The sequence below is a fragment of the Cryptomeria japonica genome, chromosome 5 (assembly GCF_030272615.1).
Source record: "Cryptomeria japonica chromosome 5, Sugi_1.0, whole genome shotgun sequence".
NCBI lineage: Eukaryota > Viridiplantae > Streptophyta > Pinopsida > Cupressales > Cupressaceae > Cryptomeria > Cryptomeria japonica.
The window spans coordinates 515,244,508-515,316,596 of record NC_081409.1 but is presented as its reverse complement, the minus strand read 5'-3'; the positions used below and the strand labels follow the sequence as shown (position 1 = coordinate 515,316,596).

At 36.2% G+C, this 72,089-nt stretch overlaps 1 protein-coding gene across 4 annotated transcripts; it reads right to left on the bottom strand.

Annotated features, from left to right (window-relative positions):
* Positions 1-28,709: 28,709 nt before the first annotated feature.
* On the bottom strand, positions 28,710-68,403 carry LOC131067761 (uncharacterized). Of its 4 annotated transcripts, none has more exons than XM_058002894.2 (7): positions 68,186-68,388; positions 66,321-66,493; positions 65,915-66,030; positions 65,598-65,676; positions 65,359-65,497; positions 29,545-29,658; positions 28,710-29,379 (listed from the first exon to the last, which is right to left on the bottom strand). In XM_058002894.2, exons 2-7 carry the CDS (start codon positions 66,488-66,490, stop codon positions 29,188-29,190), a joined length of 810 nt encoding a protein of 269 aa, XP_057858877.1. In that variant the 5' UTR covers positions 66,491-66,493; positions 68,186-68,388; the 3' UTR covers positions 28,710-29,187. The 4 variants fall into 4 exon arrangements, with proteins under 4 accessions (XP_057858877.1, XP_057858876.1, XP_057858879.1 ...); XM_058002893.2 differs by having other exon boundaries at positions 66,321-66,585; positions 68,186-68,376; XM_058002896.2 differs by lacking the exon at positions 29,545-29,658 and having other exon boundaries at positions 66,321-66,585; positions 68,186-68,403.
* Positions 68,404-72,089: the final 3,686 nt, after the last annotated feature.

Genomic DNA, 72,089 nt, shown 5'->3' with positions numbered 1-72,089 from the left:
CATTTGAAAAAATTGATGTTATGATGAATGAGAAAAGAGGAGAAATTGAAACATGAAAAAAAAAAAAAGTGAAATTAAAAACATGAAAATGGAAAGAAATGGAAAAAAAAATCAAAAGTTGGAGGAGGATTTAAGATTGAAAATTGAGCAAAAACATGACACTTTTTATAAGAGATGGTGAAAAATAATTGAAAGTAACTTCATGAGGCTCTATATGAAAATTAATTGATAGAAAGATTGAAACCAAATGCGATGAGCTATAATAGTCAAGGGTGAAGAAAAAAACCCAAGTCATAAATCCAAAAGCTACCACGAGGACGTGCAATATGCTAAGTTGGGGGGAATGATGAGAGCCAATTATGTTTCATTTTATGTCATATATTAGCCTTACATTTGCCTTCATATTCATTTCCATATTCCATTTATATACCAATTTCCCATTCTATGTTGCATATGATTTAATATATATAAGTAATATTTAATTTAGTTTTTAGATAAAATACTTGAATAATAAATATTAGATTTTATTTACTAACAAGCATTGTCATTTTAGCTTTGAAAAATAATTTGCAACACGCTATTGGAGGAAAGAACAAAATTCTTATGGCACGTGCATACACTTGGCAACAAATAATTTCAGCCATTTATCTATTTTTATGTAATTAAATTTATTGTGCTAAATATGCAATTTTGTTATAACAACAAATAATTTATCTGCATGCTCATATGGCATGAAATAGTATATATTATTTGTTTTTGCAACTAATAAATTTGTGTTGTACATTGGCTAAAAGAATGGCTATTTTTATGACACAACAAACTCTTATTTTTATGACACAACAAATTCATATATTTGTGGCTGATTTTATTCCACCCACAAGCCATAAAATGCCAAAAGATGTGGAAACAAAATTGGAGCAAATACTACAAATAGGGCTGAAAAAAATATCATGGGTGGAGGAGAAAACATATGAATAATATTAAAAACAATAATGCAACGTAAATAGAGTGTAGTTTAGAATTTGTTATATGTCTTTCATTATATAAAGGCAATGTCATAAAGGAGATTGAGAGGTAGAGAGAAGACTTTCTATCATTTTTCTCTGGTAAATAAAGAAACATTTCTTCTAATAATACCAACGTAAGAAAGCTTCCATTTTATCCATAATAGTTATTTCTTTTTCAGTTTTTAAACTTTAATAGTCGCGTGATTTAAATTTTAATATTTTCATTAAAGTTTAGTTTGATAAAATATTTTGTGATTTGAGTTTGGATTGTAATAGTTCCTTAACATTTGATTCTGGTATTATTAATATGATGAGAACATTTGTTAACTCTTAATAAATTATTTGTTTTATTTTAGAATTTGTTGTTTGTTCAGTTTCTGTTGTCAGGAAGTGACAATTCCTGACACCAGAATTATTTTGAATTTTGATAGGTTTATTTTCTAGCTGCATTTCATCCCCACTTAGCTTGCTACCTGCAGCCCTTGTGCAGATAGCCACGATACCTTTCGCAAGCTTACGATCCCTGGATTGACAAGTATAGACCAAGCTGAATCTAGTGATTAATTCATCTTATTTCTTTACTCCAATGTTGGCCTATCGCAAAGCATATGGAAAGATGGATTCGCTCAATTATTTCCTTAAGCTTTCAGATTTTATCAATGATGCATAGATGGTGGTTGACAATACTCATTTCCAGCTAAAGGAATGTTTTCCCTTGAATATGTAATGAAAGATATCCTTGCCACAATTGACACATATGTGAGTCAAAGATATATTGATCATCTTTCCCAAGTCAACTTACTCATTGCTCATTCAATGTGTGGTGAAAATAGAATAGGATGACGCTCCATAGAGTGTAGTTCCTTGCCAAACTCATGTAGTCATGGGCATCTACTTGCAAATGGAAGATAGTAAGTGTGTATACTCGTGTTTACCAGTTCCTATTTTATTTCTCACACTTGTTCTTGTTCTCTGCATCTTTTAATATTTTTTTCAAATTTGCAACAGTCATATGCATTCAACGTCAAAAAGACAAATTGGTTCCATTTTTAAATAAAATTGTATTGAGGGGTTTTGTCTTTTTGGGAAGGTGAACGATCATTCCACTAGTAACTAAATGTAAATGGTTTGTATCTTGTTTTGCTTCCTACGTCTTTATAAGAGGAAAACCAAGACCATGTAGAGGGTTCTAGATTTTTTGAGCAAAAGGGATTTGATGTAAAACTTTGAAATAGTAATGGAGAAGATGCAATGATTTGTGTCCCAAATTTTGGTATCAATTGTTCATATTAATTAATGAAAAATATTGTTTGGTTGTCTCTAATTTGTTTTCTATCTTATTATATGAACTAGTGTATCAAGCATATGTTTGATTTGTCTATACATATTTATATTTCTATATGATTTATTTGATTGGTTTCTTCAAGTAGGAATTAAATTCAATTAAGTAGATTATAGTGACTTGGAGATTCAATTTGGATTAAGAAGGGCCTGGTAATAGAGTTGCTTACATGTTTATGTATGACATGAACAACAAAGTGCCAAAAAACTAAGAGTTTCAACTATTAGAGGGATACACATCAATATGTGATTGACTTCATCGCCTTGTGGAAAAGGAACCAATCAGTTAATGCTCCCAAAACCAATTCTTTCAATTTTATATATCTTTTAATTCTGTTATAGGTTTAGTTCATTTTTATTTTCTATTTTTGCCTCATACCAGTGGAAAATAGATAATAAAGAGGATAATTGAATTTAAGTTGTAATCTAATAAACCTTTAAAAATTGTATGATATTTTATCTGCTTAAAACCATTGTATTATTTTGAAGAAGCAATAAATAAAGGTGATATTGGTTCACCCACCAAGATTTAACAGAGCCTAAAGATTAGAAGATATTAACCTTCTTGGTTAATTCTCGTTTGTTGGCCAAGTCTTCCATTATACTTGAAAATAAGGTTTGGCATACCTTTAGAGTGTAATGATATGTTGATTTGGGAACCAACATGGCCAATTGAGATACAAATCTATGAATTACTTGAATATTTCCTTGTAAGCTACACAATTGAGAGATGTTTCTATGTGGAGGCATGTTAACAATTGCATCAATATTATTTGTGTCAACCTTCATTCCATGACAAGAGACAATAAATCCTAAAAGTTTAACCGCATCAACACCAAAGACACACTTAAAAGGACTAAGGCTCATCTTATAGAGTTGAAGTCTTTCAAAAATATGTTTAAGGTTTATGATGTGATCTTGACGAGTTACAAATTTCACCAAGATGTCATCAACATAATCTTCTAAGATATTATGAATGAAGTCATGAAAGATCAAATTCATGGCTTCGTGGTAGGTTGTTCCTGCATTCTACAACCCAAATGAAATGACTACATAGTATAAGGTGCCCTATGGTGTAGTAAAGGAAGTCTTATACCGATCTTTCAGATTAATAAGGATCTAATTATAACTTGAGAATTCATCCATAAAGGAGAGTAAGGCATGGTTTGCAATCGAATCAACAATCATATCAATATTTGAGAGCAAAAAATCATCTTTAATATAAGCCTTATTAAGATTGTGAAAATCAATAAAAACACAATACGGACACCAAGTTTACTAGTAGCAACAATATTCAAAATCCAAGGTGAATAGTCAATAGGATGGATAAAACCAATTTTTAAAAGCTTTTATATCTTAGTCTTGACTAATAGAGCGACCCTAAGATTCATCTTGTGAACATTTTGTTTTGCAAGCTTGGAATTGGTAAGTAAGACGATATTATGAACCACTATAGATTCATTAATACCAGACATATCCTCATATGACCCAGAAAAGATATAAAAATACTGATGCAAGAGGTTGGAATGTGATTCAACCTTGTCTGAGGAGAGACATTTCCCAATCTTAATCACCTTGTCGGAAGATTTAGGATCCATCATAACATCGGTAGTATCTCCTTTAAGAAGGGTACTATGGTCTTCAGGATGAGGTGTAGATGTATTTTATCTATCAAAAGACAATGAATCCTACTCATTCTCGCCTATAATGGATTCTCCAAAGTATGTCTGACTATTCAGACAATAAGGGAATCGACATTTATGGTGATAAGGAGATAAATCAAAATAAACACCCAAGAACTCCCACGCGCTTCCTCTAAAGACAAAAAATGCCGAGAAAATTTTACCAAATGCTAATGCACAATCAATGTATTTAGGATGGACCAGCTCGGCAGAAATCATGTAGATAGTTAACCATGGTTTTTCCTTGTGGTATGTATGACGGTATCCAAGTTTCGTATTATGATGACAGAGTTCAGGCTCAAAAGGGACTCGGATACCTTGTTCACTAGGTCCACAACCTCTATCGCCATATCCATATTTAGAAACTAAACTAAACCCTAGCCCATATATGCAATGAACCTCTCTAGAGGTTGGGGGATTGGTGTAGAAAAGATGATCAACCTAATAAGTATCAGCTAGCTTTATGGACACAAAATCATCTTTTGTAATCAAGGCCAATGAGATCTTAGGGACTTTTAGGTGGACTTAGTTAACCTTATATTCACCAATATGAGCATCGGTAAAATACAAAGACCCCCATTCATCACCAAAACATGCATTTATTTTAAATGGAGAAGATGATTTAATGGGAGATGAAACAAAAGTCATATGAACAAGAGTAGGCTCATTACTTTTTGCCTTAAGAGGATCCACCTTTGGAGGATCCTGCTCTTTAGGCAGTTTTTCTTTAGATACGACCTCATTCTTTGAGGCATCCTTTCTAAGTAATACCACAAAACTCAAAGCCATTGCATTAGAGGATAGAGATGGAATATAGTTCTAAAAAAGATAAAGTAATCGCAGCCTAATCTATTGCTACTTTTTTACATAAGTGCATAGCATTAGGATTAGCCTTGATCATAACTACCTGATTATTCATAATGAACTTAACAGAACCATGAAGGGTAGATGAGATAGCTCCTAAGGAATGCAACCATGACTTGCTTAGAAGAAGATTGTAAAGCAGAGACCTTGGTATTATGTATACCAAAGTTGGAATAGTAACCAGTCCAATCTTCAAAGGAAAAATTGCAATGCCTAAGGTGGTCTTACCAGTATTATTGAAACCATGGATGAACAAAGAGGATGCAACAAGAAAATTTGGGTCTACTTTGACTTTCAATAATAAGTCTAGATTACAAACATTGAGTGTTGAAAAAGTGTCAATGAGAGTCCACCTAATATCGATGCTATTAACATAAAAAATTATCATTAATGGGTCTACTAAATTCCTTACTTCTACAGGTGAAAGCTCATGTAGATAGAATGTGATATTTGACATATCCATATGAATGTGATCCATCAATGCATTCACATCTACTATTTTACTAGAAGGTAATATAATCTTTTGAAGAGCCTCCTAAAGAATACCCTAATACACCAAAGTAGTCTAGAGAAAATCCCATATTGATATCTTAGCAGAAGCAATGTGAAGTTGCTCAACGAGATATTAGTCACTAGGTTTCTTGGCTACGGGCTTAAGTGCTTGAGGAAGGCCAAGTTGGGAAGGTGGTAAAGAAGTAGCAGGTTGATCAACATTCTACTTATTTCTTCTTGTATTGTAAGTATGCACAACAACATTATAAGAAGTGTTCTTAGTCTAATTAAATTTCATAAATAAATCTAGAGAATTACTTTCAAAAGGTTTAACGTATATAGAATTAATTTTCTTCAAAGATGGACTAGCAACAGTCACATAAATAATCAATCTTTTAGGCTTTTGAGTGGTAAAGACTACAATAATCTCTACAAACTTTTCGTTATCCGAAGAAGAGTCTACACATGGGTCAGTCTTAATGACTTTATGATCAAAAGGGGATTCCTATAGGAAATCAATTAAGGCATCATCGAACATAAGGCATTCATGTTAGGTTCGCCAATATGTAGAGGAGGGCATTTGCTACCCTTAAGATGACAAGATCTCAAGAAGCAAACATGTCCTCACTACCTCATTATGTTGGTGTTCTGGTGAGCTAGGAAAATATAATAATAGTGAAAAAATGAAATTATACTAATGAACAAATAAAAGTCACAATAATAGATAATTTAATTGTATAGAATGGAAACTAACAGATTACAAGTGCTACTACTAATTTGGCAGAGTCTCGATTTAGGACACCAAGGCATTGTGGGGACTTTTGCACGTCGTTCTATTGTCTTTACGACTAGACGATAGAGAACCACCCAAATTCGATCTAATCTTATCTTCATGCTTTGAACTTGTTCGCCACCTACACACACTCAAATGAGGGAAAATGTTGGGGATTTATAGGGTTTTGCCTTAGTCAAACCCTCACTTTGGTATTTCCACCTCCACAGACAGCCAAATAGATAGATTTAGATAAAATGATAAATAAAAAATATAATAGAAAAAAAAACCACTTAATCAAGGAAAACCCCTATTACAAAAAATAAAATGATAAATTAACTAAATGCACCTAGTTAATATGTACATTCATAGATTTGATCAACAATATGATATCAAGATGCAATAGGTAAAAGAGAAGAAGAAGCATTACATAGATAGGACCTCTCTCTTGAGGTAACAACGTGAGTGTAATATAACAGAAGACCTAGAAAATGCAATATTGAGTTGTATTTCGACAAAGCTTCACTAAGGGAACGAAAGCAAGAGATCCAAGAGTGAATGTACTTGCAAAATGAGGGAGAAAGAAGAGTTTTGTTTCTCTATATGGGTGGGAGTGACCATTCCAAATGTGTGCAATCCATGGGACACACTTCAACAAAAATCTAATGTACAATATGCGAATTTAAATTCAAAATATTCTCGAGACATTTATGTGCCACACAAACGCCCACACACCACACTATCATCCGGCCAAGTTAATTCCAAAATCAGCTCAGGGGTGGCCAGTGCTACTTCATCTTTAAGATTGATGATATCATAATGATAAAATCTTGATTGTTAATTTTGTCATTAATGAACTAGGTGCAATTTGTGACACTACAATAAGAGCTTTTTATTCTCAATAAAAGAGCATCTTTTCCTTCAATATGGATTATTTCATTGTGTTAATGTTATGATGCATGTCTTTTGTTGTGTTTTATCATAAAACCTTCAAATGATGTCTCAAATAAACACTTATGAGCACAAAACATACATCCATATGCAGGTTGCAGACTGCAAAGAGAAAAGTATAGAGTTGTTTAGTTTTGAAAAACCTATTCTTTTCTTTCAAAACATCAAGATATACGTGTCCCTTTTATAAGTCAATGATGCATAGAACATATCAAACCTAAAGTTGTGCAAAACAAAGAAATTTTCTTGAGTTATTGCGAGTCTAGAGCAACAAAACTGATCTTAAAATTTCATTTAGGTGCATCACCCCAATAGCTATAGTTTTAATTTTCATGTCATTTTCTTACTCTTTTCCCAACAAGCATCAATAATTAGTTTTGCTTACGTGATAACTCCAAATAGGAATCAACCTACTCTGGAGATTCATTCCAACTTTTAGGCAACCCACAAGCATATGAGTGTTTACATGCGTCACTGGATAGCTAAGTAGGCAACTTAGTAAGGGTGCATATCCAAGTGATAACAATTGTCTAATTGTATAGGATGATGACACTTGTAATAATCTAATGGAATCCTTGTCTAGGATTTGTTCTAGGGTTTTTTTCCTCTTTTCATAAGGATTCATCTTTCAATATATTCATTTATTCAAGTTATTGCATCAATACAATTCTCAAGTTGTTGATAAAATCTATCTTGCTTTGATATATCCTTGTGACAAGTATTTGCTTGCAAGTGATTTTTGGGAGTTATGGGGTTCACTATCAACTCCAACATTAATCCATTTCCTAGAACAATTGAATTGTCACATTTTAAAAAAAAATGTAAAAAAGTGATGAACTTAACTATTTTTAGCATTTCCAAAATATCAATGAAATGTTATGATAATAATATTCATGGTGAAAATATCCCTTTAGATATAATTTTCATAACACTTTTAATAATCTTATTTTTATACCATATGTGACAAAATATTACCTTGTCATGTCCCCTTTCCAAAAATAGTACTTACTATTTATAGTAAGCTTGATTGTCCGAAAATAGTAAATCAAGACCACTAGATAAAGTGGGAAATATTTTCCTTTGTGGTTAAATGATCAAATCAAATACATTTGAAATATTTTGAGGGCGAATACGAAGTGAGAAATTGGAAAGTACATTTTAAAATGTTAACTGGCATTTGAAAACTTTTGACAACATGAGCAAGTGGCAAGTTATAATTGGGAAAGTTGCGAGATGGAAGACAAGTGAAAGGGAACTTACATTCTTGGAAATGAAAAGAATCTTTCCCCTTGGTCATGAGTTTTGAGTATGAATGTTATTTAGAGGGTTTTGATACCATTTTCTCATTTATTCACTTGATAGTTTGCTAATTGTGTTGTTCTTTAGACCTGTAATGATCTAATGATATCCTCACCTAGGATTTGGTCTAGGGTTTTTTTTTTCTCTTTTTCATAAGGATTCATTTTTCATTATAATAATTCATTCAAGTTATTGCAGCAATGCAATTCTCATGTTGCTAAGAAAATCTTTCTTGCTTTGATATCTCTTTGTGACAAGCATTTTGCTTGCAAGTGATTTTTGGGAGTTGTGGAGTTCACTATCAACTCCAACATTACTCCATTTCCTAGAACATTTGAATTGTCACATTTTTTAAAAATTGTAAAAAAATTATGAACCTAATTATTGTTATCATTTCCAAAATATCAAAAAAATGTTATGATAAAAATATTTTTGGTGAAAAATATCCCTTTAGATATAATCTTCAAAACAATTATAATAATTTTATTTTATACCATATGTGAAAAAATATTACCTTGTCATGTCCCCTTTCCAAAAATAGTACTTACTATTTATAGTAAGCTTTATTATCCAAAAATAGTAAAACAAGACCAACGGATAAACTAGGAAATATTGTCCTTTGTGGTTAAATGATCAAATTAGCTACATTTGAAATATTTTGAGGGCAAATTATGGAGTGAGAAATCGGAAGGCACATTTTAACATGTTAACTGGCATTTGGAAACTTTTGATAAAATGGGCAAGTGGCAAGTTAACACTGGGAAAGTTAGGAGATGGAAGACAAGTGGAAGGGAAGTTACATTCTTGGAAATGCAAATAATCTTCCCTCTTGGCCATGAGTTTTGAGTATGAATGTTATTTAGAAGGTTTTGATACCATTTTTTCATTTACTCACTTGATATTTTGCTAATTATTTTGTTGATCTTTGGAGGTTGTTGCAAAGGAGACTGAATAAAAAGAGTCTAAATGTTTCTAGGAAGGCTAAGGATGGGAATTTGAGGCTCTTCTAGGTGAAAACCGATACATAATTTTCCATTATGTAGATTGGTATAAGTTTCATTAGTTTATTTCAATAGTTTTTGAGGATTTGGTTGTGGGTTTGTGTGAGTTGAGTGAGTTTGCATTTCTAAATTTTTGTTGAAGCTTTAATAACAACAATGGAGTCATATGTTGTTGTTATTTCATATCAGAATCAAACATTATATGTTCTAAAACTTTGGTCTTAAGTTGGGTGTAGTTTCTATGCATTTTGTATTATCAGATTGCTCTAGAAATTGCAAGTATTTGTGTGATTTGTAATTTTGGGTTAGCAGTAACCCTTGGCAACCTTGTGTTCATGGATTTTACTATTGTTAGAGTGTTTTATCATGTCTTTTTCTATTTAGAACAATTATTAAGTGCTTGGGGAGTTTGTCTGGAAGTTGCAGTGATTTCTCTCTGTGTTTGAGCTCCATATTTCTAGTTCTATTTGATGTACTTTGTAGCACAAGTTTATTGTTGTTATCTAATGTGTTTAGTAGAAAATACGATGGGAAAATAATCTACAAATCAGTAATATAAATTTTACATTGGTTGCATTAAGTTTCAGATCCACTTGGTGGTGTTTCGATGCACATTTCAATAATACCCATTTCACTATATTTTCATTCTTTGCAAATTTGTAATAGAAGTTAAAGAAAATCTTCAAATCTAACTCAATGTTTTAGCAAGGGTTATTATATACCCGCTAATTATAAACTTAAAAATGAATTTAATAGGTTGTCTCATAGATTTAAGGGTGTAAATTCATAATCTAAAATTTTCTATTTATACCCATCATGTCCTAATGAATCTAAATAAATTTTATTTTAATCATCTCAATTTGATGTCATATCAACAAGTTATGATAAAAAGGTGATTTATTGTCTAAGTTCTCACTATAAATAATATTTTTTGTAAAATAATTAGCAGTAGATTTAAATTGACTACATGGATGATATTTGTTTATTTAAATAATGAGTAAGGTTTACAGATTTATTTTCACATATTATTTTAATCAATTAATTTTGTCATTTCATTTGAAATTTATGATCAAATAATATGTTGTTTCAAATGAGTTACACCACAAAACACACAAATAACTTGTTGATCATATTCTTAAAAGAAAGATTTGAAAGATAATTTGTAGAGCTTAAAATTATATAATGTTTACCAACATTGTAGAGCTTAAAATTATATAATGTTTACCAACATATTATTTTCGAAAACATTTAAATCCTAGGCCTATAATAGTAGTAGGAAGTGTAAGAAGTGTACCCCAGTAATTATAAGAAATCTAAGAAATGGCATGCATCCAACTACAATAAATGTCTTTCAACAATCTTGTGGCATTATAGAAAAAGTTTTCAACATGACCTGATAATTTTGGAAAATAATAGGTTATGAGATTGAAAAAAAATCATATTAAAAAAACAAAGCAATGATGTTTTTTAAGATTGAAAAATAATAGATCATTTAATGTGTTTTTAGTTTATCAAATGTCTTGCGTAAGTTATTATTAATTCACATTTCATAATTATCATGCTTTTTATATTAAATATAGAGAGAGAAACTTGTACTTCAACAAATTGTTATCATAGTATCAAGTAAACAGACCAAGAGACCATATGAATTTCCTATCATACTTATGCACACAACCTTATGGTGAAAATGGGCCTATACAATGACTTCTATTATTCCTGACCATATACATTAACTCATACATTTATTGAGCATATAGGATCATGCATTGCTTAACCATACAAAAAGAGACCAATACATGACTCAATTGACATTGCCCAAAGTTTCTAGTTGTCAACCTAGATAACCCACCCCATGGGGCCTTCCATCTAGATGATCCTTTTGTTCCAATTTGTTGCTCCCACTGCAACTAGTTGTTGAGCCTGATATTCTTTTTCCATCCACTTGTGTTCATTAATTTCATGCGTAAATGATTCTAGAGCATTAACAAACGGAGATCTTTCCACTTTAAACTTGGACCAGAGGTATCCATGGGAGAGCTCTAAAAGGTACGCCCTGTTTGTGCCATCTTCAATGACCCTCTTAATTTTTTTCACTAAAAGCCTCATCCCAATTGTGACCAACAATGCAACATTGTAAACAAGGATTCTTCTTAAAGACTCAGTACGCACTCTACCCTTTCCCTTGAATTTCTCTTCATTCCTAAGTGACCAAATAACCTAAAGTATTTCACATGATAAAAGAGACCAAAAAAGATTGTTGTCCCTAATGATATCATTAATGAACCCAAACATAACATCAAACTAAGAAAAAAATTCAAAGAAATTAATTCCAAAAAGATTCCAAATTTCCTTAGCCACAATACATTCAAAGAAAATATGCTTAATAGATTCAGAGACTCTATAGATACTATAGATATCATTAGTCTATTACAAATTATTAATAGGCAATATTTGCAGAATAAATTACCACTTAAACCCTTTTTCCTTGAGCATGATAACACTACCCCACAACCTGGTGAAAACTTTATGCTAGTCATTATTGTTGCAATTCAAGTTCCAAGTAGAATTAACATGACTAATCAAGTCAGTATTACAACAAAGAGCATTATAAACAGCTTAGTCTTGGTGTTCATCGGTAGGGTACCATCCATCCAAATGAAGGATGTGAACCTGTCTTCTACCACCGAACACTGGCAAATGCAGGTTGCTACAAGCTTCTTGCAACATAGAGTAGGTCCTCCAATGAGAGTGAGAAAATTGACATTTATGACTAAGATCATTCCAAGATATAAGTTGAGCATTAATAATAATATTATGTAAACAACATATACCCTTAGCATTCCAACTCCAAGAAGAACATCCTTGAATCAGGGCAAGAGGCCTACCTTTGTGGGCTAAACTCCACCAGATAAATCTCTCCCCACACAAGGAGTTATCATTGTTAAGGATTCTAATATGGGAAACAAGGCTTCCAATACATTCCCAAGCCTTCCATGTCACTTTGAACACATTAGAGCTAGCCAGGAAAACTGGGAGATTACCAGCTATGAGGTCACTAAAGGGGAGCAACTTCCATGTCTCTGTCTGCTTAAGAACAACAAGCCTCACATTATTCCTAATGAGTACTTTCCAAGGTTCATTACCTTCCAAGGCATGAAGGGTCCATTTAGTAGCTAATGCGATGTCATGCATCCTTAGATCCTTTAATCCCAAACAGCTCATTTGTTTGCTTAGGCAACACCAGTTCCACTTGACAGAATGTCATTTATTGTTACCTTTACCATCAGAACAAAGAAAGTTCCTAATGGCTTTTTGGATGTCAGTGATCAGATAACTGCTGAACATGGACTATGGTAATTCTTATTCCATCTAGCCAACTTGTTCTCAATCTTTCCTTTTATCCAAATTCAAATATCCTTTAAACATGGGTTAACTATGAATGGTATACCAAGATATCTAACTTTCCTAGATGCCTCCCCCCATTGATAGTTATACTTACTGAACCAGGCAGGGGGGCCTCTTCCCACCCAAGTAGGGTGGATTTGGTATCAAATATCTTGGCCCCTAAAGCATCATATAATAAATTCAATTTCACCATTAAGGAGTCCATGTTCTCCTCATCAAGATCTTGGAAAAGAGTTATATCATAAACAAACTGTATGTTAATCAAGTCATCCTTATTGAGTAGAGTGATTCATTTAACCCTTTATGAGAGAGTAGAGTCCCTAAGGAGGTGAAAAATAGCTTCAAATGCAATTACAAAGAGGGTTGGGGCCAAAGGGAACCCCTGCCTAATGGATCTTTCTAGAGAGAGGAGTAGAATACAGGAACCATTGACTTCCACCTTAGCAAAGGCATCTTTAAGTAGTATTTGAACCATTTGGCGGAACTCTTTAGGAAAACCAAATGATTCCAACATCATGATAAGGAAACTCCATTCAATTCGGTCATATGCATTTTCAAAGTCAATAAGGAACATAGCCACTTCCAGGCTAGTGTATCCGACCCAATTCATAACCTTCCAACTAGTAACAAGATTCTCAAGAATGTATCTGCCTTTGATGAAAACCAGTTTGAATGGTGCTCACAAAAATAGGAAGGATAGACACCAATCTGAGAGCAATGATCTTAGCATATTATATAAGAGACATTTGGCAGGGTAATAGGTCTCCATTTTTTATTAAGAGACTTGTCCCCATCTTTAGGGAGTAGCTTAATTATCCCTTTATTTATCTCATCTCCCAAAGATCCTTTATTTAAGGCTTCCGCATACACCTATAACAAGTCCAAACCCATCCACTCTTTAGCATCTTTATAGAATTCAATTGGGAAACCATTAGGGCATGGGGCCTTGTCATTGTTAAGAGTGGTGATGGCCTTGTGGATCTCCTCAATTGAGATTGCCTTTTTGAGCATACTCGCCTCCTTATTTGATATTTCTTTGGAATAAGTTCTATGCACCTATCCCTTGCAATCTGAATGGACAAGGACTTTCCCTCAAAGGAGGATAATTTCTTATCCTAGAGAAAGAATGCATCTTTAATGTCATTTTTGTCCACCAACTCTTTGCCTTCTTCCCAAACTTTGTCAATCTTTTCTTTGAAATCCTTCTATCTTAGGAGGTTAAAGAATAATTTAGAGCCCTTGACCTCCTATTCTAACCAATTGATCATGGACCTTACCTTGATTCCCTAGACCTTATGATTTTGAATGCCTCTAAGAGAGTTTCTGGTCTAAGAAAGAAATTATAGTAGATATTGATTGGTAGGGTCCATTTGGTTTTGAGCTTCCAACCTCGTAAGGTTGTCAACCAAGTCCCTTTCAAGTTTCCTCTCATCCCTAGTTTTTTTATTGTCTATTGTCTGCAACGGAATCCTCCAACTAATCACATTTTTGTTCCATTTATCAATGGTTGAACTAGCATGGTAGTCCCATTTATTAATGTGTCGAATCATATAGAGACATCTAACATCCTAGTCCTTAAGAAGGCTAGTATTGAGGATTAAGTTATCTTCTCTCTTAGTAGGCATGCCAACATTTGAATTTAATGCAATCTATTATTTGATAGGATGGTGATCTGATAGGATGTAAGGGTATACCCTAATAATGGAACCATCATCCTCCTATTGGAAGGAGAATAAATCTTTATTAGCATAGAATCCATCAAGCATACAATAGATTCTTATTCTTCCTTGTTGGTAGTTACACTAGGTGTACCATATAGACCCATATTCACTCTTCTTTCCTTCAAGGGGAACATATAACCTTAGCTTATCCTTCATCCTAGCCCAATATAGTTTCTCCAAATATTTCCACTCGAAGTCCAGGCCTCCTGACTTATCTTCCTAGTTCTCAATCATGTTAAAGTCTCCTCCAAAAATCCATGGGACATCCGGGAGAGTGCTCAACCACTTCCACAAACCAATCCTCTCTCTATAATCATTAGATGCATAAAAGGAGCATACCCCAAATTTAGTGTCCTAATTACAAACAATGACCCACACAACCCTATTGCAAGGGGAGCAGCCATTATCCACAACCTTATTTCTCCACTTTCCCTGGCCTATCAGAATGACTACTCCACCTTTGCCTTTGCCATGATTGGTAGAAAAGGGGGTGGCATTCTTCCAAATAAACTTAATATTCACATCCAATGTGAATTTGGTGGCTTTAACTTCTTATAGCATCAATATATCAGTAAGCTTATGTTGCATCAAAAACCTTTTGACTATATGTTTCTTGTCTGGGGTCTCAAGACCCCTAACATTTCAAGAAATATAGTTTAAATTCATGAGAAACATTATTGAATGATATCCATGGCAGCCTTAAATGTTTTTGGCTTTAGTGAAGAGGCCATTACTAGCGGGAATCAACACCTCACATTCATCCTTCTTGTTCCTTTTGGCTAGACATGACAGTTGCTCCTATTTAGAGATCGACTCACTAGAAACTAACCCAATTTATAGGTCAGACTCTAATGGGTGAGTTTCAGAGTTGTCTACTCTGAGACACACCCTAGCTTTATCATACGAGACAATGCCCAGGTCTTGGTTTTTGGAAGAAGCCTCATTTCCCATAAGAGGATCGATAGTAACGATGTCAAAAAAAGACATCCTTGTCAATACCAACGTTATGGTTATCATGGGAAGGATTCAATTCTCTGCAAGGTTGGATTGAAGGAGTAACCTACATATCCCCAAGGGGAGGGGAATCACCATCAATTTCACCATCTTGCAGGTTCTCATTATGAGATTTTGCAAGAGTGCTGAAATTATTTGAGAGTATCAAGGGAGAAAACCTCCCATTAAGGATAGGAAGATCAATTGTCTCACCCAACATCGCAAAGGATTGCCTCCTTTCTTCGATGTTCCTAATCATGGTTTTGACAATAGAACATTTATTTCTTTCAGTCACACTAACCATCGATGGTAGTGATTGAGAGTCATCATCCATTGGAACCAAGATAAGTTCAACGAGAGGGAGCTCTATAGAGAATTGTGTGATTTCCATCGAACAATCCCTATTCTTCTTAAGTTTCTCGAGGGTAAGTTGTTGAGCATTCTCATGCCTAGACTTATGAACCTTGGATTGGAGAAACTAGTCATGTGGATCATTCTTGCTATCTCTTATTTGAGACAATGAGACATCAATGGTCAAATGAGGCAAGGGGTTAGCATTGAATTCCTCAATTTTAAGGGATCCATAAAAAATGGGCAGACCAATGACGCCAGTCCTCATTGCCTACTTCAAAGAATTGAGACATTCCAACGATAGTGATTGAATACCACTTGTAGAACCCTCAGGTCGAATTTGAGAAGATGGATTCGAATTACTGCCACCTTGTCTTGGGGGAGCCCCCTCAGGGGACCTCCTAGATTTATCAAGAGTTTTCCGTTTGGATAAAATCAAACAATCACTCTGAATATGGTCTTCTCTTCTATAGAGAAAGAAGGCATTGATACCACCAAGGGCTTCAATAACGCATACCAAGGGGTCATCATCGACCTTGATTTCTAAGAACATAGGGAGGTCTTTGTTGGTATTGTGTTGTCATTGATGTCAACTTGTATAGCATAACCGGTGTGGGAGATTGAAGTGTATTGGTAACATTGATGTCAACTAAGTATTGCAAGTTACCGATACACAAGTCAATGTTGGCATGTGTTGTTGATATGCACTAGAGACCGGTATGGTATGATGACCAGTAAGTAATGTGTTGGCATTGAGCGGCTGCCAATCGGAATGTTACAAGAATCACATCAACATTGGAGGTGAAGCATGTGCAGTCCACCGGTAAGAGTTGGATGTTATATAGCAAGACTCCCACTAGATGAAGAGAAGAGTGATAGAAAATGTGTTTCTTCAGTAAGCAAGGATGGCATATGGGAAAGCTACCTGGTCAAATGTCAAGTTGAAGATGCATCTACTCCTCAAGGATGTCATGTTAATACTAGCAGGTGACATAGATCCTTTCCCACCAATAAGTGGTAATGTCTTGATTATCCCAGTTTTGCTTGGCATACATCATGACTCTCTGGGATAAGATTGCGAGAGCAGGCCAAGGCGGGTGATTAGATGCACAAACTGGATGACCAAGTGGAATATGAGAAAGCCTCCAGAGTGTGAGATCAGAGATGAACACTGGATCAGTGTCTAAAGACATGATGTGATACCGGGGTAGAGAAGGAAGAGTTAAGATGGTGAGTTTGCCTTCCTGGTAAACTAGTTGAGAAGAGAACTAGTCAAATGAAAATGAGGCTCTGCAGTTGCACACATGAAGTTATCGGTATGTAGATGGAAAGTGGTGTTCCCACAGATGCAAAACAAATGGAGATAGTTGGCATGAAGATATCATGCGCACTACTGATATGAAGGCAGAAACATGCAAATTGGTAAACAAGGAGAATATCGGCGTACAGCCAAGTGGACAAAGAGACAAAGGTGAAGTTCTCTCAGTTTGATGAAGATGCACATGATGTGTCCTTCAAGAGAGCTGTTGAAGACTGGCATGATTGATGATCGGGCTGACAAGTTCCACCGGCACAAGGAAGGAGAAGGCAAGAAGGTTAACCGGTAGGCAAAGAGGGACCGGTAGTATGAAGCAAACATCGGTTGTGTGACATTGGTCAGTGACCATGTTGGTTCGACATAGTGAGCTAAGGTGGATGTCGACAAAGGTGCTCAGAGATGACATACCAGCAAGGATACTAGAGAACTGGTAGGGTTAGATGTCTGGTACGTGTGCACCAATTGAGTGTTTGGTCGGTGATCCTGTCTGAACCGACACAGAGGTCTAAGATGAGATGGATACCGACAGCGATGCCATGTGGAGTTGAAGTGGAAAGATTGCAGAGGTCAGTGAAGTACCGTGGAGGTGAGGTTGTTGCAGAGTTGGTTGACATTTAATGTTGATTGTGACTGTTGTGGGTCGAGTTGCTGAGGGGTTGCGGCTTGAGGCAGGGCGTATCAAATCGGATCCATGAAGTGCACTGATTGATGCAGGATGTCTGGATACAGATCAAAGTAGGTGAAGCAAACCATCGAACCATTTATGGTGATTGACCAAAAGATGAGCCGACAGAATGAATGCAGATTGCTAAAGATGGAAGGCGTGCATTGGAAGGCACGATGTTGGCAGTGATGTACAGGCAATCATCTCTGAGACATTATTTGAGGAGATTTGATTGGATATGGTATGGCCCGTTGGTCGAAGAATAAACCCTAATCGCACTAGTGTTTGAATTTGTGTTTGGGCGAGAAAACCTGGATATATGTATGCAGATCAAAGACCAGGAGATGAAGTTGTTGGTGCCAAATGTTGAAGTGTGGAGTGTGAAAGAGCAAAAAAGAGCCAACCATTCAGTGACTCCATCGAAGATCATATAAACTGTGTGTTGGAGATGCAACCGGTGAGAGGGTATTAACAGATAAGGTCAAGGCCACAAGTAAAGAAGTATTTCAGCATGAATGCCAGTTGAATGGTGAAGAAAAAAAGGCAGTGAATCGGTAGAGGAGAAACAGAGTAGGGGTAACCGGTAGAGCAGAAGAGTGTAGTAGAGAGAAGAAGATAGTAATCCAGCAGAAAGATGAAGAGAGACAGAGTGACAGGAAGAGCAGAGAACCGGTAAGGCAGGGAAGGGGTGATACCGGTAGAGAGATTATATGCAGTGGTTACAAGATTCACTTGTAACAGGTTATGACTTTTGTATTTGATAATGATTCTTTGAAGATCACTGGGTTGGTGCTCAGTGCAGGGGTTGTAGCTCCTTTGGGTTGGTGCCCATAAATTGCAGGAGTGGTACTCCTTGGGTTGGTGCCCTAAATGTTGTAACCGAAGTGTTTCATTGTGAGGCTAGATTGGAGCAGTAGACTCTAGCAGCATTTCTCACCGAGGTTTTTCCCATCTTGGGTTTTCCTCGTATATATTGGTGTTATGGGATGTGCCCTTATATATGCTTGCATTGCATTGTCTTGATTTATCTTACCAGTAAACCCACTAGGTAATAGGATGATAACCGGTATACACACATAGGATAGCTAAAGGGAAAAGATTGAGAGCCACTGGTTCAGCCCCCTCTCAATGGTACATTGTGTCTAATAGTCTTTTCCAGGATTAACAAATATTAGAATCCTAGCATCCATATGAGGAACCAGAGATTGGGTGTTGTCCACCCTATGTACCTTGCCAATGGATTCCAACAACTAGGGTATGAAATTCTAAAGCAACAAGGGGAGGTTTATAACCACAATCCACCTAGGGCAAGATAGAGCCAAAATATCATCAAAAACCACCTCGAGCAACCATTTGAGAGCCCTAAAGGTATAGCTTCCAATAGAACAAAACTGTTTATCAACCACTGTCACCTAGGATTTAGGGTCATTGAAAAAAAATCCCTTTTGGATCATTTTGTAGAATTAAAAATGAAACCCTGATCTTTTAATCCAAATATTTTTAAACCATTCATCTAAGAATTTGCAAGTCAAGCACTTAGTAATATCATAGCTGCTAGAAACACAACGACGTCTTTAAAACATAATTTTTCATTTTTTAAAGCATCTATCATTTCAAGATTAGGAGAAATAGAAAGGCTAGACATAGGTAGGGTAGTCTTCTTACTTATTCCTCCTCCTAGCACTCCATTACTTACAGAGAGACCAAATTGGCATAAAATTTCACAGAACCAAGCACAGAAAATGGGTGTTCGATTAAAGCCGATTTGAAGGATTTGATGTCATTAATGTTAGGTCCCGGAGACAATTGAGAGGGGGGGGTGAATCAGTTGTCAAATAAATTCAAACCAAAAACAACTTAACCAACCTTAATGCTTAATATCGGTAAACCAAACTTTATGACATAGATAGTTTATCAATTAATTGCAGTACCGGTAAAGATTAATGCATGAAACAGAAAGACAATAACATCTACAACACATAACACCAATATTTGTATGTCGAAACCCTGTAAGGGGAAAAACCACGGTGGGAAACCTTACCCACAATCAGATGATACTACTGCAGATAGTATGTGTATACAAATGGGGTCGCACATGCAGAAAGGCCAAGCGCCTAGAGCTCACTGCTCAAACACAAATAAGAGTCACACTGACTACAATTGGATGGTTAAATCCAATAATGATGTACTGCTCAAAATAGCATCTTCATATGCTGGATTCAGTACTAGTTCAGTTCTGATATGCCTTCAAAAACCTTGCTTCACCTTCAAGTGATGTCTGCGTGTATAACTCTGCTTATTCTCGCATATACCTTCTTACAATTCCTTTTCCCAATCGCATATCTATCTTACAAATAAGATCTTACATATATACCATAACCTAAGACCAATTTTAGTAGGTCGGCTCTAGAAGATATTAAAATAAGACAATTTACAAGTAAATCAATAACCGATGCAATATCCGATTCAACATGTCAGCTTAACATTTACAATAACAACAAAATCATCTCCAAAGCGTGTCGTGTTGATCTGGAATAGATAAGCCTGTTGGTGCTTATTCTGGACCTATTTGCCGGTAACAGCAAATATGCAAACACGAATATACCAATGAACAAATCTCCAAGACAAAGTGTCCAAACGATGTCTTCAACATAACCAAGTGTTTTCCATGTCATTCCAAGTGTCAGTGAACAATATATCCTTCTGGTGTACTAGATATCGGCAACTGTGCATAAGTCTCTTGCTTGTCAGTGAACATTGTCAATCCTCCAAAGTGCCAGAGTTGATAAGTGTTAATAGGTGTTGACATCAATGACAAAACCATATCAACATATCCAAAATACCAACAATCTCCCCCTTTGGCATTGATGGCAACACAAGATGGAAAAACCATCAAAGTGCCAAAACAGAAATGCCAAATACCAAAAACCAACAATCTCCCAAAAGAGATCATAACCAGAAATCAAAATTCAAATACAAAGAGTAATCAATCTCTCCCAAAATAACAATCTCTCCCCCTGAGAGTAACATGAGTTTTCCTTGTGTTTTTCCATATCAATCTCCCCCCCTTTGACATCAAATGCCAAATCAATACAAAATCCAGGTTCAAATACAAAATACCAACCAATTCAATATACCAACTACTCCCCCTGAGAAGCAGCTCTCCTCATCAAAGCCGGAGTAAAAGATTTCTATGTTAATTTTGTCGGTTGATGACAAACATCAACTGTCTAAGTCTCTACCGGTGGGGATATGACCCCAGGCTAATCTCTGAGATATTCAAAAGTCTCCTTAGGCAAAGGCTTAGTGAAAATATATGCAATCTGCTCTTTAGTATTCACATAAACCAGTTTATTTTCTTTTGCTTCAACATTCTCTTTTAGAAAATTCCATTTGATAAAGACATGTTTAGTTTTAGAATGTAGTACCGGATTCTTAGATATATCAATTGATGTTGTGTTATCACAATAGATAGTTATAGGTTCCTTGCATTTTACCTTTATGTCCTTCAACATTTGCTTAAGCCATAATACCTGTGTACAGTTAGTTGCTGCTGCAACATATTCTGATTCTGCCATTGATAAAGATATGCAACTTTGTTTCTTACTCAACCAAGAAATTAATCTGCTTCCAAGAAAAAATGCTCCGTCGGTGGTGTTTTTTCTATCATCCACATCTCCTGCCCAATTTGCATCTGTGTATGCACATAATTCAAAGTTTTCATCTCTAGGATACCATAAGCCAAGATTTGTAGTGCCTTGTAAGTATCGGAAAATCCTTTTTACTGCTGATTCATGATTTTATTTAGGATTACTCTGAAATATTGAAACAATACATACTACATTCATAATATCAGGTCTTGTTTGTGTCAAATACAGTAGGCCTCCTATCATAGATTTGTACCTAGTCAGATTAACTGGTGTATATTCATCCCTTAGTGATAATTTGTCATTTGTAGTCATAGGTGTGCTTACCGGTTCAAAGTTTTCCATCCCAAATTTCTTTAGTAACTCTTCCAAGTACTTGGATTGAATCAAGAATATACCTTTATCAGTCTGTGAAATCTGCAATCCTAAAAAGAATTTTATCTCTCCAATCATAGACATTTCAAATTCTTGCTGCATTTCAATAGAAAAGTCTTTACATAGTCCATCTTCTCCTCCAAAGATTATATCATCAACAAAAACTTCTATAACCAAGATGTCATCACTAGTCACTTTATAGTATAAGTTGATGTCAGCATTACCTTTAGAAAAAACAATCTTCAAAAGATATTTATCCAATCTAGCATACCAAGCTCTTGGAACTTGCTTCAACCCATACAAAGCTTTCCTTAACCTGCAAACCATATCTTTGTTATTTGTCAAAGAAAATCCATCGGATTGCTCAATGTAAACTTCTTCTTCAAGATCTCCATTCAGAAATGCACATTTAATAACCATTTGATATACTTTGTAGTTATTGTGTGCTGCAAAAGCTAAGAATAATCTAACTGCCTCAATTCTAGCTACCGGTGCAAAGGTTTCATTATAATCAGTTCCTTCTTTCTCAGAATATCCTTTACACACTAGTCTTGCTTTATATTTTGTTACCTTACCATCTTCATCGAGTTTGTTTCTGAATACCCATTTTGTTCCAATTATATTTTTGTCTTTAGGTTGGGGAACTAATGTCCATGTGTTATTCTTTTCAATTTGTTCTAGTTCTTCTTCCATAGCTTTAATCTAGTGTTTATCTTCACATGCCTCATTAATTGATGATGGTTCAATTTGAGAAATAAGACATACCTCTACATTTGCCAATCTTCCTCTTGTCATAACTCCTTGATACTTATTCCCAATTATCTGATTTTCAGAGTGATTCAATCTTACATACCGGAGTGTCTTTGTTTGTTGTTGTTCCTCAGTTACAGTGGAATTTTCAGATGATACCGATGTAACTGGATCTTCATTCTGTACCAGTGGATTCAATGTAGGTTCATTTGTCAGTATTTCTCTTACCGGTTCAGAGTCTATATATCTTGAAGTTCCTCTAAACTGTTCATCAATCTTCACATTTGTACTCTCAACAATTTTCTGCAATCTCTTGTTAAAACATCTATATGCTTTTCTCTTAGATGAATAACCAAGAAATATTCTTCTTAAATCTGTATCTTTAATATTCAGGGTTAGGCTTGTATGTTCTTCTAGCTTCTTCTCTTAGTCTAGCATGTCTATCAGGGCATCTTGAAGCCATATGACCAATCTTATTACAGTTAAAACATTTAAAGGGTGCTTTACCTTCATACTTACTTCCAACTGGACTTTTAGGCATTTTCCTTGCAAATAGTGCTTCAAGTTCTTCATTTTCTCTCCTGCTTTCCTCAAGTTCTCTTGCATAAAAGGCTTTCCAATCAGATTTGTCAAATGATGGTGCAGATGATGTTGATGCCTTAAAAGCTAAATCTGTCTTTATAGTAGCAACATGACCAAATTCTTCAATTTCAAAAGCTGAAAGTTTTCCAATCAATGTCCCTAGTTACTGATGTATTAGGCATTGTTTTTAACTCATTTATAGCAGTAACTTTCATTTTGTATGTCGGTGGCAATCCTCTTAAAACTTTTGAAACAATTTCATCTTCACTTAAGGTTCCTCCACAACATTTAATACCCAAAACAATTTCATTTACTCTTTCCATAAAAGCAGAAATCCTTTCATCTTCTTCCATTTTCAGATTTTCATACCTGACCTCGGAAGCTTTCAATTTTTGCAATTTTGACTGTAGAATCTCCTTCATTCAATGTTTCCAAATGGTCCCAAATAGCTTTAGCAGTAGATCTATCTGATAATCCCATGATTTGTTGATTTGATAATGCGCTCAAAAGTGTTTCTCTTGCTTTGCAATCATTTTCCTCATCCTTTCCTAAGGTAAGTGGATTAGGTTGACTTTGAGTATGAGCAATATAGCCATTCTTTGTAACATCATAGATGTCCTTTCCAATGCAATTTAGATGTGTCTCCATCCTGATCTTCCATATGCCATAGTTGGTTCCATCAAGTTTAGGGTTGTCCTTCCTGAAATAGTTAGTAGACATTGGATCTCCTCGAGCTGTTAAAACTTCTGCAAAAAGAGGACTAAGCTCTGATACCAATTGTTAGGTCCCAGAGACAACTAAGAGGGGGGGGTGAATCAGTTGTCAAATAAATTCAAACCAAAAACAACTTAACCAACCTTAATGCTTAATACCGGTAAACCAAACTTTATGTCGGTAGACAGTTTATCAGTTAATTGCGGTACCGATAAAGATTAATGCATGAAACAGAAAGACAATAACATCCACAACACATAACACCAACAATTAATAGGGGGATCTTTTTTATTATTTACCACGAGGAGCCAAATTAATATCATTATTGCTAGGAGTTTCATCCATACATACGCATTAATCACACCTACCTTGCAAAATGGAAGAGCCAACCAACACAAACGAAATTAATGCAAAGAGAAAAAACAAGAACAAGCAAGATAGATTACCTTGGTGGAGGAGGTCGTACGGCCTCCTCCACACCCTCGTGAATGACCCTTGAGTTGGGGTGAAACCCTAACATGATGCCTCAATGATGCAAAGCCTGTTTTGCCAACTCAATGTCTCCCTATACTAATTACTTTGATAACACTCTAATTATAATGCTTTCCAAAAAGTGTATTTTTTATATATCACAACATAAGATAGAAAATTACAACTAATTGTTTGTTGAATTTATTTTAGATTTATTTTATAAGCATTTTATATTACCATTTTGGGGGGAATTTTATTAGAATAAAATACTATTAGCTTTCTTGTTTATAATCTCACTTTATATTGCATAATAACTATTAAGTTTTTGGTAGATCACAACAAAAGGACTTTTGAATAAGGCGCAATTTATAGTTATAAAATTAACTTATAACTATTAACTATATAAAAAGCATGTTTTGTGATATGTATTTGATAAAGTAATAAAATCACTATTTTGTTGCATCAACACAAAACATAGATTAAGTGTACTATTGGTGTATTCAAATTTCTCAATTAGATCACATTAGAATATTTTTACCATTCTACCCAATTACAACTTATAATAATTTTTATTACATTCAAAAATAAATGTTATTTCAAATAGTTTAAAATTTAAATGTAACTTAAAAAAAAAATCAGAATAAAAGTAGTCTATTAAAGATAAGGAGTAACTCTCAACATTTTTCAATTCCACGTGCATGTAGGCTAGTGTAAAATGCTTGTCTAATTGATATAATATAAATATTATTGTACATCTCATTCACAGTCACCATGCCCTAAAATAATCTCAATCTAGATTGATAGTCACCCAACAAAAATGCCTATTTACTACATCAACTTCCATTCGAGAGTCACAAATTCTTGCTTCAATCACTCAACCTACTATGCCTTCGGCTTCTAGTCAACTTCAACCTACTCATGTGGTGGTGTTTCATTGTTTGGCTACTATGTTGGCATGTTTGTCTTAACAGATGCAAATGAAGAATGATGACAGAACCGGTAAAGGATTGTTTGTGATGACAATGTGATGAAGAGATTGAGATTGCATGATTGGATGATTGGATGACTTTGATCAGTTATTTGTGTCATCATTGATGGCAACTGATGTTTACTATGTTGTATTTTGTCATCTTAGTCATTTTCGTATACCGGAAATGCCTTACCGGTATTGAGGACAGTGAACTAAGAATTAGGACCTTAACCAGCAAACGAGGAAATGTTTTGATAGATTCTGGAGATTGGTGATGATTGAAGTGTTGCGGTTTGGAATGTGAGTTTGTATCATTGTAATATGTATCTAACCAGATTCGCATCTTGTTTTGGTTACCGGAAGTCATGTTTATGATTTATGTGGTATTTTTGCTAGGGTTTAAGAAGGGTTTAAGGACTGGTAAAGAATTCTCTTAACCGGTAATGATTTTTGGTTTGGTGGTGATCTACATCAAGTTCAAATGTTGGTGATGACATGGCACAACCCGCATGAAGTGTTTGAATTATGTTTTGGCGCGATCAAGATGGAATTTCTTGGGAATGTGCAAAGTGCTTAAAGGAATGAGTTAAGGGTTTGACTTTGTATCAGATCGAGTTGTTATGATGAGTTACGATCACTCAACGGTTGATATTGATTTGTAATTGATTGTAATGATCCATATGATGATATATAATGAGTTGTAAAGATATGTGATGATCTATGATGTAAGTCTTAGGGCTTTGTAACCAACTAAGTTGTAAAGGTTATTTAGGTCGGTACAGTTGATGTTTGGTGTGTCAGTGGTTTTGAGAAGTGTGTGAAGCCAAACCAAAGTGTGAGAGATTTGCCAGAGTGTTGCAGATTTGGAGCAGAAATTGGATCTGATCAAGCAAGCAATTAAGTGTTATACCCAGATCATTCACTGTTGTTCTCTAACAATTGCAGCAACTAAAATCCCTTAACCGGGTAGGTCCTAACAAGCCTGACATTGTAAATCCCTTAACCGGGTAGCTCATCATCTAAGTGTTAAATGCTCTTGTGAGGTTGATCCTAACAAGGCATAGCTCCTAACAGGGCTCATTATCTAAATCCCTTAACCGGGTGACTCCTAACAGGGTATGCTCCTAACAAGGCATCATTGTAAGCTTCTAACGGAGCTTGGCTCTTAACAAGGTGCATTCCGAAAGAGTGCAAAATATTTGTGGGTACCAATTCCTGTTGTGGTTTTTCCCTATTTGGGTTTCCACGTGAAAAACATGGTGTTCATATGGTGAATAATCTTATGTGTTGCTATGTTTATTTCTAGTTAATGCATGGTAAATGAACACTTAATGTGCAAACATGATAAATCAGTTTAGCAGATGATTATCAGTGATTACCAGTACTGGTAAAGAGTTTATTGTTGGTTTATAATTGATTTGATGAAGTTTTATAAGGTTAAGTTTAAGTTTGAAATTATTGTTAATACTAATTCATCCCCCCTCTCAGTATTAATCGGATCCTCTAAGATTAACATACTACAACTAACCATTCCATTGTTCCTTCTACACACAAAAATTGGGCCCTTTGTGGAGGATCACCTCACCTCCCCCACTTCTCCTAGTTTCAAGGACTTGGATGATAAGATACTATTGTCAAAGGCAAAAGAAAGGTCTTCCTAATTTATCTTCCAATCTCATTCTAGAGTGAAGGGTTTACCATTGAACAAAGTCTTAACTAGTGTTAAAGTTGTGTGGCAACCTTACTATAATTGTATTTCGCTCTAATTTGCACTTGTTGGGTGGTATGGTTTCTCCCGTATTTCATGCTACTTGTTCTATTTGATGGTTGGATTGTTAATTTATACATCGGTTCAAGCCCTTTAAATCCAACTTTTATCAATATCAAAAACAAAAACTTCAAGTGATCATTATTTTAGATAACAATCATTTCATGCCACAACACCATTCATCCATCTATTGATTTGTAATCAATTTACATTTTGTGCATATCTATACTCAATCTTTACATTCTTACTATTTATATCATGCACATACCCAATCAAGCTTCATTCATTTAATCCCCCACATTATTTTTTTAGCTTCAATATGAGTCATTCATATATGGATATTTATTGACCCTATTTATAACACGCTATCTTAATATTAGGCCTGGGAATGAAATGCAAAAAAAATTTACAAAATATCATGGATGGGGCTATATTCAATGAAATTCTTCATTCATCCATTCATTGCATTCAATAAAAAAACATTAAAATGATATAATGTACATAATTAAAAATATAAAAAACAATTATTCGATTCATCTTCTACTGCAATTAGGAACTAAAAAATATTATTCTTCTACTAGGATTATGCACATTATTGTTGCATTGACATCTCACCCAAAAAGGGATAAAAAGGCATTTAAAGGTGAAAGCCCTTAGATCATCATGTGATGAGATTTTTTTTTAAACTAGGTCTTTTTATAGTGAATAGTGAACATTCTTTATTAAAATATAAATATATAACACACTAGTTCATATAAAAGGTGTGAGGAACTGAATTCATCCCATTTAAAGTCAATGAGTGTAAAAAAAAAAAAAAAAAATAGAAGTGGTCACATTGTTATACAATTAAAACAATTCTAGGAGGGGGGTCTTTACTAAGAGGATTACCCTAAACGTCTAGGAGATCCCAGCCATGAGGAAAAATCTTCAAACCCATTATGGTGTCGTCTTTTTCTTCCTAATTAGTAGGAATAGTGTGAACAAAGAGGTATTGCAAGAGCTAGCTAAGGGTACTTATCATTATCACACTAGTCAGGACTGTCATGGTCATTTTGATAGTCAGTATAAAGAATACATTTTGTAAGCACATTTCGCTTGTCATCAATGACTTGGTCAACAATTTGAGACTGTCTTCACACTTGCAAAGTTGTCAAGCAGGTTGGGTATGGGCTTGAACATGATTGGTGTGTACTCTTTGCTGTCAAATGGACATATCAAGGTTCTCCACTAAAAATTCATGTTCTCTTCAAACACATCTCAACTGGTTCTAAAAATTTACGGGAATTTGTCATGGTGCCTTTTGCACTTCATAATTCTGTTAACATTTTGACATCCATAACTGCAAATGACATTCATGTTTACATTCAAATTTACATACGTTAATCTATCTAATATTTCCTAAATTTTCCATTAAATCAAGTGAGCATGACAGAGTCCTTGCAAACAATAAACTACAACCCATTTGCATTAAAAGTTCTATGTGATCTCCATCCACCCATCAAATTTTCTTACCTGGTGGAAAAAAAATTAAAGAAGGGCAATGCAAAGATGTCAAAATGAAAAAAGACCTGTGACCAAACAAGCATTTGTTCAAACTTCATAGAATCAATCCTCCGCTTACCCAAGCTTCTTGGTGTGTATAAGCCAGAAATTGGGATGCCAAAGGAAATTGGCATGTAGATACTGTCTAGAAATCACATGATGTAACTCTACAGAGAGGTACTGACTGCCAACTGACAAATAAATTGCTTTGGATAATGATGGTTTCAAGACAATTCTAGTATATTTCATTGGAATTCTTACCAAACGATTATGTGAATACAAACTCACAATAACCGAAGTGGGAACCTCCTATCAAGTTCCTTCACAGAAATGCCATACATACTGCTTCATAGAGATTTTCAGTCCTAAATACATTTTGCAATTCAGTAACAAATCTATTTCAAATTCCATATATAGAATGGAAGGAATCCTATTTTGACAGAAACCACACAAAGCTTGCAATTTTCAGTCATTACGAAGGACCCTTAAAGGATAGTCAGAGCATTGTCACTTAAGAAGCTTATTGCAGGTTGCAACTCCAACAGCTGCAGCAAGATGCCATCCTGCATGAAGATATGGAGTTTTGGGAAACATGTCATCTGCAACATAAAGTGCAGCACCTACAACAGATGAAGCAGTGTGCAAGTTGTAGGCCTTTCTCAATTCTGGTTCTGAAGCTGCTCTTTTAGCAAAATCCAACTGCAAATTTAAGCTAGTAAAGTCAAATCTTAAACAACCTTCAGTATCTATGGAATTTTTTATGATTACGACATTATCATAAGTTGTATACTTGAAATTGGAATTACAAGAACCCTTAAAAGTGGCATAAAAAATAAAATGGTCCATCATTCCATGAATGAATACCTCCATTATTCCAGTGTGAATAGCAGAGACTAAAAATGGTTGAAATGGTAGCATCATAGCAGATGCCACAATCAATGTTTTTGGGTTGTCATTCCTCAATGCTGTTGTAAGACACTGTACATGAAATAATTGTGATTATGAAAACAGAGCTCAATGTTGTTTGCGTCCATCAACCAAACAAACATAAGCATAAAGCAAACACAAACATCTAATAAAGATTTTGATGATTGGTTTCCATTGCAGTTCCTACAGCATTACACTTACCTAGCCATCTTCTTATAAAAATGCATAGCTACTTGCCAAAGCAACTCTTATGTATTTTAAATTTAAGCTGCTTTACCCAACAAAGTGTTTAAAAACTTAAAAACATAAATCTAGTGTTCTATTTTGCCAACTATTCAAAAAGTCCAGTACAAAAGTTACACTATGCAAGTTTCTTGTTGACCATATTTTTCTCTAATGGTTTTCTTCAGTTATTTCGATGTTGAACTAAGAGTTTTTAAGATGTTACCACCCTATTTGTCAACCAAATTTGTTGATCATTTTAACTATGATATGCTCTTGAATTCTAAATATCCATATCTTAGAAAATTAGTGTGGATTTTTATTTTCCTAGCATAGGTTTTTCCTACACTTTTATTCATGTTCGCTTGTGAGTTGTCGACATCTTCCATGGGAGTTACATTTGTCATTTTCCTATTTTTTAATACTTGTGATGTACTCTCCTTATTGGTCATATTTGCCACCTCCTCCTTCTCACTTAATCTATATATACTCACTCTTCTAGTTTGTATTCCCAAATTCAAGTATTCATGTAGGCTCATGCTTTTTGAGCTCTCTTAATGCCATTTTGCCTTTTGGAGCATTTGCATTTCTCTTTGGATTCTAACTCTGTAATGTTATTTTGATTTTTATCATTTGTATTTGCAGTTTTATAGTTTTTACTTCATCTACTGGATCTTGCATTATCATTTGTTTTACAGATTCTAAGATGGTATTAGAGCACTTGGTGCAGGATTAGATCTTCTAAGTTTCCAGACTTTGAGATATTCAAGGGGGTTAATCACTTTGCATGCAGGTTGCATGGAAATTCAGTATGCTCTTCTCTTGCATCTTTAGATAATCTAGAGAATCAATAAAGTTTGACAAAAAAAAAATTAACCTTTGGGTGTCGTACTTATGTTTTTCCTGAAATTTGGGCGATTGCAGCTCTTTGGTAATTCTAACAACACTTTCAATTTTTCCATAGCATTCAGAAGGTTCAAGAAAGTCAAGAGTGCCTTTCACTTAATCAAATTTGGAGATCAAGAAACTCGTTTGCAAATGGACATTTAATCATTGCATCAGGCATGGAGCTTGTTTCTAGAGCATTTTAGACCAAATGGACCCTGCCATTACATTGCAAGGCCCATAAAACCCTATTCCCATATAAACTTGTCAAAATTGGGCTTAAGCAAATTTGAGGCAAAAAAATTTCCTTACAGAAGCCATACAACCTATACGTAGGTTGTAACGTGCGAAATTTTTTAAAAAATTTATGGGCCTTCAACTGATCATGGCATTGTAGTGGCCACCAGTAGCAGCAAAGACCACCACCAACAAAGGCTCTTCTTGCCTTCAACATCCGCCACCTAGTGATGCCACTTTGACTCAATTCTTTTGGGTATGAAACCATGGTTTAGCCAAAAGGTCATTTCCCACACAGTAGACAATGGTGTTGGCCTTTATAGGCACAAAGAAATATTTTGATAGCATCTTGCTTTTTCGATTGATGACATCAGCATGATGTCAACAGTTCTCCCTCCCTAATCATCCCTCTCCATTGACAATTTGGGAGTTGAACCTAACTTCTTATAAAGCCCTAACTTGAGCATACAACATACAACCTCTTTTTTTAGAGCAATTTTTTTATTTTGGTTATTTTTCCACGCTCTTTGCAATGGTGTGGTATTTTCAAATTTTAATGTACAAATTTTTCAAAATTATAGATTCTCATAAGTGACTACACAATTCTCATTTTGGGAACTTCCAAGGCTCCATTCAAGTACATATGAGCAGCTATTTAATTTTCTTGACTCTATTTTGAAGTTGTACTTCCAGCATTTGATTATATTTTGAGCATTCGTAGAAGCATTGGAATTAAGACCACTTTGAGTTTCTTGCTAGTGCCATTTGTACTCAAACTAATTATAAAGTACCAAATCATATATGTTAGTGTGGGGTCATTTCAGCAACTAGTAACATGAGGGATATTATCTTGGGGTATTGTAATCATGAATTGAGATAAGTTCCATTATGGATGGTTAATTCATGGGTTCTGTTACGAAATTCCATTTTTCTATTGTCAAGGTAAATTCAGAAATTAGTTGTCCTCAAAACAACAGATAGTGAACAACTACATTATGCAGGATCTGGACTCATTCCTGAGCCATTGACCATGAACAAAAGCATGCATGGTTAAGCAACAATAACATGGTCTACAGACTAATATGTCTTACTACTAGGATATTCCACATCAAATTGAACACACATAATGCCCTTTCACTACTTGGAACCTCATCTGATAGTTGCATGAAGATCTCGATTGTTCATCTAAGAGTGATGCTTCCTCAGAAAATCTTTCACATATGGATGATACTGAGACTATTACAGATTCTCCATATTCTGATAACCCATCTACAGTTGAGAATATTTCTCTTGTCCCAGTTGCTTCATCAAGGTTCAAAGCTGCTTCTTTGAGGGCTTCCAGTGATTCTCTATGATAGGATTCTTCATATCTATAGGATCCACTTCATTGGGAGGTCCACTTACTAGACATTTCACATCTGTTTGTGGGCTCTCACCTTTCAGATCTTGATGACAGTATTGAGGATATTTTTTTTCTTTTTGATGATATCTCTAATGGAGTTGCATCTACTTCTCTGGATGTATTTTCTGTACCTCTGCATGCTTGCATGGTGATAGCCTACAGTTCTCAGATCCTTCTAATAATTGGAGCTATCTTAAGTCCTATTTTGTATCTGATTTGATTCATCAAACTTGTCACGATTTAGTATTGGCTTTGTTGAGCACCATCTAGAGACATCTTTGTATTCCCTCTTTTGAGGGGGTTCTTTTTGCCTCCCTGTAGGGGACCATCTTTGTGCATGAATACCTTACATAACCTCATTGCAAAACCCATTTCTGATTCTCTTTCTTCTTTGGGGGATCTTCTCTTTGGATCTATTCAAGGTACATATAAACCCTCCTAATCTCCCTTCTCCATTTCCTGCTTCCTTATTGCAATCTTCTACAATTATGCCTCAAACTCCAAATCAAACTTTGGCACATTTGAGCACTAACTTGGATATTTAGGAGCATTTTCTCGAACCCTTTATTCCACATTTTGGGTGGCAATTCAGCTGACTTGCAACTTAGTGTTTATTTCTTCTAAAAGAAAGGTGTATATTTCATTGCAAAGGGACCTATTCAAGCACTCATTTCTATATTTATGTTCTCCCTCTACTATGTGTTCTCCTTGATCTTGCAAAAATATTGAAAGGCTTCATCTTTTGGGGGGCTTCTTAGTCCGTCGTTCACTCTCTACATTAAGGGGGGTCTTTCTCTCTTTATTTGGGTGGGAAAGCTAGGGCAGGGCTATTCTCTCTTTTCTTGAGAGGACTTCTATGTCCCATTGATCTAAGTTTGTACGTACTAGGCCTGCACTTGTGTCACAACCCTCCTTTATCACTTTTTGATTTGATACAATTCTATTATATTTTTGGTTGAGCTATTGAAAATAATTGAATTAATATTATAAAAGAATAAATAATGGACCCACATACACACTTGGAGAATATAATTCAAAAGGCATTATTTATTTTTATTTTTATTCCCAATTATGGCACATGTTGTAGGAGGAATTAGAAGCTTCTAGAAGAATCTTCAATACCTTGCATGTAACTCCCCCACTAGGATATTAATCAATTTTGCATGGGTCCAATATTGGAAAAGAATCTCATTTTTAATTAATTTTTCTAGATAGTGGAATTAAGGGATTTTTCCTATATATTGTATGCAAATTTTCAAAAAAGGGGGTTGGTGATTCTTTGAAGAAAGTTTTCTCAAATAGTTTGTTTTAGTAGTCATATTTTCATTTTTTTGGAGAATAGTTAAGTTTGTTTTGAAGAATTTTTCCAAGCTTGCAAATAAGGATCAAAGAAGGCTAGGCTTGAAGATTTGGAGAGGATTCAACAATCAAAAGGCTTCTCCAGGTTCCCTCTCTTTTTGTATTTGATATTTCTTTATGTAAATTTTTATATTTCAAAGGAAATATCTCCTCCTAGATTCTTTAGTTGAATATTGTTTTCTGAAAGAAATCATTTCTTAATTGTTAGATAGAAAAGAAATCTATTTTTCATTAAAGAAATGCATTGAAAAAACAAAAATTCTTTTCTTTCTAAAAATACAAATGCAGATTTCTCTTTCATTGTTAATCTATTATTTAATCTATTTAAAAGAAAGAAATCAGATTCTGTTTTTTCTTGTTTTTTTTAAATCTAGAGAAGATCTTGAATCAAAAAAAAGAGGAAAATAAATCATGCTTTTCCAACACCTCTATTCTTTTTTTTTTTAAAACTTGAATTCCTTTATCTCTGAAAATAATCCTTTTCTTTCTATGCTTATAATCATTTGTATTAAGAAATATCGCTATGTGATATAATATTTCAAGTATGAATTCTTCTCAGATTATTTCTATAAAATCCCTGTGGAAATATTATCTTGTTAATTATTTATTTTCAGAAAACTCTCTCTGTGAATATCAATTTCCTGGAAATCTCATCAAAAATGTTATTATCTCAACATAAGACAGAATTGTTGAATATGATCTCTGTGAAATCAAAATTTATACATCTCTGAGGAGATTTAGCTCTCTGTTGTATTGCTGCCTCGAATTCAAGCGCAGTGTATTCCCTGGGCTCCTGTGAGATCATCTGAATTAAATTTCCTCTATTATCTTCCATGCCTGTGAATAGATTCTTTTTTTTTTAATGTATAATAACATTGTTATATATATACATACTCCTCTTAGATTATTAAATAAACTGGATATATATATATATATTTGTAATATTAAACTTATGCAGAAAAAATACATATAAATTAATACACAGTGATTTGAAGAAAAAAAATATATTTTTGCATGAAATATCGGTCAACGCAGGGGGGCGGGCGGAGTTATTGCACCGTCAAGGAGTGGTACCCCCCACTACCCCTGCGGTCACTATTACGGCAATGGCCGCAGAGGGAGTGGAGGGGACCACGGCTGTCCCCTCACCACTACGGGCCTGTACCCGCAGGTCCGCAGTGGTGTGGGACCCGTGGCCCCACTCCCACTTGGTTTTAAAAACCACTACAAAATTTAATTAATGGCAATGGGATTTGTTAATTTCTTTTTTTATTTTAATCTTAGTTTAATAAAATTAAACTTAGGTAAATTCATAATTAAATTATCTTTAGTAAATTTACAATTAATTTATCTTTAGTAAATTTTTAAATTGTAAATTAAATTATATCAAATCTTATAATTAGAATTATTCAATCTATTTAAGATCCATTGGGGCACTTAGTTGGCATTTTAGCAATTAATTCATATTAATATGATTCAAACCAAATGTCTAAGCTAATTGCTATTTTTGGGACCAGTGACTCTATAAGTGATTATTCTCATGGTAGAAATAAAACATTGTTTAACCTTGCATGTAACCTACACTATTCTTGCATCACGCGAATTACTTTACATTATTTACATTTATTGATGACAAAGTTACATTTTCTTCATCTTCATGCAAGTTACACGTTTAATTATTAATATGCGAGTTTCATAATTGTCATTATTATGCAAGTTACATTTCAAGTCTTGAATATTAAATAATTTAGTTATGGTTTTTATTCCACGTGGTTCATCAAGTAGTTATTTCAATTAATTAAGCTTTGCAATATCTAATTATGCACGTTCCATTCATAATTGTTTCAAGCATGATGTTTTTCATAGCTTCTTAGTTAAGAAAACTAAATAAAGGAAGTCGGAAAACCAAAACCTAGCAGCGTTCAGTATTTACGGTGCCTCTGGGTCACGCTTACGAGTAATGCCGTCGTGTTGAACTACTGCACTTAAAGCCTAATAAAGTTGCATCAACGACATATGTGGCATCGTCCCTATAAATCGTCGGGGAGTAACAAGGGACACTTGGAAGTTAAAATCCAAGGGGCGGGTAATCCCCCTTGGATAGATAATCTAACAAGATAATCCTTAAATGATTTTACACCCGTTGAGTTAAACCATAGTAAACCCCCTTTAGGGTTGATTAAGTGAAATGCTTTTATGAAATTGATTTAATCATGAAGAGTTGTTGACGATTGACAATTGGGTCAAGGGTGACGCTCATGATAGGTATTAGGATCTAGTTGTTTTAGGCCACAAGCAATAGGCCACCTTGAGCCTTTGCTTAAGTGCTACCACCGTGGGTAACAACCGCAGAGAAACTATCTGGGACATTGACCCTAGAAAGGGTTGCGTACCCATTAATCAGTTTACATCAAACCATGGAGTAGAAAATAGAACTACATACTTTACGCCTTGATCCCGTGCCGAAACGGGTATGTAGGCAGTCTAGGGACGGAGTTGTCCCTAGTACTCAGGCGTTCGTGGATGGGGTCTAGGTTTGGTAAGAAGAAGGATTGAGTAGAATCCTAATTTGAAAGATAAGTATAATAAAAAGGAAAAAGTAATTCAATGCATACTCGAAAGGAATCCCATATGGATTCGCTTGACTTCTCGAGGCTTTAAGCCAAATTCCGAGGCGGAATTCAAGCTTGTATTATGTTATTTTGATTTCTCCCAAGGACGGCAACCTCGGTGCACTCCTATTAGAAGAGTGTAGTACTTAGTGAGTGACTCGGGACCCGAATGGTCCCGATGAGTCTAAGTCTCTGGCCAGAGCACCTCCTATCCCAATTGGATAGATGCCTACCCCGTATGAGTAGATGCCTATCCCGTATTGGATAGATGAAACCTCCTGCTCCGTATGGACAGATGCCTAACCCGTATGGTTAGATGTTCATCCCGAATGGATGAATGCCTAATCCTAATGGATGGATGCCCAAAGTATGCGATTGAATCAAACACAAATGATTAAAGTAAACAAAAAAAAAGTGGTCAAATTTTGTTGGGTTAAGTAAGGTGGGTTGTTACAACTTGTGTCTTGTTTCCATTTGCTATGTATCTTCCCTTCCTGAGTATGCCTTTTCTTCTAAGTCCACTCTTCCCTTCTTGCTATTGGATTTTCAAAATTCTCTATCTTGCCATTCATTATGTCTATCAAACTCCTTGCCATTGTATTTGTTGGACTTCTCCATCTTGTCATTCTCATTGCTCAACTCCTACCGCCTTGTCCTTTAGTTCAGTCTTGTGTAATGACCAACCTTTGATCCTTGATATTTCTGCCTATGTTTTTATTTCCCTCCTAACTTCTCAACGCATGTCGTGTTGTTTTCAAAAGTCTATTTTTGGCAGCAATATTTTCAAAATGGAATCTTTATCGCCCATGATCACTGTTCAAATTTTAAGTTGTGGGTGTGCATGGTGGCCAACCTCTCTATTTGCGGAGGATATAAAAGAGAAAATGTTTTCATCTAGAGGCATCATCCACAATCAAATTCCTTTCAGAATCTATTTTGAGCACTTGTATTCAAGTGTGGGAATTCTAGGAGAAAAAACCTAGCAATTTTGGAAGACAATCTCATACAGTGTTCATATTTGAACTTCACTAGACACAAACTCTAACCGCACTGTATTGATCTGATTTGTCATTGCTATGGGTATGAATTGTTATTGTAGTTATTAATCTTGCACAACTATTTGAAACTAATATAACCATTATTGTAATAAGAAAGAAATCAGGATCCACGCCTATTATTTTAATTTATTTGTTGTTCACTATAATAAATAAATAAAAATTGGGAGTTATTTTGTCATTTTTTGTTTTAAGAGTAATGATATTGTTGATGCATAAATGATATTCTTTATCTGAGTTGTCTAAGATCTGAGTGGTTACTAGGGCTAATTATGTTGTCATTAAAATAATAAGTGTTTGTGGAATGTTAAGAATCGGTTTTGGATTATTGTTTTGGCTTGAGACATTACAAAGGCTTCTTCTCTTTGAGAGGGATTTACATGGGTACCTCATCAAGAACCGTTTGTTGGGACCCATTTTTTCACCCACCTAAGCTACACTTAAGGGGGTTTGTTAGTGTAGGTTTTTACTTTCGTAGTATAGATTTTTCCTAAACTTTTATTTAAGCTTGCCTAAAGTTAATACAGTGACCATTATGTGAATGAAGTGAGTCATTGGCATCATCCATGGGAGTTACGCTTTCCTATTTTTGGATACTTTTGGTATACTCTCCCTATTGATCATATTTGTCACCACCTCCCTCTCACTTAGTCTATATATATTCACTCTCCTAGCTTGTATTCATGTAGACTATGTTTTTTGAACTCTCTTAATGTTATTTTGTATTTTGTTTCTCTCATTGGATTCTAACTTTGTATTGCTATTTTGATCTTTAATCATTTGCATTTGTAGTTTTATAGTTTCTATTTTCTAAACTAGATATTGAGTTATCATTTGTCTTGTGAATTCTAACATGGAACAATCTTACATAATAAGAAACATTTTCAACACTTGGTCTTCATGTTTAACTGTCAAACCCACTATCGATGTGATTAGGACAAAACATCCCCCTGGTAAGTATTTCACTCTCAAAACCCAAGAATATCTTATAGCTTATATAAGATCCACACCATAGGGAGAGAAAATTTAATGGTATCAAAGCCAGGCAGTTCAAATAATTCGAGAGATATAACAAAGGAGATATGACCTTAAATAGAGAAATTAAAAACAAAGTTTCTAAAATAGAAACAAACGATGAAAAGGAAACTACCTAAACATCTAAATGTAAGATGACCATTATAGAAACATTAAAATATATATAAATACCCTCCCTTAATGGTCATCAATCTAACTACCTTACAGAAGACAATCTCTAGGTCTTTTGGTCACAAAAGCATAGAAGGCTGCCCCTTTTCTTCTGAACACTCTGTTGCTGCTAAGACCTTCCCTGGATTGCAAAATGTTAATGACCAAGAGTACCAGAATCTGTCCAACTTGATGCTGGATAACAAAACTAAAATCGACAAAAACCTGAAACCACGATTTTGAGGAAAATTTGACAAACCCTCCAAAGAGCAACAAACACGATTTTGTCAAAAACCACAAAAACTTTTGCAGATGTCCGCCCTAGCAACTCCAGATGTGACCCAAAATAGACTGCAAGATACCACGATTTTTTTTTAAAAACTATTCAACTCTTAAATCTAAGGTTACAAATCATCATTTTTGTGGGAAAAAATAGTAAAACCCACCAATTAAACCCAAATAACCAAAATCTCATGCAAACTTCGCGAATTACAAATGATTTTTGAGGACAAAATCAAAAAAACCAAACAAAATTTTTTTAGGAAAAAATCATGAAAACCCACAAATAATTTTGTGGACAAAATATTATAAAACCCAAAATAACAAAATCCCACGCGAATGAGAAACTTTGCGAATTACAAATGAAACACGATTTATGAGAAAAAAAATCAATCAAAACCCAAAAATGATTTTTGAGGAAAAAATCAAACAAAACCCTGAAACGATTTTTGAGGAAAAAATTGAACAAAACCCACAGACAATTTTTTTAGGAAAAAAAATTCTAAAACAAAAAAAAAAAATTTAGGAGAAAAATTATAAAACCCACAAATAATTTTTTAAGGACAAAAATTATAAAACCTGGGCATAGAACTAATCATCCTCAACAAAACAAAGTTTGACCAAATAAGGGCCCACCAAGTCAAATCTTGACCCCCACAAAACCAAATCATAAGTCGTGGAATAGGAAGTCAATGCAGTATGTTCCAAAATGGAGGATGCAAGGCTTGTAGCAAAGAAAATGCACGCAGCAAATCGTGTTTTCTCTTGTCATGAGGAGATTCAACAAAGTCGTTGCAAACTACAGAGGTAAACCCTAGACCTGTCACAGAACTCAGAACCTTTGCAAAAAAGACACAAAAACTATCATCGCAGTATGAAGCGCAAAGAGGATTTGAGGGACGAAAAAAGATGCGCAATGCAGAGACGCACAGTGTGAAGAGCTGCCAGAACAAAAAAAGAGACGCAGGTTTTGCAAACAAACCCGTCGTCATCGCACAAAGGCGCAAGAAAAGCACAAAGTCGCTAAAGCAGAGCCGCCTACCAAAAACAACCCCCGAACTGCAGAAACACAACCCTACGCCCGCAAAGAAAAATACGATCCAAGTGGCCACGAACAGAAGATCGCGGGAATTTCAGAAACCCTCAATCACAAACTACCCACGAAAACACGCCCACATACAAGAGAGAAAGAAAATTAATTCGCACCAAAAAAATCCTTGAACTACATACACGAACCCATGCTTTTCAAAAAGAAACTCTCAATTTCATAACCCTGGGCCCTCCCGCGAGGGGGTCAAACCCAGACCAGCTCCTTAAATAGAGAAATTACAAACAAAGTTTCTAAAATAAAAATGAACGACGAAAAGGAAACTAACTAAACATCTAAATCTAAGATTACCATTATAGAAACATTAAAATATTATATTAAGGCAAAGACTATGCTGCATAAAGAAACTATGAGTATGTAACAAAACATCTCACAAAGTGCACATTTTAGCTGTCCTAAACCACATGATTAGTCTCATAAAGCAATGTCTCAAGGAAATTCAATAGAGATTGCTAAGTGTCCTAATAAGTTCAACGGAGATGAAGGCCTTGACTTAGAGCTTTCTTGGAGACCCATAATACACACATAGACAGGATTTGGGGACTGACTTCTAATGTGTTTTATTAATTAATCATTTTAGATAATCACTGTCACTACCACATGTTATAGGCGGTTGTCATTAAATATTCCTTTTCACACAACTAGTGAGCCCATATAAGAGCAGATTTGATGTTATCTCTTCCCACGCATTATTATTTTCATTTCATTAGTCTTTTATTCTAAACATGGACTGCAGAAAATTTGAAGTCTTTAATACAAGAATAGGTTTGTCTAAGTCGTTAATGATTTTCTCTGTCATAAATCTAGTTACTCCTGCAACCACATCAACCGTTGCAATCTCGTATGATAATTGTCTATTTCAAAAGATATTTCAATTAGAATCAATATGTGAGGGTACCCAGCTATAAATATTTAAATTTCATTTGTATCTCAGTTATTTGAATTTCTCAATCTACCCAAGGGCTGAATTTCACCTCTTCGAGGCTCAATTGACACTAAAATTCATGATTGTTTTTATAGAATGCTTAGTATATTATCTTTTCTTGATGGGATCACGTCAACCTTGAGTTTATGCATTCTTTGGCAGCTTTGGAAGCAACTTGGCACCATCACATATATGTGATTAGTCACAAAACATATATTTCTTGATGAAGGGGAACATTTAAATCGCATAGGAATTTTTTTAAGCAACTTAGCACCATCCCCATTTGCAAGGGGCAGCTGAGCCATCTTGTGAGAATTTTCCTATAGCAACCCAAGATCTAGAGGCCAATGAATAGCACAAATACAAGAGAGACAAAGATAGACAAGAACAAACTATATTCTCATCAAGATGCAAAATGTCCAACTGATACAATTGGATCAATCAACTAGATTAATTACATACAATGTAAATGAGTCTACTAAAGGCAAGGCCATAGGGAAATGAGAGCACACAATCATGACATGTAGCCCAATGAGATACAAGGGTAGGTAGGGGTAGGTAGGGGTAACAATAAATAATTCGATTAAAGGTGGATCACCCACCAAAGGTGGAATGTGATAACAAGATAACACCACAAAAAGCGGAATTTCTCCTACAACCATCTTCCCTAAATGCACAATTCCCTAAGTGTCTCATATGCAAACTACAATGAATGCAGTATCCTAAGTCAACTTAAGTAAAGTGTAATTATGATATATAATTTACCCCAACACCCCCCTTAAGTGCAACTTACGAGAATGTAGACTCAAGCTAACAATACAAAATGGGTATCGGCTACTCCCAGGCAACCTCTCACAAACAGAGAAAGAAAGAAAAACCCAATAGGAAAAAACTCCCCCTCCCCACCCCTCAAAAGAGAGATAAATACACACAATGCTCCCAATGATGTACGAGAAGAACAAAACCTCATGTGAGGAAAAAGCCCCCCCATAAGAGAGAAGAAGAGAGACCATGAAGCCCCCCCTCAATGTAGAATCTCCTGCAAAGATGGTCCAATGATGACGACCAACGTTACTCCCCATTAGGAAGAAAGAGAGCCAATGTTGCACCAAGAATGTCAAAGTGTGACAAAACCAAGTACCAATGTCAAAGAAGAATGATCGATGAATCACTCAATGCAACAAGATGAAGATCGGACATTGAGACACCTACTTGAGCATCAACTAGATACTCATCAATGGCAGATTAGTACAATCTAAATCTCACTAGAAACTTGCACAAATTTGTACAATCTAAGTCTCAACTGAGCCATGCACCAAGTCTCACAAGATATTTCCTAATCTACAAAGTACAAGAGGATTACATCAAATATGTCATCAATGACAAGGTACAAAGAAGAATGACACTTTATATTAGTGCATGTACAAAATAGCTCATGCAAGAGAATACAACATGATGATGCAAATCTAGAAACATGAAGATGTGTACTGCCCCTCTCTAATTCGTCTTTCCTTTTTGTGCATCGATAGACTATATTGGTATAGCTTAGACTATTTTGTGATGCTATGATTGGGTGTTTATGGATTTACTTATGATTTGGATCTTTCTTTATTGGTGATAAACATATTATATTTGCACTTGACATTATGATTTTATGAGGATGATGATGTACTCTTATTTGATGATCTATATGTACTCATTCCATAGGCATGGTTAATATTTGTTTATGGTGATTTGATGATATTTTATGATGTACTAACCCTATTTCATGATAACATTGGGTATGATGATGTCGATAATAGTGCTTGATTGTTGTGACTGTCTTCTAAGTGTATTCGTGATAGAGACGATGTCATATCACTCACTACGAGCATGATATGATGTGATTCTCTTCACTTGCTTGTTTATTTACGTTATATGTTATTGCATATGTTGTTGTATATGTATTGGTGGTGACAGGTTTGAAGGTACCAGACATCGACTCCACCTGGCTCCACAGGTCTGAGTGTGTCTTTATCCCAATGGCAAGTTGATCGGAGATGACATGAAAACCCACTTTATACTCTAGGTTTAAGTTGATCACCCTTGTCAGTTTAGTGTCTTGGTGCGAGTTGTTGCCTAGGGTCGAGTGGTTTCTTGAGTTATCCTATGTTGGATTGTTTTGTTGTGTATGATTATTGATTGGTTTAATTATTAATTAATTGATTAATTGATTAAATTGATTTATATAGTTTAATAATTTAAATCGAATTAATGGATTAATATAATTTATAATAATAAATTAAATAATAGTTGATATAAACATTTTATATTAATGGGTGATTATTATTTGGAAATTAATTATTATTTATTTAATTATTTGTTGTGGTTTTAATATTATGTGGGTATTTATTTATATTTCATTATTTATTTAATTAATGGGCTTTTATAATTAATTGTGCCATTTTTGGATTTATTATTGATATTTAATTAATTTATATTGTTGTCGAGACTTGAATATTTTTATTGGATGTATAAATATTATTATCCATGGATATTATTTATTTATGGGGGTTTTGATTTATTATTGTATTGATTTGTCTTTTTGCCCTCTTGGTTAATATAATTTTATAAACACTACCTACCCTTTTATCCTATTGGTTGAATGGTGGGAGGTAGGTAAATAATATAATATAATTATTAAATAATTGCCTTGAAATCATACTGGGTAGGTATAATATATGATTAAAATGAATATTTTGATTGGTCGGCCTTTAATATAGTTTTGAGCTTTGATTTTTGGAATTTATTGGGCTTCCTATGCATTCACGGGGATTGGAATTTTTGGGAGCTTTTGGGAGATTTCGTTGAAGGACTTTGCTTTGGCTTTGGATTCGATTTGATTGAAGGTCCTTGCTGGATTTTGGATTTCATCTTTGTTTCTTTTCCAGGTTGGCTTCAAGTTTCCCTACTCTAAGAAATTGTTTTGAAAAGATTGTTTGTTGTGTTTGTGAAAGATTGCTTGGGAAAAATAGGGATTTGATTTCAGTTGTTATCATCTATTTGATTGAAGGAAAAGGATTCAGAAAGCTTGCACTTAGATTTGTTTTTCAAATTTCTTGCAATGCTGGAATGGGGGTTTTAGAATGTGTTTCTATGGCTATTAAAACTATGTGATTGCTTATTTCAATGGTATTCGTGTTATGGTGGTTGTATTGCTCTTGTAAACCCTTTTTTAGGTTCTCTTAGTGTTTGGAGACCCTTTTCTATGGTCTGCACTTGTTTGGATGTCTCTGCGACATATTTTCATGCATATGATCGTCGGTTGTAATCAAATTCTTGGTTTTATGACCTCATTAGGCTTACGTAAACCCTAGTCTATTTTTATGTTGGTCCTTTAAGTTTTTGGGTTGGTTTCAGACCCTGTCTGTGCCTCTGCCCGAATCTGGGCGTGATTGGTTTCTTCAAGTTTTCGTTTCCCGAGAGTTACATTTCTGTGACAAAAGCGCTACAAGAGGTTTAGATAGTTCCTGTCGCAGTTTTTGAAGTTTTCAATTTTGATTTCACGGTTCGATTTTCACTCCAGAGGCTTGATTTGTCATATTTGATGTTTTTTGGGCACTGCTCTAGCAAGTTGAGTGAATCCTTGCTATTGAGGTTGAATTATTGTAGCTCCAGCGAGAAGTTATGTTGTGCCTCGTTGTGGAGGATCGTGTGTTGTTATTTACCCGGGCTCATGTTGACTTTATTCTTATATTGTGGGATTGATGGCATACTATTTATGAGGCTGCCAAGAATGCATTTGTTGATCTTTATCTAATTGAGAACCTTGGATAACTAAGTTATTTATTGATGAGAGCCCTTGGTTATGTTATATTATGTTGCGTATGTGTTGTACCCTGAGGTCTAGGTGCATGCTAGGGGAGTAGGCTTCCAAGTGAGTGACTAGGGTCGTGGGGAGTAGACAGCCAAGTTACCCGGGGTCTAGACCGCTAGAATATCTCATTGGGAATTTATTTTGTAATCAAGTGATAATTTAATTAATTGATTCTAGGAAGGTTGGGTAATAGTAATTCACCATAATAAGATAAGAAATGGTTTGTGGCCTCAACGCATATCCCTGGGGTATTTATAGTGATTCGGGAATGGTTGAGAAGACCTTGGTGATCTAGGTAAGCTAATCTCCCCTACTCCTTCAAGGTTGAGATGGCTCCGCATGGGCATTATGGATGTTAGGAGAGGCTCCCAGGTTCCCATTATGGCTGCATGTGATGACACTCCTTCCCTACATGTAGGTCCTAGCACCTTGAGTCTTGATTTGATGTGTTGCCCCTGAAGATTTTATGTTGGAAGTATAATGATTCTTAAGCCTTGTTTTGGCCGTGTGATGTGCGGAGAGTTATCCTTTGGTTGTTAGGTGTCAACCTAGATTTAGAGTGTGAGTGGGATCTTGTGTCATCCCCTAGCACGGGGGGTGGTTCCTTATGTTTCCACATGGTCAGGTGGTTTGATGCCTTCTTCCATTGGGATGTTCTTCTTGGATGCTAGCATGCATGGATTTGGATCCTTGTTCTTCATTATGCGGATATCTTATGGAGCTGATTTCTATGTATTTGGAGTGGAAACATTGCATCATGATGATTTGTAATTGTAAAAAGATATTGAACAATTGTATCATGTGTTATCATGTATTGGATATTCATATGTAATGTTAGATTATGAGATCTATGTAGAAAGAGTTAGTACTTAAGCACTTGTATAGTATTTGGAATTGTGAGATGGATTTGTTATGTATAGTTTTATGGAAAGGAATAGCAAATGTAGTTATAACTCTAGTTTAAAAAAAAGGGAAAGTTTCTAGATGAATGGATTATGTTGTTTAGGTAAATTGATCTAGTTTATCTTAGGGAAATGCAATGGATCTTAAAGGATATTCTACTCTTACTAAGGAAATGGTTAAAGATCATGTGTAATTGTTGTATTGGGATTATGTGTTGGAATAGCTATATGTTTATTTATGATGGAAAGGATTGATTCTAGTTGTTGTGATTCTTGCTTAGACAAATGATTGTTAATTAAATGAAAAGAGTTATGATTCTTAGGAATTGGTTTAATCTTATTCTTGGTAATGAATATATGGTATGGTGCTATGATGATTAAAGAAATGGATTAGTAATGTCGTAATTAGTATTGGAAACGGAATAATGATGCTAGGATGTTGAATAAGTGATCGGGATTAGGAACATTTGGTATTGGTGCTCTTAAAATGAACCTAAGGGATTAAATGGGTTTTGCATTGTAAAAGGATGTATTCACAATAGATAGACTAGTGGGGTATCTTATGTATGTATAAAAAGACAGTTGTGGTTGAGTTAAAATGCATTGGTTTATGGTAGCAAATATGAGGTTATGCTTTGTGGATATGGTCTTGATAAATTGTGAGTAGTGACGTTGAGGTACCCTAGGGAAAGATTAATCATAGAGTTGTGTTTATTTCCGCTTGCGTATAGTGCTTTTATGTTTATGCTCATGATGGAAATATGCGTATCATGTTAATGGATGTTAAATGCATATGAATGGTTAGTTGTATATGTTGCATTAATAGATGTTGTTTTTTTTAAATTATCCCTATCTGCATGTTAGTTGGTGTATTTCTCTAGGGTATTTTGGCGGGCATTACAAGATGATGCCACCAAAAAGATGCCATGTAGAAGACTGCAAATGAAGATGCCTCCGATTGGTATGTCCCTAAAAAAAATGTAGGAGCAAATTGCACCCCCCCCCCCCCACGGCTGCCAATTGGAGAACGCTACAATACAGGTATGAAGGTGGACAAAAAAATGTGTTCCCAATTTTGCTTATTTAAGGAAAATTTTGTTTTTAAAAACTTAATTAAAAACTATGTTGTAGGGTTCATTGGGTTCACGGCCTGGTACTGGTCCGGTTCGTTTTGGGTGGACCGGTTCGCCTTTGGGTTCGGCCAAGGTTCGTACCCGAGCAAGCTGGTTCGTCCAGGGCAAACCCGAGGCCACCCCAGGGCGAACCTGGACACCTGGGTGCCCAAATTTACATTTTTTTTGCAAAAATTTATAAAATTTATAGCAAAGAGTTTAAACTTGCAGATTTGTGTGATTGTTTTGCAAATTATCACGCAGGTTTAAGACTTAAAATTATTAAGAACAACAACAGACAATTGATAGATTTATTCAATTTTTTTATGTCTAAAGCAAGATAAAATAGAAGAGCAAACAATTGAATTCTAACCTCTTACTCATTAACCTTATACAATGTACTAAAGCAATGCTCAATCACAACAGCAAAATACCCATGCATTAGCTCATTCTGATTTACAATCCTCGACTTACGAAAAGGAACAAAAATATTGAGTTTCCTGAGCTCACTTTCTTGACTGTTCACTCTTCTTCTTCTTCTTCATCTTCAATGGCATTAGTCGTTTCCATGAAGGACTTTTGCTGTTATTCTTGACTGCTATTGCATTTATTCTTGACTTGCTATTAGTCTTTCATCTTCTTAGTGCTATTCTTGATTGCTATTGCATTTATTCTTGACTGTTATTGCAAGAAGAAGAATCCATTAGATGATTTAAACTTAGTATAATGTTCCAATTGTTGCAAGTTGAATTTTGAAACAATGATTTTTGAACTTGATATTATCATTTTAATATTTTGATGTTGAACTTGAAGTATATGATGCTATGATGGTATGAACTATGATCATGATGCTATGATTACAAGTTTATATATATAAAGTTTTTATTTAAAAAAACTTAATAAAAAAACAATTTTAAAAAAAAACATTTAAAAAAAAACAAATTTTTTGAAGTTTTTAAGCAGAGCTCATGTACATTTTATTTGATCTCAATCTCAATATCAGTTATATTTCTAATGTAATATTACTCTCCTTGTGTGAAGGTTTATAGCTGTTTGTGATCTTGGAATGGAGTGAAGTGGAGTGAATACTCCAACACATCTCCCTACCTATCAGTTAGCCACTTGGGGTATCTAAAACAGTGCGAGACACGCAATGGATTTCAAAGAATTGATTGATTTACAGAATGAGCAAGACGCTCATAAATAATACAAGAGTATTTACAAGAATAGCAAGTTTCTAATAAAAAACTGTTGAGAAGATCGCAGAAGATCTTACTAAAATAGAATATACACTATTGAGCATTAATACTAAAATTAACATTATTTTAATATTCTAATACCCTCCCTTAATGCTCAATCTATTAACTACACCTATAGACCCCCTAAATTTTACAAATTTATCAAGACCAAGGGGCTTGATGAAGATGTATGTTGGCTGCTCTGAGGTAGGAACATACAGCAACTGGATAGATCCGTCTTCAACCAGCTGTCGAATATAGTGACAATGAGTTTCCACATGCTTGGTTCTTTCATGGAAGACTGGATTCTTGGCGAGTTTGAGCACTCCCTAATTATCACAGAACAAGGGAGTTGGACCTGCCTGGGAGACATGCATATCCGCAAGCATTCGTCAAAGCCAAACCGCCTCACAAGATGCCTTAACTGCTCCCCGATACTCTGCTTCTATCGAGGAGAGAGCCACTGCCTGCTGCTTCTTACCAGTCCATGTGACAGCACCAGATCCCAAACTAAACACATACCCTGTTGTAGATTTACGGTCATCAACCGAACCTGCCCAGTCAGAATATGTGTAACCACTGAGTGTAGGATCAGAACTCCGAGTGTACAGAAGTCCATAATCAGGAATGCCACTCACATAACGCAGCACACGCTTCGCTGCTATCCAATGATCAGCCTTGGGCGCTATCATGAAGCGTGAAATGTAGCTCACTGCAAAACTGATGTCGGGTCTAGTGGCAGTAAGATAGATGAGGCTGCCCACTAGTTGCCTGAACAAAGATTCATCCACAACTGGTGAAGATGACTGAGCTGAAAGTTTGAGCCCGGGTTCCATAGGAGTAGAGGCAGGTTTGCAATCCTGCATTCTGAACCTGTCCACAAGACTTCTGGCATACTTGGACTGAGAGAGAAAGATACTGTTCTCAGTCTACCAGACTTCAACTCCTAAGCAGTAATGTAGAAGTCCCAAATCTATCATATCAAAGGTGCGGCACAAATCCTGTTTGATCCCAGTGATCAAATGTGCTGAACTGCCAATAATGATTAAGTCATCCACATAGACAACCACAAACAGAACATCATTACTAGTATGCTTGATATATAGGTTTGCATCAGATGGACTCCGCTGAAAAACCATGATCTGTCAAGTACTTATCAATTTTCATGTACCAAGCCCGAGGAGCTTGTTTCAAACCATAGAGTGCTTTGACTAGTCTACAGACCTTCTGTTCTTGACCAGCAACCTTGAATCCTGGGGGTTGCGTCATGTAGACTTCTTCCTGTAAGTCACCATTCAAAAAAGCAATCTTGACATCCATCTGATGGACTTTCCAACTGAACTGGGCTGCCAAGGCAAGAATGAGCCGTATGGTACTCATTTTGGCTGTAGGAGCAAAAGTCTCCTTGTAGTCAATGCCTTCTTTCTGTGAGAACCCACGAGCAACAAGACGAGCCTTATACTTGTCTAGGGTTCCATCAGCTTTGTATTTTACTTTGTACACCCATTTGCAGCTAATGGGCTTCTTCCCTGAAGGAAGATCAGAAAGGGCCCAAGTGTGATTCTTCTGAAGACTCTGGAACTCAGCTTCCATAGCCTATTCCCACTCAGGTATACCTTTAGCCTCTGAATATGTCTGAGGCTCAAAAACACTGTGTATGTTAGCCATGAGAGCAAAATTGATTGTATGTTGTTGTTTGCTCTTATTACGGGAGGTCCTACCTTCAATGAGCTCAGTATCCCTAAGATCACCAATGGTCTTGGCCCACCATTTAGGCCGGAGAGTAGAAGTGCTAACATCTGGAGGAGCTGGAAGAGGCTCAGGATCAGGAACAGGAGGAGCAGGAGGAGGATTATTCTCCAAAGGGAACTCAAGTAGTGCATCATCGAAAATGGATTCTGCATCATCCCGCCCATCAGGCGAACCTAATGGAAGAAGAACACTGTGAGGCTGATCCTCAGAACACTGCTCAGAAGAAGGGGACTGAAAGAATCCTCTGTCTTCATCAAATACAACATCACGACTGAAGATAAGACGTTCAGTGTCTATATCTATCAGTCTGTAGGCCTTATGGTGATCACCGTATCCTGTCATCATGAGTTTCTGACTTTTGGAATCCAACTTGGAGCACTTAGCATCTGATATCCAAACATAGGCAACAGAGCCAAAAACCTTCAGGTGGCTGATCTTAGGCTTCCGACCAGACCAAACCTCTTTTGGAGTCTTCCCCTTAACAGCCTGAGTAGGGGAACAATTAAGGAGGTAGACAGCAGTAAACACTGCTTCAGCCCAATACTTATTCAGAACACTCTTGTGTTGTAACATTGAGCGAGCCATCTCAACAACCGTACGATTGCGACGCTCGACAACACTGTTTTGCTGAGGAGTGTAGGGTGTAGTCAACTGGCGTTTGATGCCATGGGTATCACAGAAGTTGGAGAATGCAAAAGAACAAAATTCCCCCCCCGTTATCTGTCCTAAGAGTAACGATGCTACATCCAGACTCTTTTTCAACTAAGGACTTAAACTTCTGAAAGATACTAAATACATCTGATTTGTGTTTAAGAAAGTACACCCACATCTTTCTACTAAAATCATCTACAATAAGCAAAAAGTATTTGCAACCAGTAACAGAAGATGTATTCATAGGACCACAAATATCAGCATGAAGTAATTGAAGTACCTTAGATGCGCGCCAAGACTCTCCATGTGTGAATGAAGTCCGATGCTGTTTGCCAGCTTGACATGCACCACATACTCCAAGATGTTGAGTCTGAATATCAGGTAACCCTGAAACAAGTCCCTCCCGAGATAGCTGAGAGAGATACTGAATGTTGAGATGTCCATATCTCTAATGCCACAAAGTGCTGAGAGGGGAAACACGAGCTGCCAGAGCCACTTCAAGGGAATCACCAGTGTCAAGACCATGATCCTCTAGACCAACAGCAACAGTAAGACGAGTCTCCCGATCAATGATGGAACACTTGTGAGCACTAAACACCACATCTAGCTGAGGAGAATTCCTCATAATCTGACTGACAGAGAGCAGATTAAGTTCCATACCAGGAACATAGTACACATTCAGGAAGATGAGATTCTTGCCACCAGACTGTATCTGAACAGTGCCTCTGCCAACAACTGTATACTCTTCACCTCCGCCGAATACAACGGAATCACTGAAAGATGAGAAGTCTGTAAACTAGTCACGCCAATGAGAAAAGTGACGTGACGCACCAGAGTCGATGTACCAAACAGAAGACCTGGCATGATCTGAAGACCTCTTAGCCATAAAGGCATAAAAGGCAGACTCCTTCTGCTCAAAATGTTCAGCAACATGCACCTTCTGGTGTGACCCTCCCTGCTTCTTTTGTTCAGAAGCAAGCCTCTGACGGCAATCTTTCTTCATGTGGCCGTACTTGTGACAGTAATTGCACTACACATTCTTCTTCTTAGCATCATCCTGTGTCTGAGAAGAGCCTTTCTGCTGAAAAGGCTGAGAGGACTGAAATTTGCCTTTATCCTTGTGAAAGGATTTGGCTGTAAAGGCATTTTCCAAGGAGGCTGACGTAGTACTACTACCAAACTGTTGTTTCCAGCGATCCTGCTGCAGAAGTTTGGTGCACAATTCTGAAAACTTCAGGTCAACATTAGTTGAAGTAATATTGAGGGTCTCAATGAAGTGTTCATACGATTTTGGAAGACTTTTCAGAGTGATTACTACCATGTCTTCTTCCTCCATAGTCCGACCAATAGCTTCGAGCTGATCTTGAATGTCCTTGATCCTCGTGAGGTGTTCCTGTAAGGACATGCGTTCGTCCATCATGATGGAGAACAGTTGATTCTTCAGAAAGAATGCTCGGCTCTTGTTGGATGTCTCATGCAATTCCTTCAGATGCTTCCAGATGTTGGAAGTTGTCTTGCCGGAATGAATCTGCGGTAACTGATCATCAGTCACGGAGAGTTTGAGAAGCATAACTGCCTCCCGATTGCGTTCATCAAACTTATCTTGATCTGCACCAGGTGTACCAGGACTGAGCTCTTTTCCCAAAACAAGCTGGTCAAGACGCCTATATTCGAAAATGGTCAACATACGTTGTTTCCAGATGTTGTAATTGTTGCCATTAAAGCGTCGTGGAGTTGGTTAACAAGATGTCTGCTATGGCCAACCCTCACCATCACTCAAATTCCAACAAGGAGAGCAATGTTCTTTTCCCCTTTCTAAAAGGCTTGCAATATTTTAATGATCCAAGCTAACTCCATCTCCCAAACAAAATGAAAACACTTTTCAATTTTCAAGACTCCGAAGAAATGAACAAACCATAGTTGGAGGGTATTTTAATGTGCACCTAAGTGAAAACAACGTTAAGACATCACTACTAGATTTAAAAATATTGAATGAGGATAGAATACAATATTGTTATTAATGAGGGAACATATTCATTGTTCTATCCACTTATTAACTGTACCATCTTCAATAACAAGTACTATTTTCTACTTGGTAATAAACTGTAATCAAAAGCATGAAGATTTAGCTTTCCTCACTTTACCTATGATGGGATGCCAAAAGGGTGGAACCTCCAATGAAATCCACGTGTTTTTCATGCAGCTAGGTTAATATTTCAGTATGTATTAACTCAATTATAAGTAATGTATCGATGCATCTAGACAATGCACCAAAGGACATACAAAGACTCCCCCAGCCTCTAAGTTTCTTTCACAGTTTTCGCCTTATACACAAGACAAATGTTTATCTACAACCGTGGCAGTCTTTTATTATCTAGCAATTTCTTTAAGTTATGCTAGGAAACGAGTCCTCCAAACTGTGACAAGATGTGATGTCATACTTAAAATTAATTTATGAGGTCTTGGTGCATGGTGCCCTAGATATTATGGGCTAGCTAGAGGATGACTGAAATAGATTAGGTCAAGAAAGAAAAGTGGAGGATATCTATTGTCAAATGATGATTGGAAGGAAGCTTCCAAATATGTCATTGCATCCATAATGGTGGAGACCACTCACCATGCAGAAATAACCTACCATGATCTTGTAGAGCTATACTAAACAATTGACACAGATATGTTGCATTGTCGTGTGAGAAGTGTCCCACTCATGAGTTTTTGAGAGAACACAAACACAATGCATAAAGGAGGTTTGGAACAAGAAGAAAGATCCTCTCCACATCAACTCCCTACATTGAACCTAAAATAACAAGCAATAAAAGAGAATTCATCTTGTGATTGGAGATGAAGAAGATGCCACTAAAATGGTGGACCATGGTTAATAGTAATTAGGACAAGGATCTTTTACAACAATCTAGTCCTATGAAGAACAGGTAGCTAATTTAAAGCATTGGAGAACAGGCACAATAAGCTGACCACAGCAAAGGAAACCACATTCAATAGTCTAGGATAGAAGTGGATGGAACTCCAGACCTAAGACACCTTACTATTGACCTCTCTTCACAAACTGCTAAGTATTTTATTGCTAAGTGGAACTAATCCACCCACAGCTCCATGACAAGTATAGCAAACTTTGAGAGAAGCTACATTCTTTCGGGCCAACAAAATTATGGATGTGGATCTAAAGCATGCCAATATAGATTGGCCTATATGAACAACAAAGATAAAGGCAAGTTTGGGGCTGCCACTTGTAATGCTACGTTGCCAGATTCTTCCCTGGCAGCCCAGGGTCCCGATCCAGTCTAGCCCAAATACGGGTCTGAATGCTGTCTGGCCCAAATATGGCTAGGGTCCTGCATTTTGACTGTGGGTTTGTTGTGAAGGACTCGGGGAGAATTTTGCCATATTTGCAGCGAATTTAGACGTGAGCGGCAAAACACGAGCAGAATTTGACGGGTTTTAGACCTTTTTTTATTTGTTTAAACTTTAAAGTTCTTTTTTGGTCTATTTTGGTTGACTCGACCCCACAACCCTAAAATAGACCACTAAAAAGGCCAAAAAGGTGCAACGTATCTCATTTGTGCATTTGTGAATGAAAAAGAAAACTTCTTGCCTCCATTGCCAAACTTTCTTGTTTGCTTGCCATTGCTCAAGGAGTGTTAATGGGTGATTGTTGCTCTAAGTTGGTTTGTGAGCTATTCCTATGCGGTTGCAAGTGTTGAGAACTCCTCAAAGACATTGAAGAGGAAGATTTCAACAAAAGTGGTAGGCTTTTGTTGATTTTGTTTGTTTTTTTTATTTTTCTTTGCATTTTTTTAACAAAATGAAATGAACTCTCTAGTTTTATTTTATTTTTTCATTTTGGTTTGTGGCTTTGTATGTTGTTTATAGCTTCATAGAATGGCAAGTGCTTCTAGCATTGGAAACTCTCGATTCAAAACAGACCCGGCTTCTCCACTATGGAAATATGTGGAAACGGTTCAGCAACTACCAAGTGGAGGAGGTTTCCTTTGAATTTGCAGCCATTGCAAAGAGGAATATAAAAGCTCTTATAGTAGAGGGAAAGCATATTTGTGCTTAATCCCTCAGAAAGGCATCAAGTTTTGTGTAAGCAAGCCAAGAGTTGAAGGGCAGCCTCCACCTAAAACCCTTCTTGCAAACTCTATTGTACTAAAATATATTGAAGAGCAAAGAGAAGCAGATGAAGCAGCTAGGAATGCAATTGTTCATTGTTCCACAAGGTCTAGAAGTAAACAAGCATCGAAGGCCTCTATGGCTTCAGTTTCCAATGAAAAACCCGGAGAGGGCCATCCATTCTTGTGTGTTCCTCAAGAACCGATGACAAATAAGAGAGCAAAGAGGCCCTTGGAAATGTCATTTCACAATGAGGCTAGAGACATTGCCGAGCAAGACATAGCTAGATGCATCTATGCAAATGGATTGGAATTTAATGTTGTTCGCTCACCGTATTGGCAAAAAATGGTGAAAACAATTAATGAGGCTCCAAGGGGGTTCAAAGGCCCAGGTTATGAGAAGGTGCACACCACTTTATTAGACAAACAGGTGAAACATGTAGAGGATTCCTTGAAGCCCATCAGGGATTCATGGATCGAGACAGGTGTGTCCAAAGTATTGGATGGATGGAAAGATGCAAGAAATCGCCCTTTGGTCAATGTTATTGCAGTGTCCACGAGAGGTGCAATGTTTTGAGAGTAGTGGATTGCGAAGGGCAAGTGAAAGCCATTCATTGCAAACATTCTTTTCCAAGCCATTGAGCAGTTTGGCCCTCAAAATGTTGTTTAGGTGATAACAGACAATGCCAAAAATTGTAGGGCTGTCAGTATTGGTTGAGGAGCACTATAATCACATTTTTTGGACACCTTGTATTGTCCACTCACTCAACCTAATGCTGCAAATTTGGCAAGAAAGTTGAGTGGATCAAAAAATGCACAATGATGCCCAGGAAATCCAAATGTTCATCGCAAACCACCATATGTCGCAAGCCATATTTAGACAATTCTCGAGATTGGAGCTCTTGAAGGTAAGTTAAATTATTTAAAATTTAAATATGTTTTAGACTTTAGTTTAGTAAACTTTCTAAATTTTTAATTTTGATTTTGATTTTGATTTATTATTGTTTTGATTTTGAAATAGGTTGTACCCATTTTGCCTCCAACACTATTGTTTTGAGATGCCTTGTGAAGGTTAAAGAGGCATTGTCTAGAATGGTAATCAGTGCTAATTGGAGCATAAGGAGGCAATCTAGTAGTACAAAGGCAGCTGCCATTAAGGCAATGATACTAGATGACTCTTGGTGGGATCGTGCTAAGTACCTCCTGAGATTTACTGAGCTTACATTGAGCATGATCTAATACACTGACATGGATAGGCCTTGCTTGGGTGAGGTATATGATGGCATTGACTCCATGATTGGGGATATAAAAAAAAATCATAGATGAGAAAGAGCAAGATCCTGAAGAAACATTCTTCAAGGAACTACAGAAAATCATGGTGGAGAGATGGAACAAAATGACTACCCCTTTGCATCTCCTTGCCTTTACATTGAGCCCCAGGTACTATAGTCAAGAGGTCCTTAATGAGAGTAGCACTAGAGTTGCCCCATACAGAGATCCTGAAATTGTTCATGGGTACAAGGCAGCCCTTCGTAGACTCTTTCCCGGTCCCATATGACCAATGGTGAGGTCTAAATTCATGAGTTTTGCAAGGACTGAGGATTGCAGTCTTGACGCTCTTGAAGACAAGGAAGGGGTTGATGCTCATAAATGGTGGTAGTTCCATGGAAAAATATACCAGCACCTACAACCCCTTGCCATCAAAGTTTTATCACAAGTTCTTAAGTATTAAGATTCTAAATTCTAAATTCTTGTTGATGAATATTGAATTTATATTTAAAAATTTTACTCATAACTCTTAACTCTCTAATTTCAAAATTGAAAATCTCGATAGGTTGCTAGTTCATCATCATCCGAGCGGAATTGGAGTACATACTCTAATTGTTAAATTTAGTGATCAGATTAGATAAATAATAATTCACACAATTGCACAGATATTATCCTGGGAAAACCTTCCTCTTGAAGGTGGAAAAACCCAGCAACAAAGTTTCTTATTTTATTTATAAATACACAAGATGCCTTTACAATAATTTCGCTTCAACTCTTGAAGCAGACTCACCAATTGAAGAGACAAACCGATCTGCAAATCACAATATGTAGAAGATATGTCTGCTCTGCTGTAGATATATATCGGACTGTTGAAGGATAAGCACGAACTGCTGGAGGAGATTATCAGATTGCTGAAGTATGTCAATGAAGGAATACGATCTGCAGAAGTGTATTGATTCGAATAACAAGAAGGAGAGATATAGTCTCCCTTTATATCCGTCGATGGTGACCTATACCCAAGAGTCGGCACCCCTTCCAAAGAACACGACTTCACAAGATGCATCGAATGCATTCACTAAGGGTGGCAGACTTTCAAGTCGGCTTAGTAAGTATTATTTATACATAAATAAAACATATTGTTTAATTGCCTCTTTTGAATTTAATCAATCGGTTTATATTAAGGTGATTATTGCTGAAGTATGTCAATGAAGAAATACGATCTGCAGAAGTGTATTGATTCGAATAACAAGAAGGAGAGATATAGTCTCCCTTTATATCCGTTGATGGTGACCTATACCCAAGAGTCGGAACCCCTTCCAAAGAACACGACTTCACAAGATGCATCGAATACATTCACTAAGGGTGGCGGACTTTCAAGTCGGCTTAGTAAGTATCATTTATACATAAATAAAACATATTGTTTAATTGCCTCTTTTGAATTTAAACAATTGGTTTATATAAAGGTGATTATAAATTGAACATATAAAATGTCTAAGGCCGATAGGCCAATTAGACATTTGGATTAGCTATGTCAGCCCTAAAGGATACCGACCAACGCTATCACATTAACACTTTCATCCACTCAATAAAACGCAATAGACTACAATCCAAGAAGGCAAAAGACTTGGTCTATGTGCATTCAAACTTGAGGCTCCTAACACAAAGACAATACCTACAAAAAAGGGGAGGCAAAGCATTGGGATGTTGAACCAGAGCATGTGGAGTTGGATGATACAATTGCCCGCCTTGGTGCACTTGGAACTGATGATGATGATAATGAGCTACGTAGTTGATCATGAGGCTGCTCCTAAGGCTGAGATTGCTCGTACCGATGCCAATGGCACTGTTTGTGCTTCTAATTTGCCACAGCAAGAGGATGATGATATCTTTGATGACTTTCAATAATATTTGATCAGAGATGGCTGATTGTTAATATTGACATTATTATTTTTAAACTGAACCATTGATATGGTGGTGTATTTTGGCATTTTGCTATGTTATTTGGACTAAAACATTAATATATATGGTGGTGTATTTTGCTATGTTACTTTACTATTAGCATAGTTGATAGTGGTGTATTATGAACTTATTTGCTGCTGCATATATGTATATATCTTTTATTTTTTATTTTTTATTTTTTATTTTTATATGTTTTTGTATGGACAAACCCAAAGCGAACCCAAACCCACCTCAAAAAAAAATTGAACAAACCCACGAACCCGAATCTCGAACCCAAATCCAAACCAGGACTGGCTAAGTCTAGGACCTATTTCGTCAGTTTTAGGGTTTCTACCTTTAGTCCTAGATTTTAGGGCTAGGGTTTTGGAAAACCTGAGCGTAGAACTGGAATCAGGACCCTTGAACCTCCCAGTTAAATTTGAGTGAAAATAGAGCAACTTTCTATTTTTAGAAAGTTCCTATTTTTTAGGGAATTTACTGAATCCTAGAATGTCTTCATTTTGCCCAAAATCAAACTTACTATTTTTAGTAATTTCTATTTTTAGTAAGTTTCTATTTATAGTAAGTCATCCTGCATCATGTTTTGGGTTCTAACAATGACGTTCTAAAAAGTTTCTATTTTTGGAAAGTTTATTTATAACAAGTCCCTACAAGCAAACGATGAAGACTAAGCATTCCTGAAGAATTTGTCTAATTCCGGAAGGACAGAAAGCAGACAAAATCAATCGAAATTTGGCTAAGTGTTGACATCCATTCCCGAAGTGGAAAGATTAAAAATGTTCCGAGTCTGGCAAGATTTCTTCAATTCTCCTCAAAGTGGCAGTTCATCCGGAAATGATCGAGTTGAAAGAGTCAAGGAAATCCTAAAGAAGTCCAAAATCCTTGACCAATGCAAAAATCCACCCTACTCCTCAGGAGGGCGCCAAATAGGAGTCAGGGAAGAATGGAAAAATGTGAAAATCCTTGCCTAAGTGGTTTTGTTGCTCATGCTTCACCAAGGACGCCAAACTCAATATACCTTGGAAAATGCTTAAGTTCATGAATTCCTTGCCTTAGTCCAATTTGCGCCCTAGCACTCTGGAAGATGCCAAATGAAGGGAGCGAGGGAAGGTTTAAAAAAAAAAGATGAATTCCTTGCTTTGTGAAGAATAGCACCTAAGGAAATGATGCATGGAAAGTGGAAAATCCATGACCAAGACAAAATCCCACCCAAGAAAGTCAAAGGGCGCCAGAACATGGTCAACAAGGAGAGTGGGAAAAAGTGTGAATTCCTTGGCCATAGTCAAAATCCGCCCTAAGCCAAAGATGGGTGCCAAAATGGAATGCTCATGGAAGATGAACAAGGAATGGAATTCCTTCCACAGGGAGAAATAGCACCCAAAGTTGATGAAGGGCGCCAAAAGTAAGGAGTCTTGGAAAGCATAAAAAACATTGAATTCCTTCCTCAAGCCAAAATTCCACCCTACTCCTTAGGAAGGCGCCAAAATGGAGTCAGCAAGGAAAGTGGAGAAAAACATGAATTCCATGACCAAGGTAAAAATGCACCTAGGGAGGATGGAAAGGCGCTAGGAAAGAGGAATCATGGAGAAGCCAAACATTGATAGATTCCTTCATCTATGCAAAATAACACCCAAGCATTTGATAGGGCACCCAAACAAGTTTGCCAAGGAAAGTCACCAAATGAAGAAATTCCTCCATGATAGTAAAACAGCACCTAAGAAGGTGGGAGGGCGCCAAAGTGACTATGCCTTGGAGAACTTCAAAATCTCCAATTTCCTTCATGAAGTCAGTTCAGCGCTAGGGATGCCAGGAGGGCGCTAAATCCACATGCTCATGGAAGGTGGTTGAGATTTGAAATTCCTTCACCAAACTAGATTCCGCATTCAAGTCTAAGAAAGGAGAGAAATTGTCGAAGGCATGAAAATCCAAGGGTCAAGGAGGAATGAAAAGTGAAAATCCCCTCGGGAAAAAATTTGAAAAATCTATTTTTAGACACCAATCTTATCAGAATCCAAAAATTTTTGCAGATTTGGAATCGTGAGATATTTCTCTCTATTGGACTCGGGTCCTAAATTTTAGGGAAATCCTTAAAAAAATAGGAGATGTTGGAGAAGCATGGAAAATTCCCTCCGAAGCAAGAAAAGTCAAGCCAAGATGATAAATCAGGTGAATCTTGAAGAATATCCCAATTTCCCTCCAAAATTTGAAAGAATGGAAAGTTGGTGAGTTGGCACGGAATATTCTAAGTATGATGCACGACTTAGTGCATTAAGAGAAATTTCCAAATTCGAACTCAACAAGGAGGAAGATTCCATGTGCATGACAAGATAAATGGAAAGTATGGTGCATAATGAATGCAATTACCAAAGTTGATGCCTCCTAACTTAGCACCACGATTTAAAAAATTCTATATAAGCATGGAGACACATTTCATTTCTCACATGCAAGTTTCAAGTAAAGAAGAGTTGGAGAAGAAGTGAAAAGGTCATACTTAGTGGATTTTTCCTCATTTTCAAGGAGCTTTTCAGGATGGCAGAATCAAGCAAGGCGGCTACCATCACCAAGCAAGCGCAGATAAAGGCGAAGATGAAGGGCTTTCTTCCAATTTCCCAGATAAATTCTAGGTGGAAGGAGATCAGTGATACAATTTTGGGCACATTCAACCTGGCTGCTTTCAAGATTAGAATGTTTGGAACAACAGGACATAATCCATCCCCAACAGTTGTCAAGCTTGTCAAGAGCAGAATTGTTGCGGCAGCTGGTTTTCCTCTTGCTATTCAATGTCCAGATTTGATTCTAGAATGTGCAAAGCATTACAATCCGGAGAGGAAGACAATTTCAACATCAGAGGGCAAACTACTGGCGACTTTGACTCCGAAGGCAATCACCAAGGCTTTCGAAATTCGTTCACACTATTCCATGACATACAGAACCATTACGGAGCTCAAGCAGTGTATGATGCGGGTCCTGCCAGGTGTGTGGACATAATCAACAAACAGTGGTTACTAAAGCCATGGCCAAATATCTCCAAAATGCCACCAAAGACTCACTATCTTTGAATTCAAACAAGAATATGTGGACCTGATAAAGATGCTGAGAAGGGTAATGGGATGTTCGCATACTATGAATTTTGAAACACGGATGTTCTTTTACATCGGCCAGATCATGAATGCAAATGGGCTAATAGATTGGGCCAAATTGATCAGTCATTACTTGCACGAACAGCTAAGGGATTTGAGAGAAAGAAAGTCCCAATCCTTCTTCATGAGCTCCTACGTGATTTATATGCTTGCAAGAAGGGGAGAATTTGATGGTCTGCCAGCAAAAGGAGTCATGGGTTGCAGACCAGCACAGCTGAAAGTACATGAGTGTTATCCTCAGCTGCATCTTCACAATGTTAGTTCTTACAAGCTCGCGAATGACACCTTCACTATGTACCTGACAAGACTTATGCAGAAGGAATTGCACACAAGTGTGTCACCACAAGCTAGGGCCTTGGTTCAGAAGTATGGAGCCATGTTCTTACAGTTTCCGAAATTCACCTATATCAGGACGCAGGGATTCTCATTCCAGTCATACAAATTGCCAAGGTATCCATCCGACAAACTGGTATTTGCTAGAACTCATGAGGCAACTAACAACTTATGATCAATTGCAGAAGAAGAAGAAGAAGAAGAAGAAGCAATCTATTAAATTCCCAATTGTCCTAGGTGATTTCGTGGAGGTGTGCCCAAGTTTGGAGGCAGCTGAGAAAGCAACAGAGGAATTAGCATTCTATCCCCTGACATATTATACATCCAGAGCTTAGTATGATCCTTATCGCCAAACCGGAAAGGTTGCTAGAGTGAAATTCATACACAAATTTCACTTAGAAGATTATTGGGCAAGTGCCAAGGATGACCTTGAAGTCCGGAAGAAAATGTATTCCAGACTGCCCCTTGACACCATTAGGATAAGTGAGATTTTCCAAGTGCCAAATCAAGTGAAAGAAGATTTGGACTTGACGCAACCTGAATTTGAGAAAGTGAAAAATCAACCCATTCAACTGCTAGACTGGTCGGAGCCCGAAATTGATGATTTGAATATCCTGGCTAGACCTGTGTTGAAATTCACTAAACACTGGGTTGATCGGCAGATAAGGAAGTTGAAGGAAATGTTCACTTGACCTACCAGTTGATGGGAAGTCTAGATTCCCATAGTGAAACAACTGAAGGATCTTCACAGACCCAGGCAAAAGAAGTCCGGCTTGATAGAGGGAAAAGTGCTCCAAAGAGGCCAAGGACGGCAAGGAAGAAGGATGTTCGGCAAGGAGTCCAGCAAGAAGTTCAGCAGGAAGTTCATCATGAAGCCCAATAGGAAATCCATCAAGAAGTTCATCAAGAAATGCAACAGGAAGAACCTCTGCAAAAGAGAGCAAGGGTAGAAAGGGTGCAGTCACCGGCAAGTTCTTCCAGTGTACGGGAGGTAGAGATGTTCGCGCAGGAAAATCCAACAGATCCACCTCCAGGCTATACTCCAGCACCAGATATACTCAGCATCAGTGCTTCACATAGACCCAATCAACCGAGAAGTCAAAGGCAAGAAAGTCCTCTGCACCAGGAAGAAACTCGTCAGGATAGTTTAATAGAAGCCATCCTTGGTGAAATGGAGGAAGAATCACAGGAGCAAGAACAGGTGGAAATCCATAGTCACTCCATTCCAGCTCCTAATTCGTTGATGGATAGACTAAGAAGGGAGCCAGAAAAGAAAATTGATCTAGCCCGGGAATTAGAAGAGTTGTTCAAGAGGATGGATCAGCCGGCAGAAAAGAAGGCTCCCCGGAAATTTTCCAAGGTCATGAGGGATGAATCTGGATCCCAGACCTTGCAAATAGTTGAGCCTACAGTACATAAGGATAGGAATGAAATTAGACCGGAAGATTATGTTATCAGACAAGTTGATCTTGGTCATGCCTCCACGGGACAAGTAATTGGAGACTTCGAAGGATCTTCCTTAGCCATGAAGGAAAAGATGCAGAAAACGAAGGCAAAATGTAAGAGGCTAAGGGAAGAAAATAGAGCCTTATGCGAATACATTACAAACCTTAAGCGGCCGCCCAGAGAAGCAAGTCCCTCATTCATTCCTCCTTCCCTCCCTGAGGAAGTTGTTAATGACACGGAGGTAATCAAAGCAATGGCACAGAATTCCAAGGAATGGGTGGAGGATGTCTACACTGCAGCCGGAAAATTCATTGAGGACTTGGCTCAGCTTCATTCTAGGTTTGTGGCCCTTCTGAACAGATTGGAGATAGCGGAAGGTTTATGGGAAGATGTTCACATATATCAGGACTTAACCATTCCGCGGCTTAGGGCTCTTATGAAGTTTCTGAAGCAAACACTGATTGATGGGAAAGTAATTCAGGAGAACGAAGTTTATGACTTTCCCCGATGGTTCTGCGCAATTTGTTCAGGAAAGAATACCTTTGACAAATTCAGCATAGAGTCTTCAACCTTGAAAGACTGAATCAAAAGGGTGCAAGAAGAAGTCATCAATGTAATTGAAGCACTGTTCGCAAAGAAGCTCAATGAGGATGGAGTAACGGTGAATTCCCTGAAATCACAGTTGCACGAGTTCTTCTTCATAGGTTCATTCACTAAGGAACATTTTGCAAATGTTTCTTCATTTTCCAGTACGATGAAAAAGACACACACAGGAAATCATGATGGAGTGGGAAAGCTTCTTTTCCAAGAGCGAGGAGGAAATTACCTTGATGGAATTTGATATTGAAAGTGTGCCAAGTGTCTCCATCGGGGAGCTGGAAGCCGTCATCAGTAAATTCATTGCGTATGCAATTAATGAGCAGGATAATGGTCGTCCATTCCTAGACAAGAATCTTTTGGCCGGGTAGTGGCGGCGCATTTACTGCTGGAATATTTTTTACTAAGTGGCAGCCCAATCAATGCATGTTGAATGCATGAAGAATCTTTTTGCATGCAGCCGTCTTATTAATGGTTTTATGACAGATTATCTACGCATGTAGCCATCACATGGGGAATGATAGGCATTTATTTCTTGCATGGGAATATTTGTTATATTTTGGGCAAGTTTGATGTAATGGGGTGCATTTAATGCACAAATGGATGCCATTTTTGAGCTTATTTGAATTAATTGTATATGGGTTTAATGGGTATTAAATGTTGATTCTCACCTTGTTGCATCTTGAGTGGAGAATCTTTTAGGGAAAACCCTAATTAGGGTTTGCATGTAGCGAAGGCTAGAAGCCTATATAAAGGGGTGACCCCCCTCATTTGTAATGGAGGAGAGATTATTGTCTGAGATTGTTGCTAAGAGTTTTTTAAGGAAACACTTAATATATTGTTCAATTGTTGGTGTGTTCTTGTGTTGTTTTGAAGCTCGCATGGCCTCACTCTCTTCATATAGATTAGAATTGCTTTCATGTTATTAGATGAACTGGATTTGATAGGGTTGCTTGTTGCAAAGTCCGTGCTCATACTTTTGGTGTGCAGCTGATTGTTGCATATTGTGCAAAGTTAGCCTGAGCCTCCGTCATGTGTATGTTTAACTTCGATTATCAGTGGAGATTATTCGATTTGATGGTTTCTATTGGTGATTTGAAAACTCTTAACACACCCTCTGAAGATTGCACCGCCTTCGTGTAGTTGTGCTCTGTTGGAGAAGCGAAGCGTGATTAGACTTTGCATAAGTGATCCCGTCTCCTTGTTCGTAGGATTAGATTAGTCTTAGCTTAGTTTTCTAAACCCTTTACTCGTTTACTTTTCTGCATATTTTCAAATCCAAAAATCCAAAAAATAGAGCTTTCATTGCAAATCATTCGCGTAGAAATCCTTGAACCCGCAAGTTTGTTAAGATCTTTTGTGAGCATACGTAAGGCCCCTTGGGTTAACAGCAAACCCATCAACTAACTGAGCCATGTCCACACACAAAAGGAACCTTGAGATTAGTCGTTTGATCTTTCTTTGAAATCTTAGCATACAGACTGATTTTAAACAAGAGAGAGTGAAGTGACCGTTGGAAACTTTATTCTGTGTTCGGTGTAGTCCTAAAAAACACGTCAACGGGCCTTTAACATGAACATTAACAGTGGAAGACCTCAAAACTGTCAAGAATACTTTTGATAAGGAAAGAAAGTAGAAATATTGCTAATCTGCCACATAAAAGAAGCAAAAAATCATTAAGGCTCTATACTGATGGAAATATTACTAGAGCCTAACCACAGCTTAGTTGATATGAAAGATTTTCATTGATATTTTCCTTTAGAGGATAGCAGCCCAGTTTTCTAAATATCCTAGCAGGATAATGCTAGTCATCAATAACATTTAAAGTACAGGGGAAAAATTATTCAATTGAAAATATCCAGATGCTTGGTAAAAACCTGAATATGAGATCTTGTCAGCTATAATTCATAAACAAACAGATGTGACAGAAATTCATAGAAAAGAGCCAAAATATGCTTATATTTTTTAATGTTTTGGTGTAATGTAGTATATCTGTCTGTGTGTGTGTGTGCGTGTGCGTGTGCGTGTGTGTGCGTGTGTGCGTGTGCATGTGCGTGTGTGCTCGTGTGTGTGTAAAAAAATCCTCAAATTACTTACAATTGTTGTAGTAGCAATCATAGCATAGTCTGCCCATCTAAAATACTTTCTGGCATCTCCTCTTGAAGTATGGTACAAAGAAGATGTGACACCAACAGCAATCAAAGAATTTGCATAAAACACATTTCTCATTCTCTTTCTGTGTCATTTAATTAGAAAATAAAATTACCAGTCAATTCAAAATAATATGAACAAATACGTAAAAAGATGTGTGAGATATAGTCTGAATCTGGACTTACCTTGGAGCTTGGATTCCAAGAAATATGAAAGGCAGTGATGTTAACACATTGGCAATGGTTTCTGCCGGACTCTGATCACCTAAAAATATGCCAAGTATGAATTAAAAGATTGTATAGAGTTTCCATAACTGCATCTTCACACTTAATAATAAGAAAAAAATTAAGATTGCAGTTTTTAAGTGTAGATGGATAACAAAACAAAGAAAAAATAATCTGCTAAAGAGAATTGAAGAGCATGAAAGAAATTTAAGATTCCAAAGAAAGCATAGTTTCCTAAAAACTAGCTTTTCAGTTTAGGCAAAACCAATACGAAATACCTAGATGATTGCACTGCACAGGTCTCAGAGATGCTGCCCTCATTTGCCAGATTCTTCTGAGATGAATATATGGTGAAGAAGCCCCAGAATCTTTAAAGTTGACATCATCTTCAAACCTGAACCAGAACTAGCAAAATTTAATCATACAAAATAACTCACCATAAGCATGACAATCTGAAAAAAAAAATTATATGATTTAGAGTTCAATGACACCACCACTTTCATATTAATTAATAATTATAGATTAGCAAGCATTAAGCAGTCTTATGCAGTGTTTCATACTTTGATTATTTATTCCATAACTATGAAGTTACCTTCTCAAAGGTAACCTACCACACAACTTTCTTTGCTTTGCATATCACTGAAGCCAATGCAGAATTTTAGTGACAAGAAGATAAAATCTTACTCCATGAACAATCCTCTATCATCTCCAGGAATCTCTGAGTGTGCATCGCTTGAAAGTTGAAATCCACCCTTCGAAGGAGGTTCTTCCTGGAGTGATGTATGATGCACCAATCGCACTCCATGTAGATCTCTCAATGCTCTAGGTTGTCTTGGTTTTGTCCAAGTCTCCATTTACTGTTTTAAAATGTTGGCGAATTCAAGAAAACTTGTAGCTAACATCAGGCATGCACCACCTTCTTTCTCATGTCAATAAACCTAAGTGATTCCTATGAAAAAGAATACATATATCCATCAAACAAAGTAATTTATGGATATGATTTGGAATAGTCTGCCTCTCTAGATACAATCACTCTTATCAACCAATTGACAATAATGAATAAAATGTTACAGTAATGAGAACATTGTTCAAATACCTTTCAAAATTTCAAGCATAGACGCATCTTGACAATTTTTAAAATAGTGGTGGGAAAAATTCATTATACAACAAAAATATAAAAGCTTTATTAGAATAATAAAATGTCACAATGAAAATTCACCCCCTATGAGCATCGCACTGTCCAATGAGTGCCATGTGAACCATTCAAGCTCGTAAGAGATCAAACATAGAAGAAATGGCAGCTCATGAGAAAAAGGTCATTGATGGAATGGCTTGAGTGCAAGGCACTGCATACAGTTAATGCTGAGAGATGATACTTAGAAATGAAGGTTATCAAAAAAGGAACATGTTGACAGCTCCTTTTTCTATTAGTCTTTGAAAAGCGTCACAACTAATACATTCTTTCTATGCTATAACTAGCGATAAATCTTGGAATGTCCAGCAATCAATACAGAGAACTTTATTTTTTCATTGCTGGGAGCGAATTTCGCTACTGACTAAAAGCTGAGCTAAATTTTGTGGATTAGCCATGACATTGTTACTATCAACAACAACAAGATACATCAAGTGATCTACCTGACACTGTCTTAAGTGGCATGGTGCAGAAAAGCATTAGCAAGAACTAAGTCATTTTCTTAAGGACCAAGAGAACATCACAACTCAAGTACATCAAAATGTAATGCCACACAATGCTATGAAAATCTTTAAATTTTTAATCAATCACATATTACAGTTTTACCAATTTATCACAATTTGGGTAAATTTCCTCTTCCTTTTACTAACTAGTTCATTTTTGCAACCTTGCAAATTTAATGTTGTTTACCATTTTGGTAACATCTTTCTTTCTAGATGAAACCCTTTTATTGGCCAGGGATGGAGCAAAACCCTGGGATGGTGTTCCTTAGCAAAACTCTAGGATGCTAGCAATTGGGGATTCCCAGAAGACAAGTGACTCCGAAAACCGAACCTGCACTAGCAGTAGTAAACAACAATTTACCAATTAAGTGATTGATGGAGTGGTAAGCAATCCTTGTTTGGAACAGCAGGTCCCAGGTTCAAATCTCATTATTGTGCCAATCAAAACATAAGAACTGTTTGATGATTAAACAGAACGCTAGCCAATTAGGAACGGCTAAAAATCCATAGCGCTTTAAAAGGAAATATGCCCCTTCCTACTGTTCAGCCTCAATGCCAAGTTTAAGAAATATATATTCTGTCAAATTTAGAAGGATTGCAACCTTGCCATTCAAGTGGACAGAATGCAACTTAGGCGGGAATACAAGCTCACTAAAGAACCAAAAAAAAAAAATTTGGATCCATGAACGAATGGTTACAGTATCCAGGTGATTCGAAACCTGTGACCAACAATGTGTTAAGCCATGGTAGGCTTCGAGAATAGTTAATTTATTTTCTTGTCCATGTTGTAGTGTTAATATTCCTACTGGCAGTGGCACCCACATCCATATGCAAAGAGGAAGAAGGGCATGTACCTTGAGTCTCGAGAAAGATAAGTGATCGTCCATCGTCCGACAGGCATCCACAGAATGCAACATTATTCTGCCTGAAATGGAAGGATATCTGAGGGCTCGCTATAAATATTATGACAAAACGCAAGAAGATGGGAGTGGCCGGGCAGTTGCGAGAGCACATAAGAAAAAATATTCCACGGCATCTTCCCCTTCTTTCGCATATTCTTAGGTTTCTCGTCGGAATCTCCTACACGTCACAAATGTTGTGTTGGGCTGCTCCACGGAGGAAGCTTGACCACCTATTTTTACCTCTAAAAACTAGGGCGAGGGGAAGGGTCCTATAGTTGTGCATCATAATTTTGTAATTTGATGTCTTACAATTGCGAAGCATTAAAGATCATAAAAGGGATCATTTTGAAGTGACTTTCAATTTGTATTTTCTTTTGTATTTTCTATTGTCTTGGTTAGTGCTGCTCTGACCACCAAAAAAAAATTTTAAAGAGTTTATATTCTCCTTCATATTATTACACAGATATATCTTAAAATTGAAATTATTGCTCAATTATTAATGCATTAAAATCATTTTTTAATGTTAAAAGATCAATTTTGCATTGTTCCATGTTCCAACTACGACATCCATCCCTTGTGTTGGTGTTTGTTGGGATTATTTCTCACGCTTTTTTCACTCTTTCCATCATTTTCCTTTATGTGTCGCTCTTGGTCTATTGCACTCTCTATCATGCGACATGCATGTCAAATACTCTCCATGATTTCATGTAATGTCAAGTTATCATTTTTTCCTTTTAATTTGCAAACAATGATACTTATGAATCAATTATGCTTCAATAATCCATCTTTCTCACATCATTGTGCAATCCATTTAGGGTTTCATTATCATGACCCCATTGCCTTTACACAATGATATAACAATAGAACTTCTATTGTTCACAACCCTTATAATTTGATGGTTTTATTCTAAAACAAAATTTTATATTCATGAAATTGTCTGATTAAGGGATGATTTCACACATTTTTTTAATCTATTTCATAATTTCTCATTGTGGACACTGAAAATTGTCCTATGCATACCTATATCACTATATACCTTGAATTCTTTCTAGAAATAATTAAACAATTTTATTATTTAATTAAGCTAACTTTATTTCTTCAATTACATTCAAAATTTGGCTCATTAATAGGGGCTTCCTCAGGTTGATCTGAAGTGTTAGGATAGGGCCAAAGTGGAATGGATGGAACTGAATCGGGGATAGATGAAAATAAATTTTGATGGTGCATCAAAAGGGAATCAAGGCCCATCAGGAGCGGGATATGTGGCTTGAAATTGGAAGGGTGGTAATTCTTGCCCTTGGCGCGAGAGGGCTTCCAATAGAGACAAATAACAAAGCTAAGGTCCAAGAAGCATTGTGGGGTGTAAGGATGGCCAAACAATTTGTTGATTCTAAGTTGCACTTTGAAGGGGATTCGTTGATCATTGTTAATGCCACAAACAAAGGGGAGGCACCTTCATGGAGATTAGATAAATCCATTAAAATTTTATAAAAAGAAATAAAAGAATTTGAAAATCTTCAAATCTCTCGTACCCTTTGGGAGGGTAATACCATCGCAGACATGTTGTCCAAGGTAAGGCCATCATTAAATATCAAGCAAAGTGAGGAGATTTGGGAGGATTTTTGAGGGATTGAAATGGCATACGAAGAAGAAAGTGTGCCGACATTTGTGAAGGATTGATGTTTTTAGTGGCCAAGGTGGGTGGTGAGGGATTAAAAGGATGCCATGTGTTGTTCCCCTTTCCAAAGAAAGGAAGTAAAGACTACAAATGAAGATATTAGGGAGTTGGTGAGTTGGTGCAAAAGGCTAAATATGGAGGTGAATTTCACACTTTCACCATTAAAGCAACAAATGGCCTTTCTTGGCAAGATTTTTTAGAAGCAATTGTGTGGCATCTTCAAGCATGAGGAGCCCATTTTTATCCATATTATGAATTTACTGCTAGGGGAAGATTATATGAAATCATAATTCAGGTTTTGCATTAATGTAGATGTTGTGTCAATGGTGGTTGTATGGGGTTTGGAATTAGGCACCAAGGAAGAGGTTGGTGGGTGCTTCGAGCCTACGTACAAGAGGTTTATCTTTTCGGGGCTAATTTTTTTTGCTTGTGAAAGCAGTCCCTAGGAAAGGTCTATGAAGGAGTGTGAGTGAAGGCATTTGTATTGGTGAAGAGTGTGCAAATTTTAGGCCCTTGATTTTGTGGAAGGATGGTGAAAATGGAGATGAGTGGCGGGAGGAGGCCCTAATTGGATGGGAGGGCTCAAAAGAGTTCATGCAAGAGAAGGAGATTAAATGGCAGAGAGTTTGAGAGGAGAAAAAGAAAGAGGGAAGTCAAGGCCTAAACTTCAACACCAAAGACTATTGGAACAATGGCCCAAGGAAGTCGAAGTTGCAGGGTTCCAAGTGAACATTGTCAAAGTGGGGATGGAGTTGGTTTTTTTGTTTATCCTTAATTTTTGCCCATAATTTTGTATTGGATGTAGGGTTTTTTGAAAATTCCCTTGTTTTTATTTGGTTGGGGGGTTTGGTGGCGATGTTTTGTATAGTTTTGTAGTATTTGGCAACCATTTTGGCTCATGGTATGGTGTCAATGGCAGAATTAGTTTACAGCTATGTTTTTTATTCTAAAAATGTATATGCTATAGTGGGTCGTAAGGTGGTGGGTTGGGAGGGTGTGTCTCTTTATCGGAATGGACAGATATTGGATAGATATACTTTTGAATTTAAATGTAATTCTTTATTTCAATAATTAATAAAAATCACATATTACTGATAAAAAAAATTTACATTCAAATTTATTCATCAATCAAATAATTTGTAATTATTTAATTATTGCTTGATTTACTCATTTCTTCTAATATTAATTAAATAATTTTGATTATTTAATTAATTTATCTTTTTTAATTATTTAATTAATCCATTTCCTCCACTTCATTATAATTAAATGATTATTTTAATTATTTAGCTAGTCAATATTCTCTTCTATAATTAAATAAATTATTTTAATTTATTTAATTATTTATTTTCTAAATATATTTCTTCTTATAATATTTTTTTTATTTACTTTTTTTTCATAATTAATTCCTCATGCACGTGATAAAAAATAAATTATAGTTTAACCTTATTAATATCTCCACCTCATCACTTAACTACCACTCCCTCGAAGTTCTTTTATCAAACAATTCATATCACTAAAATTATGCAATCAGTTTACTCAATCAATGTTATCAATTAACTCCTTAACTTTCTCAATTAATTCCTCTCATTCATTTTCGATCGTTGATCTTCAGATAGATGTCTCAAGCATCTTCTACCAATGATTAATGTCAAAATAATATATATAAGTGACACTCATTCATCATTTTTTCTAACCACAATCTTTGAGCTTTTGTGCAATCAAGCTACAAATAGTGCTATGAAAATCTGAGAGCTACATATCATTGATTGAAAGAAAGCTACAAATAGTACTAGAGATAAGAAAGATTTGTGTGAAGGTAATTCATTATTATTGTTCTTTGATTTCGTTTGCAGTTATCTTGCAGGCTTTATTGTTTAGATTAGAATATTTTATGAATCTAGGGTTTAGTAGTTAACCAATTGAAGATTCATACTATTCAATTTTTGGTTTTACATTTTGGTACACCCGGTGGGACCCATGTCCTTGATTTCTAACATTTTTTGTGAGAAAATTGGTATTTCAAGTAGTTTTAGGCTTGGTCAATTAAATTGATAGGGGATTCGACGCATTTGAGTCATCCTATGACACATCTAACTTCTTAATTGTCACATATGTTTCTGCTAACAACATCCAAATTTTTCTATTTTAATGCATTATATAGATCTTGTGTCACATTTG

Coding starts and splice junctions, on each gene's coding strand:
- LOC131067761 (XM_058002894.2), bottom strand. CDS start 66,490: ATGGAGACTTGGACAAAACCAAGACAACCTAGAGCATTGAGAGATCTA. Junction 65,677..65,914: donor TGTGCAGTGCAATCATCTAG/GTATTTCGTATT, acceptor GCATATTTTTAG/GTGATCAGAGTCCGGCAGAA. Junction 29,659..65,358: donor TGATTGCTACTACAACAATT/GTAAGTAATTTG, acceptor TTTCATGTACAG/TGTCTTACAACAGCATTGAG.